Raw genomic sequence first — 59272 nt, 5'->3', positions numbered from 1 at the left:
TCTGGATGCATCCGTAGGTATCGCCGGCCTCGCATGCAGGATATCGAGTAAACAAAGCATGTAGCCCAAATTATCTTTCTTCGTGTAGGCGGACCAAAAACAGAAGACCGCCGCGCAATGGCCAGTAATCGTGGCCATGGTGGTATCAAACAAAAATTCGTAAAAATAACAGCGAGTAAAATCATGATGCGCCGTGACCATATCAAAAGTCAGGTAGACCTCGGAATAGAAAATTAGCGTGCCACGACACCGCCGCCTCTATCGGTGAATGGGTTGCAGAGCCTTCGTGCAGCGTTTCCGGTGCGAGCACTGCCGCTCGCTATATTGTCTAGTCATTGCGAGACGATGATTCGCATCCCCTTATAGACTCATCGTGAGCCATTCCCACTCCTGCGGACCGGAGGCCGGTCCTCCTGGGTTCATCATCTGGCCATTCTGCCCGCCAGGCATTCCCATCATGCCAGTCCCCATCATGGGGCGTTGGGTCATTCCAAAACCGTTGGCCAAGCCCAGCGAGCCCGCCGTCGGCATGCTCGCAAGACCAGTGGCGGATCCAAGTGACTTTGCAGCCTCGTTGGGAGATCCGGTCGAGGTCTCGGGGCTGTCCACGTCCATGCCCGCAAACCCTTCACTGCCGGCACTCTTGCTGTGACGACGCTGGCGTTTGGACGAGCCTGTAGAAGAGGATGTTCCAGCATTGCGTGACAGAGCTGCAGCACCGGGCCCAGGTGTGTTCTTGGGTGGAGCAGCGGCAATCGGCACGACACCCTTTCCTCCAGCAGCGGCGCCGGTAGAAGAACCCGTGCCATAGCTTGTCGGTGTGCTGCCGGCCGTGTTTCCGCCCGACGCGGCACCGCTGGCAGGGCTCTCTCCCTCGTTCGCACTACCGGCTCGAATAGCAGCAGGCGGCGTAGTAACGTTGTTCGCCGGGGTAGAGACTGCGAGCGTCGAGTTCTTGCGGGAACCAGGACCCGAGGCGCTCGCCGCGTTCTTCTTCGATCTCGTACTTGTTCCCCCCACGGGCAAGCTGGCCCCAGAACCACGGTTCCTCTTCTTAATCACGTCCGTTTTCAAGCTGAGAGGACGAACAACCCCGTGCAACTTGAGGAACAAACCGCAGGCGTTGCAGAGGGGTTGGCCCTCGGGATTGCGTCGCCATAGTGGCGTGGTCTGAGTGAAGCAGTTGGTGCAGGTTGTCGGAGCGTTGCCCTCGCCTTGGGCACCGGCAGCAGCCTGTAAGTTGGTTGTAGAGCCCGACTTGGAGCCAGGAGGAGAAGATGGCCGGCTGGGAGCGACAGAGGAGAAGCCAGACACCGTGCCGTTATTCTCCGGTGGGGAGTTGGGCGTGGATTGTGCCATTCGGTCAAAGGGGTTTCCGTTACGGCCGAGGTGACCGGCAGGCGTGGACGCCGTGCGCGGGACCTTGCCACCCCTCCTATCGGATCCTTGTCTGAAGGACTGTGACTGAGACCTCGGCAGGTTACCGCCTTCCCAATCGTTGTCAACGTAGTCCGTTGTGGTACCGCCAATCGTAACCTGCTTTCGCGGAGGACCGCCGGGATAGCGCGCCGCTTGTGTGCTGTACTGACCGGGCAGAGAAGGATCCCAGCCCAGTGAGTTGCTCTCGTCCATCGGTCCCGGGGAGAAGTCCTGAGACGACATGACCAGGTTGCGATCGGCAAAGGCGCCGCCATCCTCCTCGTCCGAATCGGCGCCAAAGGTGAACATGCCCTCGTTGGGGAGCGACATGCCAGGAGAGCGCACTGGATGGTCAGGCTGGAATACCTGTGTCGGGTCGATGTGCCCAAATGGGCTCGGTGCACTGCTGGAGGCGAAAACAGAATCCGTGGTGGGCGCGGAGGCAGGGAACATGGGATTGCCGTTGGTGTTGTTATTGTACATGAATTGCTGGTTCATTTGGTTTCCCATGCTCTGACCGCCTTGTCGGAATTGTTGTGACCTTTGGCCACGGATATCCATGGAACCAAAGTAGAAGCCGTCGTTATCAGTCATGGCGTGCGGCGTGGTGACGGTGGAATGATAAGCCGATCCTGGGGGCGAATAGAAATCTGAAGGGTTCAGAGAAGAGGATTGGACCGAAGATCCGTTGTAAACACTGGAAAACGGGCCGTGGGGTATCATGGGTGAGGTGGACGGTGAGAAAGAGAAGTTCTGCTGGAAGGGGCCGGCGGAGGTGATGATAGGGTCGTTTTCGATGTTGTAGGTATCTAGTGGGAAGGGAACACCATTCTGATGCGGGTTCTGCGACATGTTGTTCTGGTTGGCGTTATCGAGAGAGTATTCGTGAAGTTCTGAATCCGCATCCAAGTCATTGGTTGTTGTCGTGGTGCTGTTGACTGCGGGCACATGGGGAGAGAAATCGGCCGGACGTTTACGGGTCTAAGTGCGAACGGGGTCAGCTCAGCGAAGACGAAAATGGCACTAACATGATATCGGGGGCGTGTCTCAATGTAGCACTGGAGGGGGGTGCGCAAGATAGGAAGATAAAAAAGCGCCAAAAACAGTCGAGCATGCGCCAAAAAATAGGGTGCATCCAAACGCATGCTTTTACGGCAAGAGAAAGAGAGGGAAAAAAAGAGTATTCCCAAGGATGCAATAAAATTTTGGGCTTACCCGTCGCTCGTCAATGCTCGTTTTACGGTGATGGCGAGTAATGTAGTTGAACTCGTCATGGGTCTTTTGGTGGTGAGGAGGGAAGGGGACGGATTGTGGGACAAAGTGCTGTTGGGCAGCCGAATCTTTGCGCGATTTGATGGGGATGGCGGATGCGAAAGAGGGATGCATCTGATTCTTCTCTTCGTGGTGTTTGGTTGTTGGTTGAGGCGAGGGGTTTGTGACTGGCGTTGCGATATTCTCGGAGAAGATGAAGTCATCGAGATTCATGGGTTCTGGGTGGTTCACGTTCTGTTCTGACGACTTGCGCAACTGGGCGATGCCGCTGGGTGGGTTGACATTGAATGTCGCAGCGGGCGTAGCAGCTGGTGGTGCAGGTGCCGGCGCAGATCGAGCGAGCCTGCATCATCCCACAATGGTTAGCCAGGTCCGTCAGCGGCATGGCCGTCGGTATTAAAAAAAAAAAAAAAAAAACGACGCCAGAGCCGGGACAAGGAACAGTTTTGAAGAATCGACGGAGGAAAAAAAAGATTGAAGCGATTAGCAAGTGATGTGTTATTGCTGACCTTGCTCTCTCCTCCTCCTGTTGCTTCTTGCGCAGGTTCAACGCCATCATCCTCCAAGTCAGATTCTCCATGCGCTGCTGGTTGGGCAACATGTGCTTCGTTTTGCTGAAGAACTTCCACACCTGGGTGGCCAAAGGATCCTCCTTTTGCATCTCCTCAGGGCTCTGGCTAGAATCCATGGTTGCCTTTTGGAAGGGTGGGAATTCCGAGGTTTTCAAAAAATCGTCTTGCGCATTCGGGTAGAGGGCAGCAGAAAGGTCGAGACGTAGATCCCGAAGACCGGCGGGCAGTTCGCTGGGGCTGGCCTTGGAATGCGCCCGCGTTTGCGTCTGGGTGTGCGCCTGGGCCTGGGCCTGCTGTGCGTGGGACTGCGACTGTGACTGTGACTGTGAGTTGCTGGCGTAGTGGTCGTCAGGCCTCCGCGGGAAGCGAAAGTCGTGTTCTGTTGTTGTGGGATTCATCGAGGTGAATGGACTTGAAGTCGCAATGGGTGACTGAATGGTGGCAGCCATGTGAAGAGGAGCAACGGTGGTGAAGAGAGGAGTGGGTGAAGAGTGGTAGGTTCAGGAAAAGAGGAAGGAGAAGAAAAAAAAAGCTTCCTGGAGAAGGAAGTCAAGGTTTCGGTTTCGGCGAGTCGAGTCGAGGGTCACAGGAAGGAATTTCCCCACGTTCGCTTGGCTGCGACTCTCTCTACCTCACTCGTTCTCTCTGACTGGGTGGCTTGAAGGGGAGCAGCAGTGCAGCAGCAGCAGCAGCTTGTCTCCGACTCGGACAGGCCCCAGGTTGGTCGGTATGGTGCGGTAAGTAGGTAGGTAGGTATGCGTGCGGTACGAAGAGGCAAGGTCGGTAAGGTAAGTACCTTAGGTAGGTACCTTGTTTGTATTCGTAGTAGCGCCACGACAAGAGAGACAGGCACACCCTTTTAGCACCCGCGCTTGTGACGATGGAATCCGTATTCTGGATTTCTGGACCGAGTATGTATGCGCCGGGAGTTGGAGCGGACGGGTGTCTGGAATGTCCAAAGAGGTTTAGAAAGTGTTTAGATGAAGAAGAAAGTTTCGATGGCTGGGCTTTGGACTCGATGTCGCGGCGTCGTCTGGATTTTCCGGGTAATAGCGCGAGATGTAAAAAAAAAGAGGCAGCGTCCCAAGGCACGGGGAGGGGGGGGAAGAACTACCTTACCTTAGACTAAGGTAGACGAGACGGGTAACAAGTCGTCACGCAGGTTCGGCGGCGGGAAGGGATCTCTTGACGCAGCAGTAGCCGGCGGAACAGTGGGCATTATTGCGTAGGGAATCGACCGGCTGTTGCTGTCGTCTGCTTGGGTCCTTTTCCTTACCCTACCTTACCTTAGGTTACGGAGTAGATCCAATAGATGTCTGCGCCTCTGGACGACGGCCGTGGACGGACGAGGGAGTACGTAGTTGTGCCGTGCCTTCGTGCAGGGGCAGGCCGCGCAGGAGGGAAGAGGAGGGGGAGGGTGAAGGTGAAGGTGAGGGGAGGGAGGGAGACCATGGGAAGAGAGGGACAGTCCCGTCGATGTGTGGTGGCCCTGGTGGGTGGGTGGGAGTTGGAGTTGGAGTGGGAGTGGAAGTGGGCGGAGGGTGTGGGACATCCATGGATCAGGGACCCGACCTAGTCCGCTCTTCTCTTCCTACTCTTCCTCCTTCGGCCAGAGTCTGACCTATTCGTAGACACCCAGATTCGGAGAGAGAGAGAGCTCCTTCACATAATACCTTACCACCTTACGCAGTACTCCGTACCAAGTAAGTATTCCTCTCCCAGTCTCTTTCAAGTCCGTCTCAGTCCAAGCAGTGGAAGCCGTGCGCCGTACAACTAGGAAAATAAAACACGGGAGGTGGGTGTCGAGTTTACCCAGCAACTACGCAGTATCGTATCCAGTCCCTTCACTCATCTCGTCACTTTTGATGATGCTCGTGAGAATCACCATTCACCTCTGCCTTCTCATACTAGACATGCTAGAGCACGAGACCCAACCGCCTGACCGGACTGTCCAAGTACTCACTCTCACTATCTGGGAATAACCCCAAGGCAATGTAATCTTCCGTCTCTGGACTGAGATGCACCGAAACATGCGGCCGATCTGTCCCAGAATTATGAACTTCCTGCTGCTGCTATTGTTGCTCCCACCACTGCTGCAATTGCTAGTGGGGGGACAATTTGAACGGGAGAGGATCGGGACACTAATGAGACGCCCTCCCTTCTTCTTCTTCTTCTTCTTCTTCTTCTTCATCTGCCAACATGCACACAGGAGGCGACGCTGCTGCTGGGAACCTGGCGCCTCGGCCAGTCTTCATCCTCCAGAGGCGGGCAACAGGAAGGGCCCCTCTTCAGGGACCACTGGGACCGCTACCTCGCAGGGAAGTGGAAGCCCAGCGTCATTGGAAAGGCCACAGGCCGATCCCAGCCTGCCTTGACAAGCAACCGACTGCTCTTCCCGGCACCCAAGGACCAAGGGCCTGTCCACTGCCCAAGTGGAAGATTACTTAGCCTCACGTATCGTTGGAGAAACTGGGCCTTCGTCCCCGACTCCCCGTAGCGTACTGCCGCGCTGGCTTGTTCCAAGCTGGGAGTATCCCTCTTTTGACCAAATATCCAATACCGCTTCTTTCCATCCCCGATACCTGTAGGGCGATTCTGCCGAGACGAGACGAGACGTTGAGTTGAGCCCAGTCATTCGCAAGTCTCGACTGCTCCGACTCTCCGCTGCTCTGTGCAGTAATTGTGTCTATGGGTTCCTCGTGAACTTTCTTTGTGTGAACTTCGAAGTGACCGCAGAAGCTGAGGCTCCGCCTATTCCCCGAGGCTACTCCAAGCCACAGCGGGTGCGAACCTGTGAGCACCCAGTTCAGGAGACATTTGTCAGGCTGACAATGAGACGGCCGTGGACTGACGAGAACGAACAGGCAAAAAATACCGCTCGACCGTACGATGCCGCACTGCCTTTGCTGTGAAGGTTGCCCCGAACCGGACTGGTCTGCGTACCAGCGTGCCGGACAGCGGACGTTGAACTGGATTAGAAGAGGTGGAGGCCACTAAAATCGAGAGGCGGCAAACCCAGAGACGAATGAGAGCCTCGGTGCCGGGTTTGAATGTACCGTCTAGGCTCCGTACTGCGCTTCGGATTGTGGCCGGCCGGCATTCCTAGCTTGCCTATTCGTTGCGAGTTCTCGTTTCCTCTCCCTCTGGTAGCCTGGTCCTCAAGACAGACAAGCGCAGACAAGTGCCTGGCTGCAAAACGCTTGCCCAGGAGCTGAAGAAGCGAAAAGAGTAGGTATCGTATGCCTGGCTCTGATCGGCCCATCCGCGTGCCACCATCTCTCCCTCGGACTTGGAGAGGAAAAGCCTGTTGATGAGTGAACCGAACTCATGGAGTTCCCCGCCCGCGCTGTCATTTCTCTTAGACTTTAGTTCAAAGGTCAATATACCGTCGACGGCGCCATGATCCAGGAATCCGTAGCTTACACGATCCCGCCGTCAGGTTAGATTTCAGGGTCCTGTCGGGAAACATGGGAGGGAACTTGCAACAAGCAAGGCACGGTCAGAAGCCCGCCCGCCCCTTCGAGTCCCATCTCGGCGGAACTCCACCCAAGGCGACTTCACCTCGCGCTAAGGAAGCAAGAGAGAGGAGCAAATCGAGGCACCGCTGCACCAGCCGCGCCGGGCGGCGGTCCCTGACCATGCGTACCATGGTAGTGGCATGGCAGCAGCGCGAACACGCGTGCCCAACGACGTCGCCTGTGGGACCTTTTTCTGACTCCAGAGCCACAGTGACTCTGCTGCAGCGTCTTGGCCGTCTTTGACTTTCAGAATCCAGTTTTGGGCTTGGGTACCTCGGATTGGTTATTTGTTAGTTGGGTTGTTTGGTGGATGAGGAGCGGGATCTCAAGTTGCTCCAGACAATGGAACGCGGCCCCAGCAGCTGAATCCGTCGTCTGTTCATCAGATCTTTCCCCATCCGTTTGCCTTCTCAAACCCCTCCAAATCGTGACCCGCATCCATCATCCACCGTACCACCTTGTTTTCGGGAATACGTTGGCAATACTTTGGCTTGTGCATGGTGAACGCGCATTCCAAAACACTGGGTTAATTTCAGTTCATTACGAATAGAGATCTGCTGTCCCTGAATGATCGCAGGCTGCAGTACCCGTACATGCTAAATGAAGCACCATGGAGACGGAGGAGCCACATGTTGTTGGATTTGGTTCAGGGTCCAGGCGCCTTTGACTGGCGGGCTCACTTCTCAAGGACAGCTTGGAGTTTCTCCGGTACGTTTGGTGTTGTAAACCAGAGGCTCAAATGCTGTCCGGTACTTCGTGCTTGTCGCAGTATAATGCGCTCGGGCTGCCATCGGATCGGAGATGGGGGTCACGTCCAATCACGGGAGGCTGATGGTTCTTCAAGGAGTGAGCGTTCGTAGCCTGGTTAGGACAAGCTCATTCCAGGGTATTGGTGGTGATTAATGGTTGGTGCGCCCGCTGCGGCTTAGTGATGAAGTTGGTATGGCTGTAGCGTTAATGAGCGCATTGACAAGTTCGCAAGGAACTGCAAGCTGGATGCTTCATCCAATGCTCATCACGGATCTGTTGCTTGATTGATCCATGGGGCGCCCACCGAGAAGCGAGCGAGAATTCGGGCGCATTGGGACCGTGGCAAGCGTGGCTTGCGACCGGTTTGAACCCCACCAGCTGCCCTTCACCTGCTTTCTTCCCTGCCGATGCGCTTGGATCGGTGCCGCCAATGAGAGACGTCGGCATGCAATAGTCCTGAACGGGTCGAGGGTCCAAGGTAGCTCGTACCGCGGCACTACTTTGCCCGTGGCCTCGTTGACGCTGTCGAACGTCTAGAACCAGGCTTCTAGCCGTCGAAAGGTACCGGTATTGGCGACAAAGGGGCCCCACTGACCCGTCATCCCACGCTGCATGTCTGTGTCTGAGCCAGTCGAACGTGCTCTGACCATTGAATGGAACGATGCCGCCCACCGGGAAATCGCTGCGACATAGGCAAACCAACCACCCGTGCCATCTTATTGCGGCAGTAGGTGAGGTTGGGTCGTTCTAGTGCATATACCCGCTGGTGGCCGCATCTTCGCCCGTTCCATGACGAAGCTTGAGTGGAGTTCACACGTGCGGTGGACAGACCGAGATGGCAGTGGCCAGCCTCTTGCTGTCATCCCTTGGCGGCGGATACGCTATTGCGTAGATGCGTGGGTAGTCATCCGTACGGAGTACCCATACTCCCTTCTTTGTGATGATGGGTCTCGTCAGCCTTAGGCTTGGAGAAGACGGGAAATATTTTGAATGTGCCGCTGGACTCGCTGTGTTCCATGTTAAACACAGGGGATGGGGGCAGGACAACGGTGGCACGGCTGCGGCCTGGCCTGTCGACCCAGATTCGCGTCCATCCACCTCAGGTCCCCCACGCGGCAGGCAACGTCTGAGCAGTTGACGGTCATCCGATGGCAGGTCAATGGAGATGGAGAGTTTGGAGGGAAGCACGGACTTCCGCAGGGAGTCAACTCTGCTCGAAAGACGTTGTAAATTGCTAGCCCACTGGGCCGAGCATGACTTTAGGCTAATGAGAGCCGCGTGTTTTGTGCGATATCCGTAGATCGTTCGTCCATGCTAATAGAGGCAATCTCACGGCAGGCCGCAGGAGTGCACGGTGGTAGGTAGGCCCAGGCTGCGAACCAGGGTTGGTGCCCATCTCAGTGCAGACTTGACTTGGTGGCCGGTGGACTTGGATATGATAATTATGCTTGCGACTGTAAGAGGAAACGAGAGGGGAGCGAAAAGGCACCGGAAGAATACCGAGCTCTATTCTGGGGTGGTGAAGGCCATGCCGGTTCGGATGCAGAGGATGAGGAGATATGTCGAGGCAGAAGAAAGTGCCTCATAACTAGCTGCTGTTGTGGTTGATGGATGATGTACTATAGTGGTAGGATACTCGAGACTTGAGAGTCGAAAGTGGCCTTCGTTTGGGTTCCGATGCTCCGATGTAGGTGTGCTGCAGCTCGCGAGACTGAGCCGGCATTGAGGGTTTGGGAAGAACAAAGGGCGTCAGCGTGCAGCAGAGGACGGAACAAGATGCAAGAAGGTGCTACCCTGGGCAGGGAGAATACTTAGCAAATATCGAACCGGTCTGCAGACTCTCACGGATGGACGTTGAGTATTCGTACGGATAGAGGTAGAGTTGACTGGCGAGATGAGCGAGGGGACCCGCAAGGTGAGGAAGGAAGACGGCTGGAAGGAGAGGGGTGACGATGCAACAAACCGCGAGGTGTGGTTCTGGATGAATGTACGGGATACCACCTCTTTTGCGGTTGCTGCATGTGCCGGGGAGGTATCCGGGACCGAGGAGGCAAGGACTCTTGAACACTTGCAGTGAAGGTGCAGGGAGGCCATGTTGGAGGACCCCCACACGAGACTGGAAATGGCAGCAACATCCAGTTCTACCTCATGGTCTACCTGAAGTACCTTAAGGTAGGTACGGAGTCGCATTGGATAAATCCTGAAGCTGGTCAAACTCACAGCCTAGGTACCTACCTTCTTCAAATACATATCTTCCAAAGTATTAGGACGGAATCGTTTCTGCCTCCTTGTTACAGACGGAAGGACGGGACTGAGGAAGGTACAAAGGCACGCCTGGAATGGGAAGGACATGGAATTGGAAGGAACCTAAGAAGGAGAACTGAGAAGCACAAGACGAGGAAGGCGTGAGATGTATCCGTATATCCGGGGAAAGAGCCACGGGAGCAACGTTTTCAACCTACCTAAGGCACCTTACCTTACGGATACCTTCACCTATTCGTACTTTGAAAGGCAGGTAGGCTGTTGCCCGCTCCCTCGTTCCGTATTCCGTATCAGTGTTTCTTCATAACACTTTGCGAGTCTCCGGTCTCTTCTTGACATGGGAAAGTGAAGGAAATAAGAAACATTGGAAAATGTCTCCATCCACAGACGCATTTCCCGCCAGACTTCTCCATTCTCTGCCCCATCTGCTCCATTCCCCAGTCCCATAACTTTCAAGATATCCCTACCGAGTACTCGTACTCTGCACGGAACCAATGCTACTGCTACTGCTACCTCTACTGCGACTCCTCACTTCCTCCTTCCCATGCTCCATCCCCGCGCGTCCAAAGCGGCCTCCTCAATCCGACCTGCGGTCCTCCAACCTGACATTTGGGCCTGTTGGTGCTCCCGCTAGCAACGCTCATTCATGAGCCTCCCTGTCTCTCTTACCGAAATCTTTCCTGTCATCCAACATCACTCGTCTCCCCTTGGTCACAGTCGTATCTCGATACTGACTGACTGTCCATACCTGACCATACCTTACCATAAGGTACCCGCACCTCGGATAACTCACCATCAACTTCTGCCTACTCCTCTTCACCCGCTCAAAACCCGCTCGGAGCAGCTCCGCGACTCCTCGCCATCGTTGCCATCAACCTGGATCATCAAGGAGGCGTCTCAAGAATAGCTCCGCTTACAACTCGTCAACCCCTGCTGCAGTCGGTGAGCCAACGGCCCAACCATCGATATAACATTGCAGAACACAGATTCACGGTACGCATACCCATAGCCCACCCGGCCCTACTCTGCTCTCACGAGTCATTGTAGAACCACCCATGGCACACTTCACAGGGCCAACATGGGCTACATAGGCCGAAATCACCCATTGCCTCGTGGCAGAAGGGCCCCATACGGGCATCTTCCTGGCCGTCACCTCGAGCCTGGCGGGCGCTTGTAACAAGGGTGCTTCTCGGAGAATTGTCATTGTACGATTCAAGTTACTGGGCAGTTGCGAACCCAAATAAACTCAACATGACAGCGTTGTATAGCATTGCAGCAACCTGCTTGTTGATTCCCGATGCTCTTTGCAGTATTCGGACGGGTACTCCGAGCGTACGACACGGCTGACATTGTTTTTTTAATACGAACGCGTCCTCGATCCATGGATGTGCCTACGGAGCTGGCAGGACGTGGAGACATGACGCCCGCAGTGTTCTTCGTCTTTCCTCGAGCAGGCCTGCCTGGTTCCGCCAGGCTTATTGTTGCCGTTCAACATGTAACATGATGCTCAACGGCAAAGTCTGCCCCATACTTGATGACATGGTTTCTATGGACGCTAGGGTGCCAAGAGGATACGGGGGGGCAGACTGTCACCAGCAATATCACGGGGCCGCATCGACTTGAAGCAGCCGGGCAGACCTCCGTGGTAGGCTCGCATGTCGACAAAACACAGCTTCCGATATGCACACTCCTCTGCTCTGCAAGCCGCAGAGTGCGGGAAAATAATTCACTTCTACGAGGGCTTCTTCAATCGGCTGTCACCTTTACGATAGAGATACTGCGGCCTGGCAAAGGCATGACGAAATTCCGTTTGTCCATCTGTCAACACTAGAAGGTCCAAGTCGCTGCCGAGCCATTCAGGGCTCTCGGTTTCATGCAGGGTGCACTATGTAGTCTCGCCCCCAATAGACCGATCTCCTACGACGACAGCGGCAGCGGCGCGCAGGGGCATATGCATCCGACTGCGCAGTTCTATTCTCAACTCGGTTCAGCTCGCATCAACTGTGGACCATATGGTCCTACTGTCTACATAGTAGAGCTGCAGAGGGTCTGCGAATATCAACACACCTCAGTAGTAGCAATAAGGTATCCCTGCGAAAGGTTTGAAACGCTGAGATTAGGTCGATTCTCCATTCCGACTCCCGACTCCTGTTGCGGCTTACCCCGTCCGCACAGCTGTGGTCCTGTGGATGTTCGAATGTTAAGCCGCAGCGGCCGACCCCGTTGCGTTAGTCCTCAGACACCTGAGGGTTCGACGAAAATGGAGCGGAAGGCAATGTGGCTTCCCAGCCTCCATGATCGGAGCATGCAAGACATGCCTTGATGCCCAGCACCAGGCTCGAACTTGATCCTCAACGACTTGCGGAGCTACAAGGCCGTTCCGGAAACACTTCTTGACACGCAGAACAGCATCCACATCGGGGCTCTTGCTGGGCTTGACAGATTCAACACACGCTTTGGAAGGGGTCCAGTAAGCTTTGTCCACCGCTAATCTCACCATGCTACGTCGCACTTTGGCTTCAGTGGGAACCAACTTGGCATGTGATCCTACAGACGGAGGCCAAAGTCTGTGATGGAGGTATTTGGTATTGTGGCCTAGGTTGTCGCAAGTGACGTCGTGTTCTAGAACGCCCAGCGCGTACGATGATATTGCATGGTGGCATTTGTGCCGCCCGCTGAGTGGCTGAGGAAAAAGGTTGGGATTGCTGATGTGCATGAACGATCTTAACGTCTGGGAGCGGACAACAGGCCCACGATCCTAAGGCATCGCCAGCATCCATACTTTCACCTTCAGACAAACAGCAAGCCGTTTACTACTGGGAAGCTGAGAGCAATGAGAGTAGACATCATTTCCGGTACGTTGCCTCGACCCTCGCCTGAGTTCTTCGACAATAATACGCACAGGAAATAGGACGGGAGAAGCTCAAAAAGCTCCTTGTTATAACCTGGGATGGCCGGTATCGCAAACGTATTTCACCGCACAAGCACCGTGGCGGCGGTTTCAACCTACCAAACAGGTGCGGCAGCCACATAGCTCTATACGCGAGAACGAGTCTTGACAGGTTGACACTGCCTGTCAGCCTTCTCGAAGAACCGTCGGACCTGAGCCGATGGCTCTCCGCTAACACCGGCGCGATGTGCTCCGTAGTTTGAAAGTTAATGTGGATGGCGGTGAGTCGGAAGTGGACCACAAAGTCCCCGGCAACGCCACCACAGAGTTGCCAAAAGACAACTGGGTCAGCATGGAGAAGCGGCACGACTCACGAGTCTACTGCATTAGGATGGCAACGGCTCCCCTGACTTACTTCCCTGCTGGCATGCATCTGCTAATCGACAGAGAAGCGAACGTTTAGAACAAGGACCGGTCAGCCGTCGCCTATTGGCCTGGCTGATGTCTCTTATCGAGTCTACCCCCACATGGATATTTTAGGGCCCGGCAATCTCGGTCAAATTGCGTGCCCCCCACCGTCACCAACCTGCGGGTTTTTGTCGTGTGCCTCTCCTCGGTCGTTGCTGATCAACGAAGCCAACCAAACCACTTTCAATTGTCATCCAGAGGAATCGCAGAGCTCTCGGCCGAGGATCGGTGCCTTTGTTCGTCACAAGTTGTGGAACAATCTTGTTGCGTTGCTCCTGGGTGCCGTGTCGGATCCATTGTGGTTCCCAGGGTCCATCGGGCAAAGTCGGCCGACCTGCGAGCTTCAGGCTTCAGTTGGTTGCTGGTTTTCAAAAGTGTCGGATATTAACGACCATGGTTTTTCGGAGGAGCGAAGAGCGACAAGCGCATGGTCGATCAAGTCTGAAAAGGGTTGCGTCCGCCGTGAAACCCTCGACTGCACTGGTCAGGCATGAAGGAGCCCCGCGTGGGGGTCTGATTCAATTCCGTCCTCACTCTCGCTGACCCAAACAGGGCAGGGAGCATGCCAGCTGCGACCTCGATTCCTGTGGCGTGCGGCCGGTAGGGTGATCAACACCAGATCACCAATTCGACTTCGCTCTACAGAAACTGAGGCGAAGTCACGGCCTCCATGCTTCAGGGGCGCATGTCATCCACGAGTCCACCATGACGCCTACCACGGTTCCTGGGCGGTAAGAAAGACGGCAGTTGTCTTCTGACGGTCAAACAGGTTCGACTTCGGGCCAATTAACCCTTCTTGGGGTGGTGGTGATTTGCTGGTCGAATTCTCCTGCCCTCTTCATTGCCAGTCTTTCAGAGCGAGCCTCCAATCCGGTTCCTGGCCCCAGAGACTCGCGTAGGTTGAATGAGAGTCTGCGTCGACTTGGTCGAAGTGATCGTTGATGACTGCCGGTGGTCGCACGTCTGGCTAGAAGAAAAATACTGGGGGAATAAAGACGACTTATAAGTTGCCCTCTTATCTGGTGCCAGATCTATCAAGGTGTAGGTTTGGCCAACAACGACTTGCTCCAAATAGGGCAGCTGACTCCTTTGCACCATTTTTCTAACAAATTAGCAATGCGATGCCGCCAGAGATCGGCTCGCGTGCGCAATCGTCTCCCTGTCGCGGTATCACTGACTTATCTGCCTTGTCTATCTCTCGTCTATCTTTCTCCTCGGACCTGCCCTATCTGCCAAAGATCAGGGCATGCTGTGTAAGAACCAGAAACACTGCCCACGCTTCATTGGCTTCGCCGTCCATCCAATGTCAAGGCGTATCTAGGAGGTATTCCCCTCTTATCTCTAGACTTTTGGTTGCTCGCGTGCCCACCCTTGCCGCAGTCTGTTGCCCGCAGCGGGAAGGCATTGGGAGATGGCCTCCTCTTTGAAGATCCGCCTTGCAGCGCGCACATGTACGATGTTATGCATGTTTGGCGTTGGGAGGGGAGGAGGGGATGGGGGCATTTTTCTTCTTCTTTTCTTTCTTTCCTGCAAGTGTGCACCTTTGTTGTGTTTGTTCTTTATCTATGCTCTGCGTGGGATTGTTTCAAGCGCACCTTCTTATCTGGAAGATGGGCGGTCTGGGCGGGAACGAGGGGCCCCTTATCTTTCTCCAGGTTTTCCTTTCCCCGGATATCGCTTGCCGGTGGGCTGTGTGTGTATCTTGTTAAGATATAGATGTCAACTGCTGCTGCTGCTACTGCCGTAGCTGGCCAGGAGTGTTTGGTGATCTTTTGGAGCTTGTTTCTCCCGCTAGTTGACGCTGTTGCCGATCCGACGCTCCTCGAACTGCCTAGTGACCTACGAAACGACAATTTGAAACTGCTTCACATCCAATATGCGATTGCCTTTCCGGATGAGAGATGGGTGATGGTCGACTCGAATGTGACGTGAGGTCGATATACCAGTCAACACAGCTTGGATCAGGAATGTCGAACGAGATGGAAGGAATGCTCTAGCGGGTCTACCGGAGAAGCACTCGACTATCATGAAGTGGTGCTCCTTAGACGGGAGTTTCCCAGGGGTTCTTCCAATGTCAAGGACGACTTCAACTGCGCTGGCTTCATCCTGCTACTACATGGTCGGCTTGGGCGAGCCGACGGGGTCATGGTGCTAAAAGACGATGACCGGTCCGGCCAGTTTGTTGGGGCGCGGTACCGGGGACTACAAATATGGGATGGTGTTGTCCTCCTTGCACACCTTGGGAGTCTCCTGTTGCCTCTCTCGGGTTGATGGTGAGACCCTGGTATTCGGAGCTTCCTGGCTTGCTTCCGCCCTGGAAAGGTCTTGGGGGTCTCTGCTGTATCGCGGCTCGTGGTACACATCGTCACCCCCACTTTGCTATACAATACTCGACGAGCACTACTTACCTAGGAACACACGAGCCGAGAACGATGCCGACGTCCACGGGAGGAGAGAGGAGAGAGGAGACAAAGCCCCCGTTTCCCAACTCGAAATCCCGATCGATACACGAAGCCCTATACCCCTACCTACTGTTCGAGACCGATGCGTCACCATAAACGAGACTCTTCTCTCCAAATGCCAACGACTCTCCTTCCTGGCTTGGACGACTGGCGACTTCTTGACTAGCGGGTTGTGGGGAGCATATGCCTTTATACACATACCTCCTCTCCCCGAATACATGAGCCGTAGACTGCGGCTCGACGGCCGGTGGACTGGATGGACTTGCTGCTTGATGCTGACGCGATAAATCACGCATGGGAGGAGCTTGCGTGGGATCCTCGGCTGTCTGGGAGAGATTGGCATACGGACAGCGGGGGGCTATAGAGAACCTCTATCGCGACGGAACGTATGACGGTATAACCTAGATCTGTCCTTGGGCTGACACCGAGGAAAGGGGGGGGGGGGGGGGGGGTGCTGTAGAGTCTCTAGAGGCAAGAAAGGGTGGACTTGTCTATTCGTGCGAAGCGGAGAGTATTAGGATAGGAGTCGTAGACAATCAAAGTTGAATAGTACTCCGTTGGTCACTCCAAGGCGAATACTGATGCATCATGTGAACGTGTACAGTTCAATACTGGATACAAACACCAGTTAGCAGTCTTCACGTTTTGACTTCTTTTCCAGAGAGAAAGCTCGAAAATAATATGAGAATGGACGAGAAGGGATCAATATTGGCCAGCTAGCCGGAGCAATAGCAGTATTAATACGAGCAGAGCATTGCATTCAATCGCGAGATGTCTGTCTCTCGGGTCTTCACGGCCATCTGCTCAAGTGTTGGAAACCCTTTGATGGTGGTCCGAGAAAGCAATAGTTGAAGGAGAGGGGCCGGGAAGGCTATCAGAGTAGCAGAAAGGAGGCCAAGGGAAGCACCGCGGTCTTGCATTGGTTGATATCATTCCGTGCAAACATTTCTAGCCACACTATACATACCAGGCCTTATAGGTCGCGAACCACAGAATGTACGGAGGCAAGCGAGGAACTGGGTAGCAGTGACGGCGGGAATAACATCAAAAAACGATATTGGAGTACGTCCGGAAGTTATCGACCAGTGCATTCTTCCTTTTTTTCCCCCCCAGGCAGGTGACGATGATATCGATCAGACCAAACATTTCATTTACATTGTCGACGTATCAAAAGCCAAGTTCACACTAAATCCGAGATACTATCTCGGGGTGCTGACAGTACCCCCTGCACTTTGAGGACGCTATAGATGTACCCGTCACCGCGTACGCTGTAGACGGAAAGCAGAGTCGTGGTGTGGAAAAAAGAAAGAATCGTTGTGTTTACCGTGTGATACTTCTTCCAGATCGACTGCCGTAGTCGTCGCAGTACTTCTCGGCCCATGTGACCGCTGGAGGGATGCGTCGTCCCCCACAAAGAGCTCTAGAAGACGAGAGTAATACGACGACACTGTGATATAGGTGTAGAAAAACATACATGTACAGGATGGAATGACACAAAGCCATGGCTAGTGATCTCGGAGAAAAACCATATTTAAATAAGCGAGTTGTGATCCAAGCCTTACGCGGCTAATCTGATCACATGTATTTATTATTTGTTCTGCCCATTCCCCCCTGAATACTTGTGAGCTCGAAATACCGTTCATCAGGTTTGATTACATGCATACTGGTATGCTTAGCCCTCTCAAGATTCACCAGACTGACAACGTCCTTCTCTTCGTGATGTTGTCCAGTTGCAGAGGGCAGTGAATACCCATACAGTAGCCACTTCACCATGTCTTTTAGTGATGTATTTTCTCATTCCAGACGACTAGATGAGAGGGGAAACAGTCAAAGTTCGCCTTGGATCGGAACCGTCTCTGACTGCCTAGATCCAAGAGAACGCTGGCCACAGGGACGGCCAATCCAGTTCCCCCGTCGGTTCTGATGGTACAGTTATCAGTGTTGACAAGTCCCAAGCCCTTGGAAATCCCACGAAGCCATCCCCAGGACATTCTAGAAGTCAGAGTAATGATAGAGCTCTCAAAGTCACTCTAAATAGGCATGGGCACAATACATGCATGCCGCTGGGAGACACATTCAAAACTCGAAGATTTCGTCTTCCTCAGAACTCGGTAAGATAGCCCTTGTCTGTCAAGTTCGGGACCGTGTCTTTTTGCACGACCGAGTTGCGCACCTAGGCAGGGTTCGCTTCATCAGCGTACGATGCAATACTGAGCCGGACCATGTCGTCGTCACTCAGTCCAGGCTTCCCATTCGAAATATCTTGAGCTTGGGCAAATAAAGTGAGTTGTTCTCGGTATAGGTGCTAAAGAGACAACTTCTCTTGGCTCTCGTAGTAAGCCGCAAGCTGCTTGTTTACCAGCCTAACCTCCTGAATCCATCCCTGAGGTTCCAAGCTCGAGCTCTGTGTGACCTTTTTGTACATGTAAATCCCATCATCTAGATCAATTCAAGGGTATCTTGCTTGACTGATACCTGTCCCCTAAGACGCCGATAACACCATATTGATACTAAGCAAACCTTTCGTACACCGCCGGCAGCGAACGCCTCATGCACCCGCCGTGAGTTGCTTGTGTCTTTTCAGACAGCGAGCAAAGTCGAGCTTCTTGCCCTCCTTGGGCATGTGAGTGCCGCTCGCAATGCAGAGTACACGCATGCGAGGATCATATCGGAGACCAGTAAGGAGCTTGGGCGTAATGAGGAAATACTGTGACGTGTGCTCACGGCAGGCAATTTCCACCATGCGCTCATGTACCATGCGCTCGTTACGAGGATCCATACCCTGGTTGATCTCATCAACCACTCGGAAGGGCGACTGCGCCATTGACTGTAGAGCCATCAGGTAAAAGATGGTCGAAACAGCACGCTCACCGCCGGACTGGCGATGCTGGTTGAGCTGCTGAAGAGTCTCGTTTTCTCTGTGTCGTTGTCAGCAACTGCTATCTTGGCACAAACAAAGACAGCGAGGCTCCTCAATGAGGAATGTATGCTTACCTGAACTTGACCATGATATCCAGGGCCCACTGGTCAAAGTCTTCGTCCTTGTGGACCCGGATCTCGCCAGCGCAGTTGATCTGCTCGAAATTGTAGCTGAAGGCGTCATTGATCTTACTAATCAATGCGTCGAGCTGCGGCTCCCACTTCTCGCGAATCTTTGTGATTTGGCGGTTGAGATGGTCGAGTTTAGCCGTGGTGGATTCCATCTTGGAGCGCAGCTTCTCGATCTCCCGGGCCCGCATCTCGAATTCGCGCAGGGCTCCTGGGTTCGCAACATGGATTTGTTCGATTGTGTGTTGCTCGGCTGCGATCTCGTTTTCGACGTCTTCGACGCTCTTGTCCTTGGCTAGAGATTCAAGAAGGTCTTTCCGAGTCTCATCCTGGGCAAAAATCTCAATGACTTTGCCCTGGGCGTCCTCAGCTCGCTGTCTGGTACGCTGAGAGTCCTGGGTCAAAGCAGCGATATTGCGCTTCTCGTCCTCCAACATCTGTACAAGCTCATTGTTCCTAGCTTTGAGACCCTGTACGTCAGACTTGGCCTCGATTTCGCGGATCTGAGCCTCAAGCAGTGCCTGTTGTGCTGCGCGAACCCCCGCAATAGCCGCGTGGTGCTGCAAGGTGGTCTTGGCCTTGAGTATCGCGGCTTTGTCGATATCAAAGCCCAACTGTTGAATGGCCGATCGTGCCTCCTCGACCTCCGCCTTCTTCTGGTCCAAGGCTCTCTTCTCACTTTCTATGTCAAAGTTAGCATCTTCGTCAATAAGATTGTGGTAAGCTGCTTACCAAGCTTGACTGGGATCGCCTGGTAAGCGTTGTGGGCTCTCTGGAGCTCATTCTTTCTTTCCTTGAGTGTTTTCTGGGACCGAGGTTAGCATCGAGGTCTCGAGCGCTCGTGATGTGACTTACAAGGTCGTCATGGATCTCATTTCTCCTGTCGTTGAAACCAGCCATCTGGCCGCGCACCTCGGTGTTTTGAGCTTTCAAAGCGTCAAACTCCGCCTCGACCTCGCTGATCTTGCGTTTGATTTCGCTCTTCTCCGCTTCATCGACTGGTTGATCTGTCCAGAACATGCCTTGCTGAATGCCCCTGGTCATCGTTGAAACGGCTCCAGGGCCAAGATCTTTGCGTCGAGACACTCTGTAGAGCTGCCGACCCGTTGACCAGTTGTTGATCACCTCCCCTTGAACGATTCTATCATATTGGGCGTCGTTGATGTCTTTGAGTGCGATACCCGAAGCATCGATTTTCTTTTCGTTGCAAAGCATCGCGAGCACTGGTTCTGGCCCAGTGATCATGTCCAGTGCAAATGCATCCAGTCCGAGGGCGTTCGCCTCGTCCCGACTCATCTTAGGGCGGAACTCATGTAACGGCTTGAGGATTGAACGAACATTGACAGAAAGACTCATGACCTTGTACAGGTAATGACTGAGCTTCTTATGATCTTCGCGAGTCTGCGCCGTGAAACAAAGAAAATCGTCGTTGTGTAGCAGCGCTTGAATCTGATCCGAATACCGTTCATCCTTGACCGAGCAGCAGAGAGCAGGTGGCCCAAAGACCTCTTTTTCGAATTTGTCGGCGTTCTCCTGAAGCCAAGCAAAGCCCTTGGCCACATCGGGCCATTTCTTCTGGATGAAGCTGAGCATCTGACCCTGTTGAGAATGAAGGCCTTCAAGCTCCCGGTTCAGGGCCTGCTTCATGTGTGTCTTGGCATGCCCTTGTTCTTTGATATCCCGAAGCTTGCCTTCAGCTTGACGGGATTCGGCCTCGAGCTCTCGGAGTTGATGCTCCTTCTCTCGCTACGGATCATGTCAGTCTACACTGCCAAACGTTGGGCTGCGTGACTTACGATTTGGGTGTTGTGTTCTGTGGCATTAAATTCTGCCGGCTTGTTCTTTTTTTGATTTTCCAATAGCCCTATTTTGCTTCGAATCTTGCCTAGCTCTTGCTTTTTGGATTCGAATCCCTTCTTACTACTCTCGATGTTGCCCTCTATTGTCTTTACCTGTTCGTCAACATCCTCAATCTTGCTTAGTGATGCATCGGCAGCAGCCTCTGTGCGTCGTAGAGCTTCTTTCCGGCTGCGAACCACAGCTGACACCTTTTCGTGATACACTTGCTTCTGATTAACAGCTTGCAGGGACGGTGCAGCTTCATGCTCAAGCTTTCGCAAGTTTTTCTGGGCAAGCTTTTCCTGCTGCCTCTTCTCCTTGTAGAGGGCCTTGGATTCGAGATAATCCGCTACCGCTCTGGCATCGGTGAGGTCAACAATCTTTTGCAGGGCCTCCTCTCGCTCGCGGAGTCTATCGACGTCGTGCTGCATGTAATTCTGTCGGTCCTCGAGTTGCTTTAAATGGTCGCTGGCGGAGTCGGTCCCACGCTGAAGCTCCTTTCGGTCCTTGTGAAGATCCTGCAGACTCCTCTGCCAGTCCAGCATCTGCTGTGGCGCTGCAGCACGCAAAGTTTCGTGGAGTAGGTCTATTGGTGTGGCGGAAGCAAATTCAACGACGCGGTCTTGGGGCAAAAACTGGCACAGATTGTCGACCTGAATCTTCAGATCCCTCATCAACCCTTGGATAGTTTTGTGTGACGAATCCTTCCCGTTCAACCACCATTTCTGACTGTTTCTTTCGCGGTCGATTTGGACCCTGATGACATGGTGTGATCTGTCCTCTGGTCGGCGCTGTAATTCAATCTCGATGACAGCGGAAGGCTTCCCGTGCTTGACAAACTCCTTGACATTGCCTGCGCGCCCCAAATGTTTCGGACTGAACCCAAGGCCGAGGCAGATGGCACAGACAAGTGAACTCTTTCCTGTTCCATTGGGCCCAATCACCATATTCAGGTTGGGACCAGGGAAAAATTCGGCGAGTTCGTATGTGACAAAATTCTCGACTTTCACCCGGCGGATTGCGCCAGGCGAAAAGCCATCTTCATCGCCTCGGCTCGATGTGCTCTTGGACCCATTTGTACGAGATCCGTTCGGTAGTTCGTGGTCATCATCGTCCTCGGAGTCGTTGGCGCGTCGGCTCAGGCGGGGGCGCTTGGTGCCTTCAGAGCCATCGGAACGTGGTTCTGAATCGTCGTCCTCGATGTCGCGTCGTCTGCGACGACTTGAGGGATGGGAAGGCATTTCTGGTCGATGTGATGTAGCTAGCAGCAGAGGTGTGGTAAAGAAATCGGTAGAGTCGGTAAAGGGTGGTGCCGATCTGAGGGAGGCTACCTTACCTCGTTGCCGTTGGCGGACGTCAAGTGCGACGCGAAGTAATTAATTTAGACGCGTCGGATCTCACCCCGCGCGCCACACTCCCTGTACACAGTAGGCTCCCTTCGTCGTTGAGGAAGGAGCTAGGAGCACATGATTACATAAGGATTGGAAAAGAGAAATGCTTACCTAATGCTCAGACATGTAGCTGCTCGGCGCAAGGTGGTAACAGTGGTGGGGTTAGTGGGGCTCTCAGCTGCCGTGCGCTCCAGCATAGGTAGGTCCCGTCCGGTGCATCTCAGTGGGGCTGAGGTCCGCACGGATTCCAGTGCCGCGGGTGGCTGCCAACCTCATCCCTTAACATCAGCCGGTTGTTGATCCGTCGTCCGATGCGGCCAACGTCGTCTATCGCGCCCCGATGACCCACCTCTCAGGAATGTTCGCTGACACCTGATGAAACTCTTCGTCAGTTTTCTTCGCAAGGTGTGGTGACACCTGTCGAGGATGCTTCGTAAGTGAGATTGTGGGTGTGACTCCCCTCATCCATAAAATCGTCCACAATGTGATTGTAAGTACCTATGCCAGAAGAAAGAGGCAACTGTCACCGACAAGAATGACACATAGGTGCCTTAGATGGTACCCCAATCACAGACAAAGTATGGCGAAAACTCCTTTGGCAGGACCAACGCTTGTAAATGAGATAAGGTAGCTATGAAAATCAACGATGATAAGAACGACCAGAAACCAAAATGACGTCCGAGGGAGAGGCAAGTATGGTGGGTGGCAGACTCAGAATAGAGCGCCATGAGCGCCTCGAGCTTTTCTTTTTGGTTCCTTCTCCAACGTCAGGTGAGATGTCTGGTGGCCGAATTCTAGAGCTCCGCCTCCATTCCAGTTGCCCTTGGCTACTTCGGAGCGTGAACCCCAGTGAGACCTTACCGCTACTGTATTCGTCCTTTCAACGGGCCTCGAGGTCGCTCCTTGGAAGGGGGCAACGTCTGTCTGCTGTCTCCCTTCGAACCTTCTATTTTCTGCCGATTGCCTCACCTGCCCCAGCACCCTGGCTCCCACTTGCATTCCCTTTTCCCACCACAACACCTCTGCCTTGACTCTGCGCGTCTTGGGCTTTTCCCCCGTCACCACTCGGATATCCGCGCTGCCTTTCTTTCTCCCACCTTCAAACACCATCACACACCACTCTCTCGGTATCGTCTGGCTTTTTTGGCAATCAGTCTATCAAAAAATCCATCCATTCGTTCAGATCCTGGCCTTCATCACCCTCTCTTCTTTCTCACTCACTTAATCCACCCAGGATCCTTATCTCCTTTCCCAAACATCTCCCTTTTCAACGCCTTACATACGGTAGACATCACAACTTGCCGTACTCGAAACCGATCATGTTCTGACCGCGACCCCGGAACTACCGCTGAAATGTCCGAGACTGGTCGGACGAGGGCCTCGGCCTCTCAAGCCCGGGCTCCTCTCGCGGATGCGACCCAACGCATCAATAATGCTTCATCCAAAATCCCCGTCAAATCATCAAAGTCACGCGACAAAAACACCGCTCATTCCCAAAATGCTGCGGCTTCGGATCGCCAACGCCATACCAACGACTATGACCCGCCGGTCTCTGGAGCAAGAGCCACAGCTGCTCCGACTGGCCCCCCTAGCGCTCGCAACCCTGCTGTTGCAAGAGCACGAGCATCCCATGATGTCGACCCTTCGAAGCGCATGTCCCAGGCATCTCAGGCCTCCACGACCACATCGAGCAAAAGAAGCAGTGGCTATGCTTACAAGACACACATTGGTCCCTGGTTGTTGGGCAGAACCCTTGGGAAGGGCTCATCGGCTCGCGTGAGACTCTGCAAGCATCGCCTGTCTGGTGAACTGGCCGCCGTCAAAATCGTGCCCAAGAAGACCGCCTACCTTATCCAAGCCGGCAGTCTTGCTGAACTTCATGACTACGACGACAGTTTACCCGAGAAGATCAATGGCGAGATGCGTGTGCCTCTTTCAATCGAGCGAGAAGTGGCCATCTTGAAGCTGGTTGACCACCCCAACGTTATGAAGGTGTATGATATTTGGGAGAATCGATCAGAGATGTTGGTTGCCACTCTAGCATTGAGACAAGTCCCAAGCTAATTCTCGAATAGTTATCTGGTACTTGAGTATGTTGAACAAGGCGACTTATTCGACTACATCAATACCAACGGTCGGTTCACTGAGGAAGGCGCCATGTTTCTCTTTCGACAAATGATGAGCGCCCTACAATATTGTCATTCCTTCAACATCTGCCACCGAGACCTCAAGCCCGAGAACATCCTGTTGACCCCCGACAACAAGGTCAAAATTGCCGATTTTGGCATGGCCGCCTTACATCAATCTTCAGAGCACCGACTTGTAACGGCTTGTGGTAGTCCTCACTACGCTGCCCCTGAGCTCTTGAAGCACAAGCACTATCGAGGAGATAAAGCTGATATATGGTCTCTGGGCGTCATTCTCTATGCCCTTCTAGCCGCATGTTTGCCCTTCGATGACCCTGACATTGGTGCACTGCTCCAGAAAACCAAGAGAGGCATATACGAGATCCCAGATTTCCTGAGCCCTGAAGCCAAGGATCTCATCCGTCGCATGCTTGTGGCCAATCCCGACACAAGAATTAGCATCAAGGAAATGTGGCAGCATCCACTAATTCGGAAGTACGACTATCTCGACGACCTTGGCAACAACTATCAGCTCAACGATCTCCGTAAAGGGTTTCACTACACTCCGCTGAAGCCCCATGAAGTTGACCCTCATCTGGTCAGGCAGCTTCGATCACTGTGGCACATGCTCACCGAGCATCAGATCAAGTTGAAGCTCATGGACTCTGCGTATGTAGATTTCGTGGCCAGCTGATATTGGAAAAAGCTAACTTGACCCAGGAAAAACGACCAGAAGTTGTTCTACTGGCTTCTTCACAGCTACCGCCAGAAGCAGTTGGAGAATTTCCTCCCCGAGTTATCTCAGTCTCCTAGTGACTACCATCATCTTCATGAACCTGTTTGGAAGAAGAGGGTATCCACCGTCGAGTTCAATCAGCCCAGAGCAGACGGAACGGGCAGGAGTGTCTCGCGCTTCACAGTCATCTCCCATGTTGCGGAGACAGATGATGGGACAATTCAGAGCTACGATCCTTACAACTCAAGTCGACCTATGCGAGGGCATTCTCAGGCCAGCCATGCAAAAATTGTCGTTCATCGCAACCGTCGCGGCTCCATGAAGCGGGACAATACGCAGACGTCGCAATTGTCACGCATCAAGACAGGCTCGACGCTGCGTCACTCACGCGTCAACTCCCAGCGAACAACAAACTCTGGGCGCTTCCAGTCTCCCCGCAGCTCAATGAATTCGCTCCATAGCAGCAGACAAGGAACCTCTTATAGCCGACCGGCTTCCCGTCACAAGCGAGGTATAGACTTTTCTCACATAAGAAAGAAGTCTACCGATACCCACGCCGACAAGCATCGTCGGGGTGTCCCGAGCGCTATTGGAGAGGAGACTTACCCGAAGAGACCGCAATCTCCAACCAGTCCAGCAAAGCGCATCTCTATGATGGACAGACCTAGACCAAAGCTGAAGATTGTGAAGCCCCAGGATCCAGCGGTCATTGTTAACGAGGAAGTTCGGCACTTCAGCAACAGCATCGCAAAGGACTGTGATGAAGCCTTTAACAGCTTTCTATCTGTCGATGAGACCACAGAGCTTGTTTTGGAAGACAAGAGTAGTGGTATCAAGAGGGAGTCTACGGGTCTGTCTCTGGGCCCAATGACACCCTCTCCCGAGACTTTGACAAATCCTTATCATCCATGGGACACTCGACCCTTGCCGCCTTTACCGCCTCCCAAATCGACGCCATCCTCGAGTCCGGAAGCTGAGAGGCCCAGCAAGAACTACGACCATCCCAAGGATGCACAGCATTCTGGCCGGGTCGGAAAGTTTGTTGATCAAGTCAATCGTCTAGGCTTTCCTACTTTACTTCCCAAGCAAGACCGCCGTACTGTATCCGCACCTACACATAGTCAAAGCAAGATGACTGGTCGCTTGCCGGCAATCAACGAGAATGGACGAGACTCAGAGTCGTCATCCCACTGGGAGGATACTGACCGGAACAGGATTGTATCTGCCCCGCCCAAGACCCCTGGCGGATACGCCGAAAATGATGGTCTTGATTATCTGGTCCAAGCAGGGGAGACCATCCGTGTTGTCAACTCGCCGAGTGCAACGAGTCCGATCCCGAAGCCTTTGAACGTGCGAAAGAAGACTGCTGAGCGGCCGGCTTACGAGGACCAGGTCGAGGAGCGCTACGTCTATATGCATGGTGCATCGGGTACAGATGAACCGTCGACTCCATCTGCTGCTACTTATGGAAGTGGCACAACAAAGCAGAAGAAGTCCTCGTGGTTCAAGCGGTACTCAAAAGATAGCACTTCTAGAGAGGGTAGCATCAATACCGAGGCAACTCAAGAAACCCAGGCATACAGTATGACAACTCAATCTACAGCCCCAAGTCGCTCGGAAACAAAGATCCACGAGCACCCTCCCCCGGTTGCAACCAAGAAGAAGGGCTTCGGCTTGCTTTTCTGGAAGAGTAGCAAGGCTAAGTCTGAGGGGAAGATGGCGATTGCGGGTGAGCTACAAACTACGAACATTGTCCCCATTGAGCATGCCTCACTAACATAAGTCTCAGGTCCAGATTATGATGACTCTTCCTCTCCCGACGACCGAAGAGTTATCGGACACGAAACGAGCCGGAAGTCAGTTAAGAGCTGGAACGACTCTGAAAAGGGAGCTCGGACAATTGCGGTTCATCAAAATTGGCTGGCTCGCCTCTTTGGGGTCAAGCCCGCGACGAGCTACGTGTGCCTGGTCATGTCACGCAAGCGAGCTCGGCAGGAAATGGTCATCCTCCTCAAAGACTGGCGACGTTATGGTATGAGAGATATCCAGGTCGAGAAGGAGAGAAACATTGTGTTTGCCCGAGTTGGGGCGCAGAATTGTAAGTTGCCATCTGTCTCTCCATGGGAGAGCCATATTTTCTCCCCCCTTATTAACTTCCCCCGCAGACTTAGGCATGAAGGAAGTTGCATTTGCCGCGGAGATTATGACAGTGATCGAGCACGGGAAGAAGAGTCCCCTCTGCATTGTACGATTTACACAAGAGCGCGGGGCGGCCAGCAGTTTCCACAAGGTTGTGGACACGGTCCGAACGGTATTCGGAGCGCGAGGGCTGGTTGTCGCCGACAAGTCCAAGGAGAAGATGATGATCAAAACGCTCAATTCCTGAGGATGGACGAGATTGCATTTGGCGTCAGAAGGTGGGCGGCGACATTCGTTTTTGGGGCACCGGCTCGGGAGGTTGCTTGACTGAGGATCGACGGGTTCCCCCACGGTTCTGCTTTTTCTTTTCTCACTTTTTCTTGCCAGTCACATACCTGGGGATCAAGCATAGGCTGGGCATTTTTATTTCGGAGGATAAGACTTGATTCAATGCGAGCATGGACTACGAATGCGGCTCGACATCACGGGCCTCGGAGAGCATTGGAGGAATTGGAGGATGGATAATTACCGTGGTTGGATGGCTTTCCCAGCATTACAGCTGAGGTTTATATCCATATCACGATGGTTTGGTGGTTTGGAGATTCCGTCCGATGATTGAGATTATTCTTCAATCATCAACAGTTTCTTTGTATGGCTGAAAGGCAAGGAGGCTATTGTTCATAGAGTCGAGCTGCATAGGTACCAAAAAAGTTGATTGCTATTACATTACAATGGAGGGCTGGTATGTTCCCAATACCCTACTCGATGTGTGTGGTTCTAGGTGCAGTTGGATAAGTAGGTGACGGCAAGGACCGGAAACTGTCGGCATGCACGAGGACGCTGATTGGAGTTCGCGGAGCTGGGGTAGCACGTCTGCCAGACCTCGGCAGCTCGGTGAATCGGATCTAGAGGTGGGTGAGCTCGAGCCACGGGTAAGGATCTACTGTGGTATGTGCTCCGCGTCATAAGAGCTCGGCAAGTGGAGAGAGCATTGGCTTTTTAAGCGTGCCAAGGTAGAGTCGAGTGCCGATTTGGTGATGTAGATGTTGTTTGTTGCTCACCCTCAATCATGCTCCCATTCGAAACTTCGAGGGAGAGTTGATGCGCAGCAAGCTCGCCCTCCCTACGGAGTATTTCAAAATTGCATCCGTATGTGGATCAGCGGCAGGCCCTTATTCTTTTTTACCCCAGAGACGGAGACGAGCTTCAATTGCGGGCCTCGCCTCCGTCGAGCATGGCTTTCGCCGGCGGCGACAGTACATTTTCTTTCTTATCGCGGCCGGATCCGACTTCGGCCTGGGGAACTGGGGGGTCTTGAGCGGGTACGTTGGGATATGGGTTTGTGAAAGCACGCAAGGCCATGACTTGGGAGAAAGAATTTGCACACACTTGCTCGATTGTATCGAGTAAGAGATTCAATTGAGTGAGGTGGTTCAAGTAGTTTTGCAGTAATTAAGGCAAGGTAGCTGACGGAGATGGTCATTGTTGCTGTCGATTTTCTCTGCAAGTCTTATCGCAATCTGACCCCACCGTGCAATGCCCATGTCACTTTCAGCCCAATAAGACTTGCCAGAAGCACTGCAATGAGGTCACTGCAAAGCAGTGCTCCAAGATGGAAGACAGGTGTGGTGTTGCTGGGGTTCACTTCTCACTCGGATCGGAACCCGAGCTCGACTGCCATACTCCGTACACCAAAATGGAGTGCATAGAAGGCAAGGGCCATAGCCGGGTACATGCCATGAAGCAAGCTGGACGAGCACATGCAAAGTCACTGTGCTTGCCGTAGAGTAACGCAGACTTGGAGGTTCCCGTCGGCTTCTTTTGGTGGTCTGGTTTCACTCTTTCCCCACACTTTCACAAGCGTCTGGCGTCTGTCTGCCTCCTTTGACGAACCTCCCTTTGTATGTAACCCGATCTCCAACATTAACCACAACGCATGGACGTCTCTCTCTCTCTCTCTCTCTCTCTCTCTCTCTCTCTCTCTCTCTCGTCTTCCCCTCTCCTCTTCTCCCCGCGGTCCGGCTGTGAAGCGCTCCATCCACCCGAATCAGCCCGATCACTGCCGACCCAGGTATGGTCGCTGGCTGTTTTTGGGTCCCTGACTAAACTGTCATGATACTATCCCGGTACAAGAGACGGGCAGGCGTACGGACCTTTCCCTTCGGTTACCATTCCGCCAATTTACATGTACCTCGGGTGGATCCCGAGATGTTCCCCAGGTCCCTCTTTTTACCACTTCCTCTCCTGGTCTACACAATAGAAGTCTGCGCATGCATCATTCCTGCCCTTGTCATGGATGATGGGCGCCGGCCAACCCCTCGCTCGAGTCCTCTGTGCCGAGCTTGCGACGGCACTCACTCAGGTCCAACGCGCCAAACCCCCGTCGGGAGCTGTCTTCGTTAATAATTACATAGTGCCTTGCATTCTTCGTCCGTTAGCCACCAAGCCTACTTATTCCGTCTATTTCTTCCAGAACACCCAGCATCGTACTTCCTTTATACTTCTTCCATCCCAATCCAATTGCTCTTGTTCTCCTTGAAAACTAAAGATACCCCGCGTACCACGCTTACCATAACCGTCGTCCTGTCTCACGACGAAGCTTGTGCGCATTCCTCTTACACGTGAAAACCTTCCTGCGACAACCAGCCAGTCCAGTCGCCGTCCGGGAGATCCTACCATTTGCGTACCATCCAACACTAAACACCACCACGAAGTGTAGACACACCCACACACATATTCACACACAATGGCTACCACCGAAGCAATCCTCCAAGGCGTCAACGTCCTGGGCAACGTCACGGATGCCCAGCGCAAGATTCTCACCCCCGATGCCCTCGCCTTCCTCGCCCTGCTGCACCGCTCTTTCAATGCCACTCGCAAGTCACTGCTCGAGCGCCGCAAGCTTCGCCAGGCCGAGCTGGACCGCGGCGTCCTGCCCGACTTCCTCCCCGAGACGAAGCACATCAGAGAGAACTCCACATGGAAGGGTGCACCGCCGGCCCCCGGCCTGGTCGACCGTAGAGTCGAGATCACCGGCCCCACCGATCGCAAGATGGTCGTCAATGCTCTGAACTCGAATGTCTGGACTTACATGGCTGATTTTGAGGGTGAGTTTGCGCTACATCGGAATACGTACTCGACCTCAATGGTATACTGTACTAACAATCATCTGTCATAGATTCGAGCGCGCCAACCTGGGATAACATGGTCAACGGCCAAGTGAACCTGTACGATGCCAACCGCCGCAAGGTCGACTTCAAGCAGGGATCCAAGGAATACAAGCTCCGCACCGACCGTACCTTGCCTACTCTGATTGTTCGACCCCGTGGCTGGCACTTGGAGGAGAAGCACGTTACCGTCGACGGCGAGCCCATCTCTGGCTCTCTCTTCGACTTTGGCCTCTACTTCTACCACAATGCCCGCCAGACCATCGATATCGGCATTGGCCCGTACTTCTACCTCCCCAAGATGGAGTCCCACCTCGAGGCCCGCCTTTGGAACGACGCTTTCAACCTGGCCCAGGACTACGTCGGTGTCCCCCGTGGCACCATTCGCGGAACCGTTCTGATCGAGACTATCCTGGCTGCGTTTGAGATGGACGAGATCATCTACGAGCTCAGAGACCACAGCTCCGGCCTCAACTGCGGTCGCTGGGACTACATCTTCAGCACCATCAAGAAGTTCAGGAATAACTCCAACTTCGTCCTGCCCGACCGTAGCGCCGTCACCATGACGAGCCCCTTCATGGACGCCTACGTGAGTTACCTCGCGCCCGCTCGCGTGCTTATATAGGGGAGGGACTAACCCTTGCCGTAGGTCAAACTCCTCATCCAGACCTGCCACAAGAGAGGCGTTCACGCCATGGGCGGCATGGCTGCCCAGATCCCCATCAAGGACGACAAGGCCGCCAACGACAAGGCGATGGAAGGCGTCCGCGCCGACAAGCTGCGCGAGGTGCGCGCTGGTCACGACGGGTGAGTCTGCTGCTGTTCTTTCCTCATGGCATTGAGTTAGCTACTAACACGATGTCAAAGCACATGGGTCGCTCACCCTGCTCTGGCTTCGATTGCCTCTGAAATCTTCAATAAGAACATGCCCACGCCCAACCAGCTCTTTGTTCGTCGTGAGGACGTCAAGATTGGCCAGAATGATTTGCTGAACATGAACGTGCCGGGTAAGATCACTGAGGAGGGTATCAAGAAGAACCTCAACATTGGCCTCGGCTACATGGAGGCCTGGATCCGTGGCGTTGGCTGCGTTCCCATCAACTTCCTCATGTAAGTCCCACAAACAAGCCTTTGCCCTCTCCCCTAATCAATCACATCATCAAGAGAAAAACTCACATGTCGCGTGTTAGGGAGGACGCCGCCACCGCCGAGGTCTCTCGCTCTCAGCTCTGGCAATGGGTCAAGCACGGCGTGTCCACCGCCGAGGGCAAGAAGGTCGACAAGGCCTACGCTCTCAAGCTCCTCAAGGAGTCCGCCGACGAGCTCGCCAGCAAGGCGCCCAAGGGTAACAAGTACCACCTCGCCGCGCAGTACTTTGCCGGCCAAGTCACTGGTGAAGATTATGCCGATTTCCTGACCACGTAAGTCTACATCATGCCACTTACGATCCTCAAATGCCGCGGCCACCACCACCGGCGTCGGGGCTTTTTCTTTGCGCCCCGTGGCTTTGATCCGCCTGTGATTGTTTATCATGAAGCAGATGTACTGACTTGAATAATAGTCTTCTCTACGATGAGATCACCGTCGTCGGTAGCGCACGCCCTGCTTCCAAGTTGTAAACTGGGAGGGCTAGTTGATAGCTCGCTTCCGAAGCGAAGGAGGTCACGCGCAAGATGTCATGCGTACTGGATTTTCTGGTTGGTGCCTCTTGACGGAATAAATATCAGGGACATTTGAAGTATTGTTTCACCGAACGGATTGGGTCTCGGGGCAAGGGCAGGATCTGGGTCGAAAATTTGCCATCCAGAATTTGGAAATCTGCTTGATGTATTGGGTCTACGAATGTAAGAATGAATGAGATTGAAACTTGATTCTTATTTTACGAGGTACACCCCCTCCATACCACACTATTACTTACGCCGTATCGTGAATTTCGGTTGATTTCGCCCAGGGGGCTTGTAATTCTCCAGAGTCTACACGTCAACGACGGCGATAAGTCGATGTGGTGGGCTTGGCCATGAATGAGAAGCACTATTCGGTGTGAGTGAACTCGGACCTAGATCCGTGGCTTGACTAACTAAAGTTGGAGCCGGGTTTGAGGCAGACAGCCGCAGCCGAGATTTTGGGAAGTTACTGGTCCCTAGGTGTGCTCTAGGATCTCTTGGCTCATAGCCACTGTCTTCTGTGGTTGAATGTAGTCCACGATTCGGCGAGACATAAGGCTGATAATGGAGTCTGTAGTGGAACCCATCGTCAGGTTTCTTCTTTTGCCTCGCCCCCCTCTCAAGCTGTTGCTCGTCACGGATGAATACTTCCTGATGGATCGACATGCCTGGCGAACCGGTGAGCTGTGCGTTTGTGAGGGGCGTGTAAGTTCTGAGTTGTGTCAACGACAGTTCGCGTGCCAAAGACGAGGCAAGAAGAAGAAACGCGGCGCACCTATGCTGCTAATCAGGTGGAGGCGGACCCTTCATGCAGGTTCTTTTTGAGACTCCGGTTCGCTTTCAAGATCCAGTCAAGGGTGAAAGAAAGCCGTATCGTTGGTATCAATGACGTCTTACACATTGTAGTTGTTGTGCTTGTGATTGAATGAGCTAGAAAGGTTTAGAAGCCCCCCACCTAGGTAAGATGTGTAATACTTGACATGTCAGCAGTGGCATAGGAAGGGGAAAGTGGTGGAATAAGAAAGCTTCGAAGCAGCGCGGCTGGTCGAAGATGTCTGAAATCTCTTGAGGAGTCATCTAGGGGCGGGCCGCGATGGTGCGGCGCGGTGAAGGATGAAGGGATGAGAGAGGGGGGGTAATAATCTGTTTGGTGAATGGCTTGAACGCGACCATGGTATAGGACGCCTCTTTGAAGGCAAGAAGACGGGATACTCACTAGACTCCGGAGTCCGGCGTCGTCTATCATATCGACATGTCATAATTGGGTGATTCAGCGGCGTTTGGATGGTCGAGCAGATGTGCTGCCCACAAGTAGACGCCGCGGTGTCGCTGCGGTGTCGTTGGGGCGGAGCGGGCCGTCTTTGACGAGTGCATAAACTCAAAGACAACCTCATCCTATCGCATCGTCAGTTGAGAAAGAAAGAGGTAAAGTTAGGTATGGACCATGTTCGGAAGGGCGATGATCCTGTCGCCACCAACAGAGGGCATCGCTACCAGGTCCCGGAGATATGGGCTAGCCGGTGTAGCAGGTTCCTTTTCCCAACGCCCGAGTTGAGTCGGCTGATCCATCTCAGCCATCTTCAATCGCAAAAGAAGTCTGAATCTCAGGGTGGAGGGAGTCTAGGCCAGTTCGGACTGGAGAGGGCGCGCGATATCGGATCGCCGGCGTAGGAATGGCGGTGATGGGCTTCCTGTTTGGAAGTCTGCTTTCGCATCATGTACCCGAATTCGGGAATATGTTGAGCTGTCCCTTTGGTTAAACAGTTTCTTATGTTTGGATCGGCCGCCGAGATTCGGGTGTCTGGGCTCATCGAGAAGATTGTGATCAATCGTTTTCTTCGTTGGTAAGATGACGAACGAGTAGGCTTGAAAAAGTGATGATTCAATGATGGTTGGTCTCCCTCTGAAACCCGCATCGGGCGCTACTTGACGCCTACCTATACGTGATCTTTGTCTGCCTCCAGGGAAGGAGAGAGTATCTTGAGACCTGATCGTTTGGGCGTTGGTGAGATATGGGAGGTTCCTTTTACCTCGGCAACGCCCCTTCGCCTTCTAAGTTTGATCATTTATGATATGGATGAGGGAAGTCACGAGACGGCATAGCGGGACGGAAAGGGACGTCGGCGCCGGGCAACATGATGGTTGGGAAAGAGTTTCACGTTGACCGATGGGAACTTACCTCCCAGAAAGAAAGCTGGCGGTGTCTTGAGCGAACTTCAATCTCACTTTCCTGTCTCTGATCTCAACGCCACGATGTTCGCTAAGCAAGAAGACGGGAGAGGGACGTTGGATGGAGCCCCCACTGAGATCGACTACAACATACCCACAAGGCGATGTACGTTTTTTTGAAAAGAAACCCTGCAATTACTGTCTTGATCTGTTTGGCCCTCGCACGGGACCTGGGAAGGTATCCGCCCCCGCCACGTTGATTAGATTAATGAGAACAGACATCAAGCGAATGGACGAGACCCTTGTTCAGCCTCTTCACTTCTCTGCCAGGGCGACTGCTTGATGGGAAAATCTTGTCTTTCTTACCGAGGAACGTGTTTCAAGTCACAGGTATCATCCGCGGCGCACTCATTCTCGATTTTAGAAAAGGCGATATCTAGGGCGTCATGTCGGGAGTGACGGCCGAGACATGGAAGAATTACCCGTAAATCGGATTACACGCCCAAAAAGGGTGTCCATCTTCGTATAAGCCGATTGTCTTACGGGATAGTGAGTAAGCGGCCGGCGTACATGCAGCAAGGAGATGCACCGATGCCAACTTCCTCCGTGATTGCTCATTGTCAGTGATCCTCTGACTTGATCAGCACGAACAAGTCTTTAAGCGTTCTTCATTGGTGGTGGTCAATCCCCCCCCCTCCTTGGCCAGCTAGCCAATCCGATCGGTGGGAGACCTTGCAGCCGGTGAGCGAAAGAAGAAATATGGACACCCAGTCGGTGTCCATTCAACTGAATCAAACATGCCTTGCTTTTCGACGGGAGGCGAAGAATCCGCGAAGCTGGGTAATGCAAGGAACAAGGCTTCAATTGAGGATTGAAAGTGAGACGAAAGGCTGAGCCTCTCAGAAATCTATGGCTTAAAACCACAGATCTGGAGCCGTATCATGGGTTTCTTCTTATGACTTGCTCGATGTATATCCAATGAACAGCGGATCGAAGAAGTTCAACTTTGATTGACAACTCCCTCCGCACCCCCAACACCTTTGTATGTTACTGACCGCTACTGGCGATGTCCCTTCTGAGATATCGAAATATGATAGATTGAGTGGGTTTGAGACTAGCGGCGGACCTCTTGCAGTTGATAATGCCGTACAGGTTTGTCTTTGAGTCTTGCCAAAAGCAATGCCGCGTCTCAGGCATTATCTTGGCCGATGGCATTATACAGGACGGCGTCATGATGCGAGAGCACCTTCAACGACACGTACGACAATGAATCTAGTCTCACTGAATGAAGCACAACCGTTGGGCCATGGGATTTATGTGTTCAATGCTGTTGGCATAGGGTTCCGAGACAGCAGATGTTGTCGTCGACTTCCACGGCAAGGTGGATTACTGTCGATCGACCTCGTGAGGTTATTGATGCTATGGTAGCAGGAACGTCTCTTGGAAGACTGAGTCCCCCAGTGGCCTCCGGCTTGAGGAGTGGCATCGGTACACGTTGCATGTACTCTATCGAATCCACTTCGGACCAGAACCTATTGTGACACTGGAGATCAAAACTACAAGTCATCGGTAATGTATGCGAGATGAGAAGCTGAACTCTGTACTCGACGTTCGCACTTCTGCTCTGGCCTTTGCTCTGATACGAGTGGTTTCACAAGAGACACAGATTGCAAGTTGACAGACATGCCGGACTCAATATTTCGTAAGAAGCTGAACAAGATTTGTTGGAAGATTCTTTGCGTTGATAAGTATAAGCTTCACTGTTAAAGGAGAGGCCAGGGGCCGAAAGTTTGATTGTGCAAGCAGAGTAAGTATCTCGCCGAAAGGGAGCCATGAATCAGAGCCTCGGGGCCGCGAGGCGCATGCTGTGACAGGAGAGCCGAAAGCCGTCTCATGTGGCAAAGGTATCAGAACGCATAAGACAGGTAGGTGGTCTGAATGATGTACCCATCGTCCAGGTCAGTCCCAACAGATTGAGCTTTTCTGAATCTGAGTCGTTCTTAAGAACCCCAAGAATCTATGGGGCTATGTCATAGCTTCTTAGGACCTGCATCTATCTCGGAGAGTAAGGTTAGACCAAGGTACGTAAATCCTCTCAAGGACAGCTTAACCTACTGCTATTATCTCATTTTGATAGTAAGGTACCATGAAGCATAGCGTATATAGTAACACTTAGCGGCCTCAAGAAGAAAGACCGCATCGGCGAGAGGAGGCCGCTATTGCCCCGTGTCTCTGTGAATGTGTGGTCACATAAATATTTATAGACGATGGCACTGACAAAGGACATCTATCCAAGATGACAGAGATTGGGCGCTTTAAACAAGGACAAGGGTCAAATCAGAAAAATCACGTCAAAGATAGCAATGTATTCGTCCCTTCAGCTACTTGCAAAGTCATAGATCTGATGAATCATCCTGGATGGAGTCTAGGTAACTGCAGCAGTGCAGGATCCCCAACTAAGACCGGACGATTGATCTAGTTCTTCTGTTTTGACCAGATGATATCAAGCAGGAAAATATTCTGAACATTCGGTCATGGAATCATCCTGTAGAGCCCATGTGAGAGGCTGCTGCCATGTCACGTACAGAGCAGTTCAAGCTCAGTTCTGCTCATTCGCGTCTATCCCGCTACATGCAAACACTGACAAAGATAGACAACAGTTGAGACAAGCTTTACGGTTTCAAGTCTCTCTTATTCCACTAAGTAAAGCTATGAGTAGAGGAGGCAGTAGTCGCGTGTGGTAACTTTGTTGGATTGAAAAGCCATGGCTGAGGTCCATGGCAATAAACTTTCACAGGGTAGATTTGAGGCTAATAGGGCTGAAGAGTAGGATTTACCGTATTAGCTGCATCAAGGTTTTTGGGCGCATTAACAGGTAGGGAATCGCCAGATTTGCGGCGTAATAAAGTAGGTTTGAGGTCTGACGGATGCCACGATTGCGGCGACAGCGCCGTTGAGTTGGTGGCGCTCATGCGAGCTTGCGTCTAAATTGTCTCTCATTTTCCTGTGCACCATGGTGCAGACCGCCTGGGCAACAAGAAGGACTTCTCGCTTTCAAAGACCGAGAGGCACGGCATTTAGGGTCGTCAACGTATGTGGCAGAGTTGACTGTGCCATGGTAAACTGGGTGACTGGCATGGATGGGTATGATGGTGTTGAATAGCATCATAAGAGAGGCGATCGTGATCAGGGCAAGGGGGAGAGGTGTGAGCAGTTGGAATCCGCATTGGGTAATTCTCCGATAGACAGGCACGGGAAAGTAAAGTAGACGAGTCTTTGATGGGACGAACAATCAGGGCAAAGCAAGGGAGGTTAGCTCGTTGGTGCTAGGGGGATTGAGTGAGGTCGAAACATGTACGGGCGGCCTGAGAGTGCTGGAATGGGCGATGGCAGACGGGATGGGGTGGATCAAGGCGAAGGTGGTGGCCGAGCGGTTTAGGGAGTCTGGCGGAGTGTAAAAGGCAAAAGCCGTTGCTGCGTTGGGCCAAGTTTGATGAAAGCAAACGCTTCACGGATAGCTCCTGTGAGGTGAGGTGAGGTGAGATAGTTAGTTGCTAATTGTTAGTATTTGACCATGGTAGGCGAGGAAGCGATCCATTGCGTTATCTTGAGCGTGAGGCGCATGCCCACTCAACCCGACAGCTGGGTCACTAGCGGAGTTGGCCCGGGAAAGGTGCAACCTCAAGATGAGATGGCAGGCGGCCGCCGCAGCACGGGGCGTCAAGAGGCGTCGGATCCTCGAGGGGTCCAATGGCTCGGGTCGAGTGGCTTGCCTCAGCGTTTGCCCTCCGGAAAGTGACAGTCTAATGTCAGAACCAGCTCTTTTCTATCTAAGGCAAGAAGACCCATTTAGTCCGGTCCAACGTTAGCCTCTCTTGGAAAGGTATGGCGAGGAGCGAGAAGCGGGGGGGCATCGGGCAATGAGCTATTCACTCCTGGTGCGGGCGTCTCTTTGGAAGGTCAGAAAGGAGCGGATGAATAAAACGGTACTAGGCCATAGATCAGCAGGTAAAACGCAACAAGTACGGGTAGGCATTGGTTGATGTAGGCGTAGGATTCGGGTTGGACGGGACCGGACCCTGAGATGATGGCGGGCTGGCAGTTTTGCCATGTATCCGTAAAAGGTGTCGATGAGTGGCCGCCCGCAAATGCCAAATTAGCCAGCGTCAGTGCGGCCTGCCGGGTTATGGAAGCCGGAAGTTTGTGCAGTGCATTCAAGGAGGTTAGGCTCCTTTCTGGCTCAATGAGACAATTGCGGACGTTTATGGTCAGTATCAGTATGAGTGAATCGGGGATGGAAGGGGGGGAGAAGAGAGAAAGAGGAAACGCAAACAAACATGATGGAAGCCAAGGTGAGAAGACATCCATGATTGAGTAGGGTTTTGCCTGCCCCAGAGATGGCGCCCAGGTGAATGGTCAAAGAAGGACCTCCTGTCACGGCTGATGCTTGACCGGGAGTGGGCCGGGGTTTCCCATGCTCGGATTTAGAGTTGAAGCCATGACTCCTGGTTCGTCTGGACTGCCCCGCAAGCACGCCCTTCCTCACCTTGGGCAGTGGGCAGTGGGCAGTGGACGCTGAGTGGTGCCTTCCGTGCTTGCTTCCATCCATTGGGTACGAACCTAAGGTGCCTACCTTACGCAATAAGGTAAGATACGTCCTCCGGATCACCTTATGTAAGAAGTCGTGATCGGAGACGGACCCGTCCAATGGGACGAAGTGAGGATGTTTGAGGACGACGGAAGGTGCCTGTCTTACGGAGTACCTGCCTACCGTAGGTAGGTACTCAATTGTCTCCTTGCCTGTCCTGCAGGTGCACGCTTCCATTATGGGTGCGGCTTGCCTGGGCCACTGGGCCACTGGACCAGAACCTTATTGATCTTCAGGTTGACCTCGACCTTCTTCAAACACTCCATTGCTCGAGGCGCGACTTGTTCTGTTTCTTTTCCCCTTCCCTGCCCGTGCCTCATCGGCGGAGAAAACGCCTCCTGAGTTGAACCGCCTCCAACATGATGGCACATTTGCATCAATGGCTTGTTGACCGTTGCAGCCTCGACCAAACTCTCGGATCTCGATTCCATCCGCCTGGATAGTGTACCCTGGCAAGTTTGCCTTTCAACCGCCCCCAACTCAACTCTATCAAGCCTCCGACCACCATTCTTGAGCTTGTTCTGCCCTCCACTTTGTGACACGCATCGACTGACCACCACATCCATGCGACACGACACCCTTTACTGATCAGGAAACCTCCCTCTTAAAGAATCCTCTCGCCTACATTAGGTACCAATACGGATACAACATTACCTAGGTACTCCTGTCGACGCCAAAATTCCCGGGAGTGATTAATCAGCTCCCTGTCCCGAATGATCAACACCAACTCATAGTAACAGTCAAGTCATCTCTTGACTTACGCCGTGCCAAGATCCCACACGTTCAATATGACAAAATCGTTCCCGATCTCGTCCGTCCCGCGTCTGGTCAAGCGTCACGACTTGCTGCAGCTGAAAGAAATCCGCCGCCCAACCAGTAGTCACCTGCCACTACCCGACGGCCCTGATCTGTCGCACTCGCCGATAACTCGCAGCAAATATCGCAGCTGCTATTCCAAGCTACCAGGTGTACCACGTACGAAGTACACCACCTTGACGCTTGACCATCCTCTTTGCCAGCCCGGTCGAGACCCCCCGGCTTTCCGGTAACGCAGGCTACGTCCTATCACACCTCGTGTGCTGGCCTGTTCTGCATCCTGCTTCCGATACCAACCCACCCGCTTTTGCCATCCGGCCACGGCTTTGCCTTTCCACTGGTTATTATTCAGACGAATGCCGCTCGGCCAGGTTGTCAAGGAGCTAGCCCAGAAGCCATCCCGTTTGACCCCTGAAAAACGCCATCCTTGAGCACGGTCTATCGGGCGTCCTTGGTGGCGTTGATCCTCCACCCGCGAAGCCGAACCGCCTCCCAGGCGCCGCATCTTATTCTGCGTCTGTGGCCTGCAACTTTGCAGCCTACACGCTCCGCTATCCAACACCCAGTCTTTGTTGCGGCCGAAAACAGCATGAACGGCTGTCTGTCATACCAGAAAACATGTCCAGTTGTTACCAAGCGCCCACATCACCCATCAGCCAGTCTGCTATGCGTGTCGGCACGCAGGGGGAAACAAAACGTCCAATACACAGTACTCGTACGTACAAGGTCAAGAGCCTAACAAGAACTGTTCAATGGGTGCCCGAAAGGTCGGAAACCCTCTCATGGCATCCCCTGCCCGTGACAGCTCGGAACCGCCATACGTCCGTATCCCTGATGGGTGGTTGCCTACAGGTCAATGGCAACTCCCGTCAGGGTCTACCCCTTGAATTGGTTACGCCCACGCCCACGCCCGACTTGAATCGTCTAAATCACGCCCGCTTGGGTGCTCTTCGTTTCTACAATGTAGCATCTGTTGTACAGGCGCCTCTCAGTAGCAGTCGAAAACACACAAAGGATCGAGATCATGAAACTGGTTTCGTAGCCGTCACGAATTTTTACCAACCCTTCAGGACATATGGACCATAGCCTTGGTCTACCTAGATCTCTGTGCCTTGGAAGACCAACACCCAGCGCCTGAAAGATCCATGGCATATCACAACGCCCGTTCTAGATTAGTCGGATGGGCGACGCGAGTCTTAATCTCCCGCTTCATTCCCCGAATGCGCCGTCTGTTCGAGGTTGCCGGCTGACAAGTCGATCCGAGAGACTGGTCCGAGCAATCACCACTCGAATTTTCAGATGCTGTCCCGCAGACCTGCACATCATCCCAAACCGCTTTTGCCTTCTTTCAGAAAAAGAAGAACTCGACAGCTTCGAAGGCTTCGGGCTGCCCAGTTACTCTTTACTCTTTCGAAGGTGATTGCCCCAAAACCCACCTTTTCTTTTCGCTTCTCAACCACCATGGAGCGGTGAGAAATTCGCTAGAAGACACTTCCATGCCGCTCTTGGAGGCTCGGCCAAAGTAAAACCTTGCAGGAGAAGGAGTTGGCTCATTGAACTGGTACACTAGGTATTGCTCCAAGCAAGGAAGCAGACCTCTTGGACGTGGCGCCCATCGCGGAGCGGCTGGTGGCGGATGGATTCCGCAGACTAGGACGCCGCGAAAGTGATAGGGATCATTAGCCTCACGGTCATGACGATCAGCTTGGTCTCAGAGATGGTGTGGCTCTCTTATGAGAAACGAAACCCTGCCTTTCGAGCCATGACGGCTAGGAAGCCGTCAGCACTGCTTTGCAGCCTTGTCGATCTGCATAGAACCCACCAAATGCATTGTTTCAGGCTCAACGCGTTGGCGCCAAATGATAGCACCAGATCATGGAACTCCGCCTTCCGATGTCCTTGATGCGACAACAGGCCTTTCGGGAATCGTAGGTGGAAGCTAGCCAGACAGCAAGTTTCCCTCGTGCCTAAGCTTCAGCTTTGCACAGAACAGAATCTTGCGAGTTTGGGTGACCTATCGGCGATAATGTGCGGAAGATGAAGCGCGGCTTTGGCCTCATTGGTCATCTCGCCCGTACATCCCGTTCAGCATCCTGTCCAACTGGAAACCGAGTCTGGGTTACACAAGATGGGGCACCAGACCGAAGTAACAAAGATGGTTTGCTGCTGGTAAGTAGAAGGATTCCCAGGATCAGCCTACATCAGCTTTAGCTAAAATTGGAAACAACACAGATATATCGATTGCAATATCGGCTTTGAAGGTGCGATTAAATTGAAGCTCAACCAGTGCCGGCCTTCGCGGTGATCTTCGCATGTTTGGATACACAACCTAACATGAGAATGCCTAACAGGCAATTGTCACGGCTCGTCAAAAATTCCCGAATAAAGTCAAGGCCATAGTCCGGCTCAAGACTTAGTACGATTTGGGACTAGACTTCGAATACGCGACTTGCAATGGTTGGTTCTACTAGCTTGACGAGACGTGGGGAGTTGAGCATGGAGAGGAAAGCGTGAAAAGCACGCGGCGCCGTGGCAGCCCCAGTGCGGAACTGACACCCTGCACATGCAACCCCCGTCTCCCTCCCGTCTGGGAGAGCAGTGCGACTGGGAAGCTGGTCCAGGGATAATGCATGAGCCTGCCTTGCACAACCCACTGGCGCCACGCCGCGCGCGTGAAAGACTACCTGGGGACGAGTGAGAATCCCGATGACAGTGAGATGTTGACGCCTCCCGCTTTGGATCTGCGGTAACATCGACGAGGTTTTATACCTTCCAATGGCCTATGCGAGATGATGGCATGCAGCGCGCTTGGTTATGCTCAAGCACGAGGAAAGACTTGGAAAATGTTAGCAACATCGTCCTCAACTAAATGGTCTCGGAAGACGCAACTCCTGCATCAGAAAACCACAACGACCTGAGGAGCAACCCCTGCATACTGGGCAACGGGCTGCAGGCATAATCTAAGCCTCGAGCACTGGCTGATGACTGGTCAACTCGCTTTCAGACCGACCGCGGCACAGTTGAGGTATGGACTGTCGGTTGGTGCAGGCCCGAAGCATGCATCGAATGGACCGCTTACGCAACCTCCTTCTTTGTTCTCGAGACTCTTCCTGGTGGAAGGCGTGATACATCGTAGGTATGTTCCAAACAAGACCATGACACAGGTCCCCCTCGGAACGGAAGCATATCGACAGAATCCCATTCTCGGCTGGCACGACGAGGTGAGGTCTCGCCCTGCCATGCCCTACAAAGCAGTCACAGACGCGCAGAAGCTCCCCCTTCCGTTGACATCGTGGCACCGTGGCACATCCTTTAAAATGCTAAGCTGTATGCGTTCCCATGCAGCCGGACCATGCAGTAGTGGCATACTTAGCAATCGGCTAGTGGATGCACCTGGAAGAGAGGCTAGCGGAGCGAGACACGGCTGGACCCAGTGCAAGGAGATCCCTGGACACTGCGAAATGGAGCGCAGCACTCGCATCCTCGAAAGAGTTGCAGTGAAATGGTTGATGGTTCAGCTGAGGGGTATGGCGGTCTGGGACACAATGGGCGGTCACCCTCTGGCATGGCTTGGCTTCAGAGAAATCGACGAATTGCCCTAGCCGAGTCGAAAGGAAGAAGAACAAGAAATTCTGACAGACAAGCGACGACCACGTTCTGGGAGAGAAGCTCAATGCACCCCAGGTCCAAGGGCAGACAACAGCTTGGCCCAACACAGCACAGCACAGCAACCAATATCCAGCAGATGACATCAATTCTGTCTGGACGGGAGCAGAACAAGCACGAGCAAGTTCGGAGGCAGGCAACAGATGTCGGGAGGAACTCCATCGAAGGGAAACAATGAGGAAGTGGTGAGGTTGTAAGGATTGCAACCGAAAGTCTAGACCGGCAATCCCACAGCTCAGCCTACCTCTAGTATCCAAACCCTTTCTTTTTCCCATTTTGGCAAATGAAGACAGCGTCTGTGCCAATCGGCAGTCGTTGAAGAGGTGTTCACAGATACATACCTAGTTGCTCAAATGGGGTGCGAACACAGACACCAAGCAGCACAGGAGAGACCACTGCGCAACTTGGGCCCTACATCATACGCGACGGTGCATAGAGCACATCGCGCGTCGTGCCATTGCGGTGCAAAGATTGGAAAAAGTTGCAGCCCGCAGCGGGTGAACGGGCTTGACAACCTGTCATGAACGCATGTACATGGCCACGAGCCATTGCGTCCAGATCAGATGGCACCGTGCCGGACTGGGGGCTTGTAAGAATTGTCCGAGCTCTCGATCAGGAACGGAACTGTGGACCATCTTCGACCCTTGGGAACGGCGAACTTGGGTCACTGGCGACTGGATGAACAACCCGTCAAAAACTAGATGGACAGCGATCGGGCTTTAGGTATTCCTCTGCGCGGCACAAGGGGTGGGCACTGGGCAGGCAGTGTTGGCAAACGACGGTACCCTGGCGCGAGCGCCCTGAAAGGTTCTTAGAGTTTGGTACGCAGTACGGATACAGAGCCGGGGGTTCGAGGCAAGGATGCTCTTGCACAATGCGCAGGATTGCTACTAGACCCCATCCCCGGCACGTTTGGTGGGGGATTTGACTGACTACGGCTTCATTCGAGGTACGGATACGGACTCACAGATACGGAGTCTCTGACAGGACCCATACCACTTCCGTGCCGGTCTGCTCGGTGCTTGTCAATAGTCAAATGTCTGTACACTCTCCCTAGGCATTGGTAGGTCAGGTCAGTTAGGCGGATGCTGGGATTGCCTGTAATAGAGATGTACGGGGTTGTCACACGGCATGAACACATCAGACCAGTCGGAATGTCCTGCTACTGACAACTGTGTGTACAAGCTTCCTCTTCCTTCCTCACAGGGACTGGCCCCCAGCAGCGATGAGCCTGTACGAGATACTTGTTGAAGCCCAGCAGAATAGATCATCAGGTACGACGCCCTTCATGTCCTGCCCCCCTCCGCTTTCTACAAATGGATGAAAGGGAGATCTCCCCTCAGATCACGCGCAATGAACAGCTACCATGAGCAAGCAAGCCATTGGACTGCGATGTCCAAATTGAAGGGACGCTGGACCACCAGCAAGAGCAAAGCACATCCGTGCATCCATGCATCAGAGTTTGGGTGATCATTTCATGTTGGTCCTAGCCGCACGGACGATCTTCAGCGTCCCAGACTTCATAACCGCGTCTCAACGGCGTCCTTCCCCGGAGGCACCTTCGTGACCATCTGCAAGAAGCACAGATGACATTTTGAAGACGTGCCTGGGCGTTCGCCATGCCAAGCGCAGCCAGGTTCATCGTCCTTCGTGTCAATTCATACCGTCTTTTCTGGTGGTGGGGGCTCACGGGGGGCTCGCACATGGGATTGTCGCCCATCGACTAGTACACGAGATCGTGGCGGACAGCATCTGGAGTCTCGACTTGCCGCCAAGATGGCCCTCATCGGGTAGCACACTACTACGCTAGGTATGTGTGCATACGCGCACAAAGAAAAGCTCATTCACTCAGTCGGGAACCAGTAAGCATTGCATGAATTCTGGGGGTGGGAAGGGGGAAGGGGGAAGGGCAGTGGGATGCTAACGGGAGAGCAACGCCGCAGTACGCAGTACAGATAGGCATCTGCTGGAGGCGAGCATCAACCACTGATCTCAAGTGGTATTCTGGGTGGAGGGAATAAAAGGGTTGAGCTGATGCAGGACCAGGGTTTGAGCTAGCCCTGAGAAAGATGAGAGCGAGCACACAGTTTCGAGTACTCAAACCACACCCCCCCTAGCCATGTCCGAGCTCTTTCATGGAGAGAGGAAGACAGACAGACAGACAGACGCACGCTATTCGTACACACCCGAGCCGACCCAACACTGGGCTGGACTGGGCTGACTCTATCCTTGTTCGAAGCAGAAAAGTACATACGTACCGTACTATATACACTGGCAAACCCGCGCAGACACGACACCACGCTCCTCTTGGATGGTCGCGCGCCCGGAGACAATAGCTCAGGGTGGAGCCTTGCAATAACATGGGCCCAAAGTTCGAATAAGCTGGAGGAGGTCCGCCGGAACAGCAATAACAGGGTTGTGCTGAGTCCTGACCGTAGCCGACGGGTTTCCCCCCCAGCTCTCGCCAACTCACAATTCGGCACGAGGGTACAGCTATCGCGCAGCCATTGCTCCTGCACAAGCTGCGCGAAGGGGACAGGTCACCGAGATGATAGAGGGAAAGGAGATCTCGGCACCGGGATCAAGGACATTTCTGGCGAGCGACAGAATGTTTGGATGAGAATCGCGAGTCCTAACCAAACGAACGCGACATCGTCGCGAGTTTGCGAACCGTGGGTCCGTCCCGCAAGGCCGACGTCAGTGCCAATCTCCAGCAGATCATCCCAAGTCTAGCGGTTCCCGGGGGAGAGGGTAAGAACCAGAAAGGTTTGGCTGAAGCACTTCGTCTTGAAAGGACAGGTCCAAGCATTACGTCGCTTGGACAAAAGAGACTAACCTCACTATCCTTAATCTAGCCCGCCGCGGGATGGGGTGTGGGTGAGCAAGGACCAGAAGCAGATGGTACTATCATGGTAGTAAGCAAGCCAAAGCTTCGAAGCAACGCAGGCAGAGCAACGAAAGCACATGCGACTTGCTGTTGCTCGACTTGGGAAGAAGCCAATCTCAGGGGACAAGGAATACGGGACCCAAGTGTCTGGTGCTGGTGCAAGGATGGGGATGGGATAGGATAGGATGGAGTGCGGTTTGGGGACTCTCACCTGTGCGGCAACGGAGGAAGAACCAGACAGAGAGACGAGCCAGACAGGGTTCCAGCCTCTAGCCAAGTAGCCTCCCCGTTTCTCTGTATCTCATCCTCTTTCAGTTTCTCGCTCTCACTCACTTCAGTCTTCCAGTGTCTCTCTGGTTTCTGTCTATCTGTCTCGGGGCTCTGTCTTTCAATCCACTGCCTCTCCCGCCCTGACTACTTGGTACCTGGAAACATCTCCAAGGCATACCTACCATACCTACATCATCCGTCGTCTCTCCTTCGCCTACGCCTCCAATTGCTTCTTTCATCCTTTCTTTTCCGGCTGGCAGGTTGGCCCCCCTCCTCTCCTCCTGTCCTTCCCACCCCCTAAGCTCATTGAAAATGGCCAACTGAACGATGACAGACCTGGCTGGAACACAGACGACTTCTCACCCCCAACCACCATTCCCAATCCAGCTCGGGCTTCTAGGCTTATGACCACACCCACGCCCCTGGATCGAGTATTTCTCTGTTTCTCTGCCCACTCATCTTCCCTCACACCCTCCCCCCTTCTTGTCCTCACACCTCCTCGTCTGTGTGTTTCCCCAAAGCAAGGAGCCTCGCCCGCTCCTGATACCTACTTGATCCACGCCAGCAAGAGAGGCTGTCTTCGGTCTTGCTCATTCATCAATGAAGTAGGTATTAACCTTTAATCTCCAGAGAGAAGAGAGCGAGGGAGTCAGCCGGCGCCTACCTTTGAGCACCCGCACCCCCTTCTTCAGGAGCCCCAAGCTCACCCGTCCCGGCAGCCTGCTTGTGTTCATTGGACCTTCAGCGCCCAGACCTCGTTGTCCCAAGCCCCAGGAGGGACAGTCAAAAGACGCCACCCTTCTCCCAGGCAGGGAAAGACCCTACAGTACATGCTCGGGGTACCTCAATTATCTCACTGCCTTACAGGCAAACTAACTGAGCGAGCGAGTGACTACCTGATACTCTCCTCTCCTCTTCTGCATCTTGGCTCTTCTTCCGGCTGGGACTCGACGAATGTCGGGCGGGTACGGACTGGTACAGAGACAACAGAGTGAAGAGAGAGACAGGCTCTTCGGAGAGACACTGACGAGGAGAGAAAAGCACGAGTTTTCGTCACATCTCTCATCCTGCTTCTTTCTCTCACTCTCACACACTATCTCGAGACCGACTGCCTCTACTCCCTTTTGGCTCATCAGACATTCCAACAAAGTCACTCTTGTTGCAGCTAGCAGCATAACAGAGGGAAAAGGAGCAGTAAACCAGACAGGACAGGATAGGACGGGGACGGTTCAGCCTGAGAGTCTATCTGTCCATTCTCGCCGTGTCGTAGGGCAGGCGCTACTCCGAACCTCATCGACCATCTCTTCTCCTGGATTGTCAGACACACAACCCACCCCCGGTACTTGGAGCTGAGGCGCCCAGGGTCCTCCGGTAGCATTTGGTGTTGGACTTACCCATTCACAAGCCCCCTTCAGCCCTCCCGAGCTAGAGGGCTGGCTGGCCTTGACCTAAGCGCACCTGGTCTAGTGTCCCAAGTCCAAGTCCCGCACCATCAACGAGCTACATATATTCGACAGCCGCCTCTCCACACTGGCAAGGTAGACGGGACTGGACTGGCAACTAAGGTGATCGACGCACGATAACTCCTTTCGACATCTCGCTCGAAGGATAGCTTAAAAACCTGCACACAAAGCCTCCTTTCGACCCCGTCCGCCGGGCCTGCCATCTATTTACTCCGAACCCAATCCACCTTTTCCATCAAGCCTTACTCCCAGGGCAGCGTTCCTCTCCTCATCTTAGGGACTGACAATCCATACAATACTTGTATACTACCTGACACTACCTTTCCTGGTTACCTACCTATCCACCTTACCTACCTACCTTGGCTACTTGAGCCATCCTCCTCACTCTCGTCAGCTTTGTCTAGTCTTGTCTTGTCTTGCCTTCTTCTCTCATTCCTGCCCCCAAGCCCAAGGTCACGACATTCCACCACTCACCAAATTTGGACATCTGATTGCGCCGTATTGGACTGTCACCGGTCATCATCGTTGTCGAATCCAGTAGCGGCGGCAGCCTCTCATCTGTGGCATTCCTAAACACCGCGTTGAAGTTCCAGCTTTTTTTCAGCTCCGACGCCGCATCCCTAGGACAGGACCCGCCAACAGCAGCTGTTTCCGAGCTGCCAAGAGAAGGGCAGAAAGAGAGAGAAAGAGAGAAGAGAAAAAGAGACCCGGGTGCCTTACTTTGCTTGACATCCGCCGCGCCCCATTACCGTCAAGGTTGGTAGCTCAGTCACGTCACTTCAGACTCTGTGCTCCCACTTCTCCTGCTCCTGCCGCTCCTGCTCCACCAATCTTCCGGTCAGGCACAAGTACCGACAGGCCCAGTGTGCCTGCTGGATTAGCCCGCCCGGCAGTAACTATCCAAAAACACACAGTCAAAAAAGCAAGAGCTTGCTCGTGGCAGGAAAGAACACAGAGGATCCGAAAAATCACCAAAACCTCAGATACCACGACCCCCTACCCAAAATGGCAATGGAGACTTCTTCGAGCTTCACGGCTCGAAGACAAGCAACACAGGCTTTGCCCCCTTTCCATCTTCCATCGACAAATCAAGATATACCGAGTATGAGTAGACATTCTCATCAGTACCCTTTCAGTTTTCACAATCAGCCTCTGCAGTCACCATCATCGTGGCAAGCCCCGGCGATGGCTACGCCGTCGGCTCCCTCCTCCTCCTCCGCTGCCTCAAATACTCAACATTCTCCTGTAACCGCCAGCTCTGGTCTAACATCGCCTTCAGGAGTGCCAGGTGAAGGGCTTAGCCCGCTCTCTTCCGGTGTCAACACCACGAGCTCCCAGAGCTCCTATTATCCTGGAGGAAACGGCCACGGATCATGGCCTACGCCCTCGAGTTCCTACCAGCTCAGCTCTGGGACGCCCCAGGGACTCGTCCAGACCTCTCAGTATGCCTCCCGCGGGAGCACCTACGATCAGCAATCACCAATGTCCTACTCTCGAACTTCGCAATCACCCGCAACTGGCGAGGGTCTTCCTCCACCACCCTACGGGCAAACGCACCAGTCTTTCCAGGCTTATCCTCATGGAGGAGCGGGATCTACACCAGTCAGTCTGCCATCCCAGGGCCCACCAACACCCCAGGGTGGCATTCTTGGATCTCACGGCGCTGTCTCGACGCAACCTCCAACGCCCGGCGGTCTGCACTCCCATCTTGACTCCTACACCCAGTCTCGACCACCAGCGACACCCGGCTACTACTCCACATCATCGGCCCCCCAGCAATCGTTCAACAGCTACCAACAATCCCACACTTCGCCCACCGCTCCTTCTCCGACGACTTCGGCGGGCCCCGGGAGAGGACTTGCTGCGCTCCAGCACCCTTCCGCGATGGCACCTCCTGGTTCTTACCGCTACCCCGGTTATCATGTTCCGTCGATGGGAGGACCGATCATGTCCAACCTTACTTCCCCCGGGCACCAGATGTCACTCGTCACCGGTATGGGCGTCCCCGGCGGTTATGGAGCACACCATCTCGCACCGTCAATGTACGGCCACACCCACGGGGGGCAGCCCAACCCGCAGGCCGAACGGCCGTTCAAGTGTGATCAGTGCCCACAGTCGTTCAACCGAAACCACGACCTGAAGAGACACAAGAGAATCCATCTGGCAGTCAAGCCCTTCCCTTGCAACTTTTGTGATAAGAGTTTCTCTCGCAAGGACGCATTGAAGGTAAGTTCTTGACATCACAAGAGAAAACTTCACTACAAATCTCTGCTTTGGGAGATGGACAATAGCTGACAAACATTACAGAGGCATCGCCTAGTCAAGGGTTGTGGGTCGAAGGAGGGTGATGGCCAAAACGAGAATGGGCGACGCTCCTCGCAAGATAACTCTGATGACGGAACTCCTCCACTCAAGCGCGAGTAGATCGTTATACAGCACCGCTCACGACCTTCGATATTCGATCCGCTTTATTGATCGAACGGCTGAGATCACCCACTATCTCTGGGACATCCTGAGGTTGGTCATCATCTACCTAGGTAGCCAGGTGTCAACGTGGCTTGCGGCCGCGATGGCAATACCTCTGTACATGAAACTACCAAAACCACAGCATGGGGGATCCACGGACATAACGAAAACTCGAAAGACACGGTTGGCATTGGGGGGAATAAGGCCTAGTGACAGACGCTTCACAAAAAACCTTTCTTGAAAACTTATTTTTAATTCGATCACGGGCCGTACATCGTATCTCATTTTTTACAACACGCACGGTCATACACGAAAATCCCGGCGCTATACCGATACCACGGAACATTAATGGAAAGAGACTACCAGGGTTGTAGAGGTGGCCAGTTGGAATTGTGGTCACTTTCATTTCCAAAGCTTTCTTTCGCTACATGTTTTTCGGGAAAATCACACGTGGGCACGAGAACCAGTTGGAACACATGGGGTCGGGTTTGTTTTTACGGCGAATGGTTGCGGCATCGTCCTCGCTACACACGGATGCGGGATAGGACGATGCCAAACTGGGTACGGCTCCACGGAACACCTATATATCGGGAAAACGGAAACTGGCGTAGGCACTCACGAATCGGATGGATCACGATGACGGAGGGTGGCCTTAAACGACGGTCAAGGTTGAGTCATTGATTCTGTCAAAGTTTGGACGGGCATCTGGAACGGTCGGATTATGTACGCAAGAGGTCGCAGGTTATCAAGGTGGGATAGTGGAGTTGGGCATCAGGGACTGCTTTGGGAGATACCAAGATTATCAAAGAGACAGGAGACTGTACATTATTACAAACGCAAGAGAGCGTTTCCTGGGCAATTGACTCGGGGTGAAAATTTCGAGAGAAATGAGTAATGCTTGATACAAACATTGAAGTCTCGTGAACAGTGATGAGCCTGTTGCTTCACAGAGTGTCACAGCGGTACCCCAGAGCACGCTAGAAGCACGATAATGACGAGAAATTAGCATGTGAAGAACAATAGGTTCTCGCCCCTATTTTCAAAAAGATTCAAGCTTGGTCGATAATATTGACCATGATGGTGTCCGAGGGTGCTCCACGGACGAACGAACAACCAAATACCAGAGTACCACTTTGGCGAATTAGGGAAACATACATCCGCTCAGAGACTAAGTTGGCAAGAAATCACCCTCAAGAAGTGACCCTTTGAGACACAGCTGTATGAATCCATCAAAACAAAAATCCATAGATACTCGAAAATGATCGAATCACCTTTTCTCTTCCTCTGCTCCTCCTCATCCGAACCAAAGGCAAATTACAGCCGTGGCCTAGTGAAAATTACGTGCAGAGACTAGCGGATGGGAGAAGATGGCGTGAACGGAACGGACAAGGCTGGCGGGCAGGGCGTATGGGGGTGTACATTATAGTTTTGGCTTTTGGGGGAGGCTTTTTCACCTCACACTTCTCGATTTGCTCTTAGAGGGCTTGGGGCCTTGGGCGTGAGGGAACGTGCTGGCGTGCGTGCGTGAACGGCCGCATGAGATCAGAGCGGGAAAAAAAAAAGGATGGGATGGCAGGTGTCCGTCTGTCTGTCGGTCTCCTCGCTCTCTGCAAAAAAAAACAAAAAAAACAGATGAAAAAGAGGCGCTGGCCGCCGCCGCCGCCGCCGCCGCGCGCCATACTCAAAACATCAGATGACATTGGCGAGAATAGGTAGATCAGACCTGCCCCCCCCCCCTCTCATGCTCTTTCGGGCCAAGTTTGCTCTACGGGACTTTCCTCGTTCAAAGAAGATTGAGAAACATGGGATGCTTCTGACGAAAGAAGGACGTTGCTTGTGTGACCGCGTTGGGGATTCCTTAGTCGATCGCCGGGGAAGCAAACCACATGTTCGTCAGCCAGCCCTCTTCTTCTTCTTTGGTATTAACCTCGTTCCGGTCACAAAAACAAAACTTGTTCGAAAGGACGCTGTTAAGCTGGAATGGATGGAAGGGAAAACACGGTGCATTTGTGACACGAGCAGCCTCTGCAACTTTTTCCATCCTTCCGTATGCCATGTCGCACATGAGTCGCCCGCCGTATTCCAAGGCTGCAGTCACGGAGCTTAAGTCAGTATCTTAATAACAGTGGGGACTGGTGTAGAGTGATCAGAGCATCGTAGATGATGAGCGTTTTACTGACCTGATGACCGGAGTGTCCGTGAGAGTTTGTTACGCGTTATCCCGCTGTTGGATAGTACGCTGGGGATTCGTCAAAGATACGCGAAGTCAACTAAGAAACGATATGCAATCAATACGGAAGAGTCTAGACTCCCTTGCATGTCGGTTATCTGCGGAGAGTGTGCAGCTTGATGGGCTCGGCTCCATCGCGCAAACGAAGATTCAATGTACCGGAGAGGTTGCCCCAGTCCGGAGCTGTTAAGGTATTCATCCTGTCATACACAGCCGTGATGGCCAGTTCGAAATGCTCCGGCCTGATGGAGAACAAAGCCAAGCAAGTGGGGGCAAGATAGAGTAGCGGGGCAGGTGAAAGCGATCCGGCTGCGGAGCTGAATCGAGAACCTGACGTGAGCTGAGACACACACACACGCGAGAGGATGGAATGAGAGGGGGAGGAGAGGAAAAGCAGAGTAAGGTAGGTGGTAGGGCGGAGACCAGCCCATGTCCAAGCATTCCTGTCACTCCCACGCGATGGGCTGGTGAAGGTGTGCGAGGCGCCTCCTCCCGGGGAACCTCTAGCCCTTCCCCTTTTCCCCCTTTCTCTTAAAGCCGGCGGCACCACTAGTGTATGGGTCTGAGAAGCCATGCCATGTTGAGCATGCGGATTCGACAAGAGTCGGTCGTCGAGCTGCAGCTGGGTAACACACCTGAGAGCACTGGTTACCCTCATGGAGTGCGTCGATTGTTTGACAAGGCCTGGTGTTAACCCTACTGAAGATAGACCATCAACTCATTTGACGCTTTGGAGAGGATGGAAATAACCCCTCAACGGAGACTGTTGAATCGGAAGTGGCAAAGACTCTCGCCGACCAACCGCATTGACTCCTTCTGCCCTGCTTTGTCCTACTCACCAAGATGCGTGAGGGTGGGTGTATGGGAAGACATGGGCATCATCTTGCCCAGCTTCGAGTGATTTGACCATATGACTGGCCCAGCCTGTAGTGTCGCATATGTACGTCTTCCTTGGCAATTGAGTCACTTGCTTCATTGCACCAAAGATGCAAGCATCATTCAGCCGTAGGTAGTTCCTCCACTCGGATAGGGAGATAGAGGGGGAAGAGAGTCGGTTAGTAAAAGCCGTTCAGCATGTCGGTAGGATGGCGCACGTTGATGGCGGGCGTTCTTCGCGCTCTCTACTATCGTTCTTGCGACCATCAATGTGGAATAACCAAAGGCTTGTCTTTGGCTGCAACGAATTTTGACAAAGTGAGATGAACCAGGGCGTTGTCAGCCTCCTTGGTGAAGAGGGCATGCCTACCGCGCCACGTAAGCAATGTTCGTGTGGTAGGATGTAAATAGGAGGAGGTATTAGCGGGCTGGGGTGTAATCTCGTTTCTAATGGCCCCTAATGTGGTTGTCGTTTGAATGCTCCTGCGCAGATCAGCGCCCGAGCAGAACGCCTCAAAACTGGTCTTCCGGCTCCTCTTCGAGCCTAGCGGCAGCCTCGAAGCGGCAGCGGCTGAACGTCTGGACGCAGACTAATGATTCCCACGACGACAATCTCACATCCTGGTTTGCCGACACAACATGTCGCTTTTCTAATCTTGACAACATTTGGTCAGAAGATGTTGATCTGAAGTCATTGGCATGATGGTATCATGTCGTTGTGGAGTTTCATTCCTAATGAGGATTCGTGCTGAAAAGATTTTGCAATAAATCCTCGTCTGACACTTCAAGATCGCTTGAAACTAGCGTCCCGTCCATTAGTGGCATCTATCATAAAGGCGCAAGACGAAATCTACTATGCCTCCCTTTGCTTTGCGTTCCTTCGCCGTCTGGTCTCAAGTATGACTGTTGTACGATGGTTCCACTTGTAAGTCGATGATGCGAAAAGTTATTCTGAGGTAAAGATCTATGTTCTTGGGCTCGTGCCGATTCGTGGACGAGAACGCGATTGCTGCAAGATCGTTGCCGTTAATGTTACGTGACATTGAGTACTGGTATATTGATTATTGCAAAACCCTTGGAACCGAAAGTAGGACAGATGCTTGACGTCTATCCTGCGCAGACAACAGTCACAGTGTCGAAGTAGCCCTACTGAGGTAAGCTTGCGCTGATGCTTTTGCCGTGGGCAATGGTCAAGGTCGATTAGAATCTTGTACTCGATGGTTGAGCTCCGCGCGTACTATACGCAACCGGAGGCAGTCGTGTTCAAGTAGGTGAACCAAAAACAACATGAGCTGTTATTATTCTTCAGTTCCGATATCTCGAACTTCTGAAGGCGCACGTAGTTCAATGGTTGCCATTGCTGAACGTTTCTGACGTCACCTGTTCTTGCTGAACGATTCCACGGTGAAGTGTGATTACGAGGATTGAATGCCGTGGTTCAGAGGTCGGCTCCTGATTAGTAGGTTGTGATTGATAACAGGGCAGACTTTGGATGAGTTAGCAAGGGCGTTCGTTGCAAGTCGTCGAATTAGGCTCGGCAACTTGCGAAGTCGCCCCTTGATCCCGGTTCGGCCCCGTGATTTGGGTTGGATGCAGCTTGGGGAATGCCCTGTGTCCTGTCCCGGACCAACCTTGCCATTAACCATCCAATTCCCGTGGATGGTTCTGCGGCTTGGTGCAGATCATTTCCCCTTGGCCAGGGGCAGATAGCCACGGAAGGGCCCAACCGAAGCATACCAGCCGATCCGCATGTCGGCCAGGCCTTGAAGTCAACTTGGGCCGTAAACTTAGCGAGACAAATCCCAGCGTTTACTAGCATCGTCAGACGCTTACGGGCAGCTGCATGCTATCGGGGGACATGACCGCATATCCTCGAAGGAGAAATGAACGCAATTCAGAAAACTTTGTGCTGGCGAGCGAATACCATCGCAAGACTTCAACTAATCTCAGTGTCGCTAGGGTTGCATTGGACTCGGGTCAGTGATCACCGGTGATCCCTGCTTGGTAAGTTGCGGTCTCCACGCGTCCCCGCAGTTCTCATCTTCGAGCAAGCATTCAGGTCGCATCTCAAATCAAGGACAAAACTGAGCGAAGCCTCTCTCTTCGCGGTTTTGGTTCCGGGGAGTATAGGCTGATATCTGGGGCTTGCTCGGAACTTGGCTTGGACCCAGGCGCTCGACTACCAAGCGTGTTCGATTTCTCCCATCATCATCCGAGACTCGGGCTGCGACCAGACTGACACCATGAAATAGGCGAGACTTGAGGCGTGAGCAAATGCTGGTGCGATGGCAGCAAATCAGCTTGAAAGAGTATCTGTATACAGCAGAAGCTTCCTTGGTCCAGGGGAAATGGCCTCTGTGGTAAAGTCGTAACTCCCATGGACGTGCTGATTGTCACCGTTTCCACTGAAGATCTTAAAAATCGCCGAGAAACCGGGCTGCAGGTACGACCCAATATAGCAGATTGGGACTAGACAGGCCGTTGCGTATCGCGCAACACTGGCAATCTATATTTTCATATAGTGTCGCGGTCTGCCTTGAAGTGATTGCGGGAGGCGGTTGAGTTGTGTTCAGACTTCCTCCACACCCTCTCCTCTGAGACACGGCTTCCGGATCTCCAGGTTCGAAAGCACTGACAACCTGACAGACGTCGTCCATGCCAAGGATCATTGCAGATCAGCCCATGAGTCGCCGCCTAGAATTGTGTTTGACATCGACGGTAACGTATAGAAGCAGCTGCTCCCAGGAGAAAATCTTTGCGAGAGACGGATGTTGTCTATCATCCATGCTGTGCTGGCGGTGTCGTATTTCACGTCGTCGTGAGATTCGAATATGATTCCCAAATCCTCGACGAATCATTTCATTGAGGGTGGATTAATCAGCGGACGAATTCTCCGATTCATAAGCGTCACTGGGTTAATTCGCCAGTCAACAAGGTGCTCAAAATGTCGGACCATGTTGATTTTGACCTCTAAGAGTTTCTTGGTTCCTTTCAAAGCAGTCAGTACGGCATCTACACGGGGGCATCGATGTTTGACAGGGCTGGCTTACTGAAGCTAACTCGAGGCTCCTGAAACTCGGCCGAATAGTGGTGGACTCGAAAGAATCGTCGGCAATCGTGCTTAGGGAGGGGCAGGGACAAAATCGCACGCGAGAAGTGGGGCGTGACGATGTATCGGGGCGATGATGCGCAGGTTGAGCGCCAAATGTGCTCGCCCATCGGTGGATCAACCACATTTTGGGGTACGGAAGAGCAGAGATCGAAAGACTGCGGTTGCGATTGGCGGGCTCAGGGCGAGATTGTGGGACGAGCTCCTCTGGCGGTGCTTTGGGATGGCCGAGAATAGGGTGGCTAGAGACTTCGGATGAATGTGATGAAATACCAAACTCTGGGCTCGGCAGCGATAGTTGAGACAGCGTAGTCAGCTCATATGGACAGCGTAGCCCGCAAGAGTCGTTTCGAACAGTCTTGGAGACGTATTGGGCAAAAGTCTTTTCTGCCAAGCACCATAGTTGAGGTGGCCAGCAAGGAGCTCCAGACCGTCAAACCATCAACCCCTGTTCAGGAACTGCGACTAAGTGCAAGCAGAGCCACGGCTGGCCTGGAACTTTATCCCTGATTGGTCCATGCTGCCGTCTCCGAATAATTACATATATCTTGTTGTAGAGCTATATTTGGAAACAAAGACGTGAGGCTGCCGTAGAATATCGTGCTGGTAATGGCTCGAGGTTCGATTGACGAAAATAACGTCCAGATAAGGTAAGCAATTGCATGGGGCACAGGGTAGCCAACAAATAACGTTCAACTCAACAACATTATTTCTTCTTTCGTCTCGTGATTCGTTCGAAGTTTTGTGGGAGACCGATGGAAAAACAAAGGCGAGCAACGGGGGAGAAAACGGCCGATGTCGAGACACGCGGTGAGCAGTTTGTTTGAGAGCAGAATGGATGGAGGTTGAGTTTGGGTGTCGCGGTGTCACTCGAGAAAAGAATTGTTAGTAGGGGAAGGTAACGATACTTGTTGCTCTTTTAGGCTATCGAAGCTAAGAAGGAATCGAGGCCAATGAGGAAGAGCAGAGTGGAGAAGACCCCGCCTTGGCATCGTCGCAAACTCCACCCATGCGCAAGTTGCCGAAGGGGCGTTCCCTGATGTTCAGTATCAGCTCCTTCTCCTGGCCTTAGCAGAATGTCTCGCGTGATGCCGCAACCTCCTGCTAACGCAGTCTTAGGCCAGAATGTGGCCGGTTGCCCGTCTCACCAGGGTGTAACCAGGCTTCCAGGCCCTCCGGAAGGAGCAACAAAAAGTCACGACCGTCCGCCTCCTACATCTTGGCACGAGCCAAGTCGACTTCCCATTCATGCACAACATGCTCTCGTTTCGCCGCAGTATCGCGAAGACTTATTCGTAACACCCCTCCCTGCTTGAAGCGTCTGAAGATCCCACGCAAACCTTCTCGCTGCCAGTCTATAACATCGCCCGTGCCGCCTTATTCCCCTCATCTTGGCAAATCCATCTGAAGGACCAGGACGCTCTATCTCTCACTTCCCATTTTAAATAATAACTGACTCCTCGGCCGGGACTGGAGCCTGGTAAAATCCGTACATAATACGCACCGTCACTCCCTTAATCTTCGATTGTTTACCAGTTCTTGTACGCCAGCGTCGACCGCTTCGCAACGATATTCGCAAAAATGGACAGCTTTCTCATGGCAAGACACGGTGGCGATGACCATGGAGCGACGGGGACAGCAACTGCTTCGGATGCTATGCCGGGAATGGATATGGGATCTGGAACGATGAACGATACCCATGGCTCGACTGGCTCAAGCATGAGCATGATGATGATGACCATCTTCCAGACTAGTCTGAAGACTCCTCTCTACACTGAGGCCTGGACCCCGAACAGCGTTGGCACTTACGCCGCCACATGTATCTTTCTCATTTTCCTGGCCTTCGGTCTTCGCAGCATGCTGGCTCTCAAGTCCATTCAGGAGAAGCGATGGTTGGACAAGGACTTCAAGCGCCGCTACGTCAGCGTCAACGGCAAGCTCGGCATGGCAGGAAAAATGTCAACGGACAGCATGGCAAAGCAAATGGTACTTTCTGAGAACGGCCTCGAGGAGAACGTTACGGTTGTCCAGAAGGGACACGGCATCTGGAGGCCCTGGAGATTCTCCGTTGATCCTATTCGTGCTGTGATCGACACCGCCATCGCTGGAGTTGGATATCTTCTGTGAGTGGTCCTCTCTCTTCTCACTGCTACTAGAAGACACATCACTAACAATACACAGTATGTTGGCTGTTATGACAATGAACGTTGGTTATCTCCTGTCAGTTCTCGGTGGTGTCTTCTTGGGTAGCCTCGCTGTTGGCCGCTTTGCCACGATGGGCGAGCACTAGCGAATTATCAGCAGCAGTTACGGAGACAATATCGACTAGAACTTTCTCCCCAATCTACTTGTTGTTGTATGATGCGGTGACTCCAGTGATGGACGGATGCTGGATCATGGCATTTGGATACGAGGAATGCGACCACGAAGGAATGGACAACGCGACAACCGTCAAACCTTGGACAAGACGTCCTTGGTGCTTTCTTTCTTTTTGTAACCGTATGCGAAGGAAACCACCAGGCTACTTCCGGCTGGAGATCACGCTCGTTATGTTGTGCTGCACGAAATAACGTTTGTACACTCAATGGCAGCCTGCGGTTGTCAAATTCCAAGCAGCTACGATCGATAATGATGAAGCTGTGTGTACAGATTCGATACCCGATATGGCGTTCCCTCCTTCCTGTCTCCTGTGGTCTTGTGGTGATAGCGCGACAAGTACATATACAAGGGTGCCTAGTGCCCTTCCTGGCCCGTGCAGAAACCTTCTCAAACTCCCTCAGCCCGTCGCCTCCGGCCCCCGCTTCCTGCGAAGTTCAAGTGAGACGTACCAAGTCACTAAGCCACTAAGCAAGTCTACCTTACCGTCGATGCCTTCGTCACTGTGCCACATCACCTAAGCCGTCCACTCGTTCCATCCAAGTCAAGCCTTCGAACATCAAATGAGTCGAG

The 59272-nt window shown here is 53.1% G+C and overlaps 6 protein-coding genes across 6 annotated transcripts; 4 read left to right on the top strand and 2 right to left on the bottom strand.

Moving 5' to 3' along the window:
* Positions 1 to 360: 360 nt before the first annotated feature.
* On the bottom strand, positions 361 to 3379 carry GAT1 (Sodium- and chloride-dependent GABA transporter 1; the record flags this gene model as incomplete). Its single annotated transcript, XM_053197034.2, has 3 exons — positions 361 to 2400; positions 2635 to 3034; positions 3201 to 3379. 3 exons carry the CDS (start codon positions 3377 to 3379, stop codon positions 361 to 363), a joined length of 2619 nt encoding a protein of 872 aa, XP_053045523.2.
* A 14782-nt stretch (positions 3380 to 18161) lies between these two features.
* SMC5 (Structural maintenance of chromosomes protein 5) lies at positions 18162 to 21741 on the bottom strand (the record flags this gene model as incomplete). The annotated part of the gene is made up of 5 exons (XM_053197033.1): positions 18162 to 18531; positions 18608 to 19343; positions 19394 to 19466; positions 19517 to 20407; positions 20458 to 21741. The coding sequence occupies 5 exons, from the start codon at positions 21739 to 21741 to the stop codon at positions 18162 to 18164; spliced, it is 3354 nt and encodes a 1117-aa protein (XP_053045522.1).
* Positions 21742 to 23244: 1503 nt separating this feature from the next.
* On the top strand, positions 23245 to 27139 carry GIN4 (serine/threonine-protein kinase gin4; the record flags this gene model as incomplete). The annotated part of the gene is made up of 5 exons (XM_065758951.1): positions 23245 to 23885; positions 23967 to 24686; positions 24738 to 26482; positions 26543 to 26851; positions 26919 to 27139. 5 exons carry the CDS (start codon positions 23245 to 23247, stop codon positions 27137 to 27139), a joined length of 3636 nt encoding a protein of 1211 aa, XP_065612474.1.
* A 2499-nt stretch (positions 27140 to 29638) lies between these two features.
* ACU9 (Malate synthase, glyoxysomal) lies at positions 29639 to 31678 on the top strand (the record flags this gene model as incomplete). Its single annotated transcript, XM_053197031.1, has 6 exons — positions 29639 to 29999; positions 30071 to 30648; positions 30709 to 30866; positions 30927 to 31169; positions 31250 to 31480; positions 31621 to 31678. 6 exons carry the CDS (start codon positions 29639 to 29641, stop codon positions 31676 to 31678), a joined length of 1629 nt encoding a protein of 542 aa, XP_053045520.1.
* Positions 31679 to 48827: 17149 nt separating this feature from the next.
* On the top strand, positions 48828 to 49880 carry N0V96_010446 (uncharacterized protein; the record flags this gene model as incomplete). The annotated part of the gene is made up of 1 exon (XM_065758950.1): positions 48828 to 49880. The coding sequence occupies one exon, from the start codon at positions 48828 to 48830 to the stop codon at positions 49878 to 49880; it is 1053 nt and encodes a 350-aa protein (XP_065612473.1).
* An 8024-nt stretch (positions 49881 to 57904) lies between these two features.
* N0V96_010445 (uncharacterized protein) lies at positions 57905 to 58613 on the top strand (the record flags this gene model as incomplete). The annotated part of the gene is made up of 2 exons (XM_053197029.1): positions 57905 to 58446; positions 58505 to 58613. 2 exons carry the CDS (start codon positions 57905 to 57907, stop codon positions 58611 to 58613), a joined length of 651 nt encoding a protein of 216 aa, XP_053045518.1.
* Positions 58614 to 59272: the final 659 nt, after the last annotated feature.

Source organism: Colletotrichum fioriniae (genome assembly GCF_027942845.1).
Source record: "Colletotrichum fioriniae strain IMI 355084 chromosome Unknown scaffold_14, whole genome shotgun sequence".
Classification (NCBI taxonomy): Eukaryota; Fungi; Ascomycota; class Sordariomycetes; order Glomerellales; family Glomerellaceae; genus Colletotrichum; species Colletotrichum fioriniae.
The sequence above is the reverse complement of the archived record's forward strand: the minus strand, read 5'-3'. Positions and strand labels throughout refer to the sequence as shown.